This window comes from Takifugu flavidus, chromosome 19, assembly GCF_003711565.1.
Source record: "Takifugu flavidus isolate HTHZ2018 chromosome 19, ASM371156v2, whole genome shotgun sequence".
Taxonomy (NCBI): Eukaryota; Metazoa; Chordata; class Actinopteri; order Tetraodontiformes; family Tetraodontidae; genus Takifugu; species Takifugu flavidus.
The window spans coordinates 9225433-9286380 of record NC_079538.1 but is presented as its reverse complement, the minus strand read 5'-3'; the positions used below and the strand labels follow the sequence as shown (position 1 = coordinate 9286380).

The window sequence follows — 60948 nt, the reverse complement described above, 5'->3', positions numbered from 1 at the left end:
CTTCAACACCATGTCAAACATTAACCAACTAATTTTAGCTGACCTGTGTCAAAGATCTTTATTGTCAAAACTTATTGTCCATTTATGCACTTTGGTGTATTATTCAAAACATTATTGGACACCGAGAGAGACAGTAAACCATCTAACTCCCCAAAAAGCATCGTTTTATTTGTACCTATCAGAATGTGTGACGTGTGTCATGCAAGCAACAGCCGCTGACAGTGATAGTAACAGCACTACACCCTATTTCACTAAAACTGTTAAGCTACATGTGATAACAAATATTTGAGGCTTTCACAAAACGGTGTGTAGCAAGTTTTATTATCATATAACTGAGTCAGAAAGCCTGAAAAAAGATTTGTTGTAATCAGCGCCAGCTCCGGTTGATGCTACTGCGGTTAATGATGCAGCGTGGTATGAAACTAACATCTTGTTATTTCACAGTAGTCATAAAGACCGTGATAGCAGCAACTCGGCCTGCTAATAATCGTCCACCTATGATATCCTTCCTGTTGTATTTCCAACATCATTTCGTATGTGTCTTCTGACATAATGGCATATAAAATGTTAGTCAAAGACCTCCTGGGATCTGTTTTATCCCTGACCCCAAGATGACATGTATGTTGACCCCAGTCACCTTTGAAGGACAAATTCAGAACTGTAAGCCCACTCTCAAGTCTTCCACAGCCACTAATGAGATTCTCTCGGGTGCCCTGTGCTGTAAGCCACTCCGCGATGGTGCTCAGCATCTAAGTATGTTAGTGACCATGAAGCTAGCCGGAAGTAAGACAGAAGTGCTGATCTGAAACGTTCGGCTTCTCCCAAAGGAATCAGAGGGAAGCTGAGGAAGCATAAATGAAAAAGAAACAGAAAAATAGTCTGTGCTTTGGTGGTCATAATGGGCCAAAACATGCAGTGATAAAACAAACAGGAAGCTTCTCTGTGACTCATCTTCCTGTGTGCTACTGTGGCTGATGATGTCAAGATCACGTTCACATGCCGGGATATTTCTGTTCCAACAAATGGAGAACAAAGAGATCTCAAATATGTGTTTGATTAAAATACAACTTTTCCTGGTTAATGAAGGGGGTGCAGATTCGGACGTGCCAGACTGACATGACGCAGTCCTGACACACGATACCGTCGCACCAAACTGACCCCATTATCCCCTTGTTAGGTTTTGCTCAAAAATATATGGTATTTCTTTAAAAAATAATAATTGAATAAAAAAAATCAAATAAAACATAATAATTTTGGCAGTGTTGCAAAAGTTAACAGCTACAATAGTTTCTGAGCACGGGTTCCTTTTGGTCGGTGTTTCAGTTCAGTTTATTGCATTCGTGCATGAAAAAATTGTTCCATCAAATTTTGTCCACAAAGAAGTATTCAAGAAAAGAAAAATACACCGATATAGTTAATTTCAGGGAGAGAATAATCAAATGCATGCTGGCTTTCCATTGATGCTGAATCATTGTAATTATTTTTGGCAGACTTACTTCTGCCGCCCTTTAATGCACAATTTTCCCACTTTCATATCAAGTCTGGAAAGCCCCAGAACGACCTCAAGCGGGTTAGTCACACACAGGAAGGCTTGGTATTGCAGCGCCACCTCCTGGAAATGCGAATCAACTACATTTAGTGAGCGCAGACGGTCTGGTTCTGTGTAACTTACTGGAATAATACACATGGTGGCGCTCTTTTCACACTGTTGTTGCCTCTATAGTCAGAGTTCGTCCACTGACATTGACTTGATCACATAACTAGACAAGTATTAACAGCTCAGATTATAGAAAATCATTAAGGAATTAATATTTAGCATTTAAAACGTATTCACTTTGTGATGGGGCTTTTGAGATTCCATTTAGTTAAAGTTACAAAACTGGTATGATCATCAACACAAGGAGCAATTCTCCACTCCTTTGGTCTGCATCAGCAATAAGTTGTAGCCATGGCAACAGTTCATTGCTCGGCCTGTTCTTTATCTGTGGGAGTTCTGAAGTGACCGGCTGCGTGTGATTGCTTAGATCTAATTTGGCATTGAGTTGAGCCACAGACAAGAAATGAAAGCAAGTAAAAGCATCAGTTTGTATCTGTGTCATGAGTTCTGTTTCCTCATCTGGAGCCTGTTAACATTTTATTATCATTTTATTATCCGGCAGTCGTTGCCCAGCTGGACCAGAGCTTCAGTCTCTCCCAGCTTCTACGAGCTTCTTGGGCATACTTTGGGCTCTACAGGTACAAAAGGACCATGGTGCTATGATCCAGAAGGAAAATTGCTCCCATGTAAAAGCTGCAGCTGCCAGAGATGCTAGCAGTCATTTTCAACCTTCATTTGGCACTTTGCTCTGCCATAAAAGGTTCAGGCTGCAGCTCAGCTCCTCCTCTGTGGAATCCTAAAATGCAACACTGCATATTTGACTGCAAGCTTCAGAACAAAGAATCCTCTTTCAGGCTGGACTGGCCGAAATCTCGGTTTCATTGCTTTTTAGTGATTAGTTGTGACCTCAGAAGAGCGTTTGTGGTGAGAAGGAAGTGTGCTCTTCTCTCCGTACTTGTCTGTTCTTTTGGAAAAGAGGGTTTAATTATGACAGATGGGTTTTATTTGTCGCAGCCTCACATGTACTCAAACCAGGTGATGTCGCCACTGAGGGAACTTCAGTCCCTCTGAGGTTTAGCAGTTTCCCAGAAACTGGAAATCAATCAAAAGTCTCTGTTCTTTTCTAATAAAATCCCCATCAATGAGTGAGGCCACAGTTCATGTTTGAAATACCTAATCAAGTCCAACAGCTTTTTGTTTATTGTTATTATTTTTCCTTTGGGAGCATATAGGCAATACAGTCCAAATCAATATCATGTAAATTATGGTTCTGCTTTGGTTTCTGTTCTTCCTCATTTAGATCTAGATTAATGCTCCAATACATCAGGCCAGTTATTGATCATGTGTCAGTGTCTTTCTTCACACACAGTTTTATTCATATACCATTGCAACGATTGGCTGTAAACATTGTCTCATTATGATGAAATGCTCTCTGACACCTATGGGGTCTAATCTAAAAGGAAACACATTTAGAATAAATAGGTCAATGTTTAGGGGCAAATTTTAAGTGGTTTTCTGCATTTCAGGTACAAAAAGATTATTTTCAGATTATATACTGTTTAAAATAAAGTGCCTTTGGTGGCATGAGGTTTACTGTCCAATCTTGAGCAACAAACGTCCATTACTGAGCTAATGCTGTTTCATGCACCATATCTTCATGCATAATGTTGCTTTAATGATCCAGTATAAGAAGATATATCAGATGCAGGAAAATAATGCTCCCAAAATAATCAAAAACAAGTGCTTTTCAGCCAGAATTAAATTGTGAATTGGAAGTGCATCAAAATACTGTTCCTAAAACATGAGGTCATGGCTCTAAACTGTGGTACATGTGCTCTTAATATAACATGCTCAGTTCATTTGCCAATTTGTTTGATGTGGTAACAACACCAGTGACTCCTAGTTAAAGAGTTGATGAATTATAGGCAAATATGGATTCATTTAACCGGCAGAAAAAGAGAAAAGTGCAATTGAATGCAGTATCTTATTCATGAGGGCTTAGCTGTCTTTAACTCGAAGGCACAGTTTAGCCATGATTAAAAGTAGCAAACACACAAGATGCATGACTGTTCAAAAGGGAGAATACTCCTACAACATAGCTGAGGATGGTGATGATGTTTGGTTTGCAGTGAGTCGCTCTTCTAATTCATCTTTATATCGCTGGAAGATGATCTCACGTTCTCTCATTCATGACTTAAGCTTTACAGCCACGTCCACCTCAAACTCAGGACCTGAGTTTTTGTATAAAAGCTGGCTTTTAAAGTCACAAGAAGTGCTCGTATTTGTTTGCATGAAACTGTTTACACAGGAAGGAAATCATCATGAAGTTCAGGAGCTATAAACTTCTCCGAAGAGAATGAGCTCATCCACCATGTAAGAAGGACCATAAACCATACGTTAGCCTCCTTGGAGATGTAGCGCAGAGTCAGCTGGAGTATTGAAATCAACTGGGAGATGCGTCACGTCATCTCCCTAAACAAACTCGAGATCATAAAGAAAGTTGTTTCTTTCCAAATACTGTTGGTTTACAATAGCAGGATAGAATATTTGATTTTCTCTTGCAGCTGCTGATGTTAGAGGGTCCCGGGATCGCTCGCATGCGTCACCACCAAGGCTAAGTAATAAGTTCATTTAAATACTAATAATCACCATTTTCCTACACACTGTGGCGCATTGAGCCAAAACAAGCTTTCCTTTCTTCCTCCCTGCTTTTCTTTGTCTTCACCCACTTTTAGAAGTGCGGAGGAGTGAGGAAAGGCAGAAAGACAACACATGCACAACGGCGCCAGTGGATAAAAAGAAAAATTACAGATTGACACGGGGCAGAATTGTAGGTCAATATTGAAAACGGGGGAAACAGAGAGCAAAATCCGAGACGCGTGAGAAGAAGAGGAGTGAACAGGAAGAAGTGAGTCAACAATCCCAAAGCAATATCTTTATCTGTTATCTTTAGTCCTCCACAGACTTGACCCAACTTATTTCAAATACAGTGTCAGCCTTTTCCCATCTGCCCGCCTCCCACACATTCCGTTGTAATTATCCCCCATTGCCTGACTTTCTTTTTAGGCTGTCTCAGTTCATTCATTTGAAGAATTTTAATCAAGTTGTGTTCTGAGACACATATGATGACTGGGAATCGTTAGCAATTTACTTTCATAATCATGAACTTTAGAAGATAATAAAACAGGATGATGGTGGGGTTTTTGGAGGGCTGTTTTTTAAACTTTTGCATAAAGTTTAGACTCAAATAAAATCATCTATACAAAAAAATTGTGTTTTACTGTGACTTGTTAGGCTCCAATGGGGAGCATGAGGTTAGAAACTGAACTAAACATAAGACAACACTGAAAAACAATGTCTCTTGGCTACTTTGCTGAGGAGGGTGGGTCGGATGTAGAGCTCTGCAGTTGCAACCCACATAACAATCTTCTTACAAATTACAAATAAGTTTGACAAATTGAGAGAAACATTTCTAAGCAGCCCTACACATGCATTAAGTTAATTCTAAGCATATTTAAGCTGCTTTTATTTACTCACTTTTGGTCCTTCCAAGTCGTGCTGACGTCATATGGTGACTCTTTGAACAGCCAATAGCGACCGTCCTTATTGAGATGTCGATAACAATAAGGAAGCTCGTGCGTGCGTTTAACTTTAAACTGTTTTAGTTGACAGCGTTGAAACTCTTCTTTCCATCATGGCAAAGAAAACAATCATTAAAGAGAAGGACTTGGCAATTCTAGTAATGATACACAGACTGAAATTAGTGATTCTCGGGACGAACTTGAGCGACGGTATCGGCTTAAACGAGGAGGCGCGGTCCAGGAACATGGAGCCAGCTGTGTATCTATGCACGCGCGCGCGCATGTGTGTGGGTTTTAATGGGAGCTATTAGCAATTTATTTCTATTTGCGTCAAGTATTTTCTTTAAAAAAATAAAACGCTTGTTGCAGCTGTGCAATTCAATTTGAGGTTACTGAAATTTCTCTTTTCTCTTAACAAGAAGAGGAAAGTAAGATTCCAGGCATCAAAACAGGAGTCGTCTCTCCTTATAAGGGTTCTGGCCAAGTTTATGTAATATATCCATCATATAAATTTGGAGTACCTTGGAATATACTACCAAGAAAACCTATTTTCACACAACAGCAGTCATGTTAAAGGGGGTGAAGACATCGTCTGGACAGGGGACAGTGCACCATATGTGTAGGGTTCTACACATATGGTGCACTGTCCCCTGTCCCCTGCACTGACAAGCTAAAAATGTATGACGGAGATGAGGTTGTTGCTGAACTTCATCTCTCAGATGCTTTGCTAATCAGCTAAGACTCAAGACATCACCCATCTGATGTTAACGTGACTTGCAGCTTGTGTGGTTTATGCACTGAATGTGGAGAAAAAGTGGAGCTTGCATGGGAAAATGTTGAAGTCTGGCCAGAGGAACCTCTCCTGGGCCCAAAGTAGCAGCTGGAGGGGAAGTACTGAACACCAATCAGCACATTTATCTCCTGCTGCGGTCCAGACCCTCTGGCTGGACTGGGTTTATTTTTTATGAACAGCAATTGCCAGCCACAATAAAATGGTTACTATGACCCAGACTGGTGTCCTCAGCCGGAGGAGGGCATCGACCAGAAGTATCTCCAGAAGGACCCCCTGACTGGACCTCCCAGATCAGAGAAAGTTCCTCAAAAGAAGTAAAGACTGGTTGCAAATTAAAACAGCATATTGAAAATAATGTGAAATTTAAACAGCACTGACCTGTCGATATAATAATAATAATAATTTTCATGCTTTGAACTGAACATTTGCTGGTTTATTTCAGGGCACCAATGACCTTGTGTGCTGCAGACACCCTGGTCCCAGATTCCAGCGTGAGAGCAGAGAGATTTGGCCTGAGAATGTGTTTATAGATAAAGGGATTAAACATTTTCATATGTTATATACTCCGTACACTCCCGCTCTGTGTCTGAGGCCCATGTTTGTGTCTGTCTGCTGTTAATGATGAAGGGGCTTTCCTCTGGTTGGTTCTGCTCCAACATAAATATTTAAACCATCTTTCCATTAAATGCTGATTCCTCTAATCAGATCACTCCTTTTAACCAAGTTTAGAAAAAGATTGCCTTTGTAATTGATTTAATCGTTTAATATCGAGGTGATAGAGCTTTTGGGAGGTCTTCCCGTGCATTTAATCACACAAACACGGGAAACAAAATAAATTTTGAGGTAAATGAATTAAGATCTAAAAGGATTTTAGTTAGGGCTGGTTTATTTAAAGTGGCCTAAAGCAGTAGGGAAATATTCCAGCATCGGTTGTTACATTAATTGTCACTGATGATTCAAGCTGACAGAACTGCCAGAGAGCTGGAAACTGATTATCAGTTCTGTTCTGTATATTTACAGGAACAAATATTATCATGTTCATGCTCTGTAATAATATTTGGTGGGTTTTAATAAATCTCTGTTACAAATGTTTAGGTTTTCATTCAACACTGACAAACGGCTAAATTAACAAGCGTTCTGCAAAATGGTAATAAGGATCCAGTTAATCAAACATGAAACTCAGCATGAGGATGCATGCGGGAAAAAGCATGAAGGTCATAATATATATACCGATTCCATCCAGATTCCATCCAGATCTGGGTAGTATTGTTTGTCTGAACATGCTTTTTTCCTGACTCCAAAACACCACATTAACACTTGATTAGGGATAATTACCGTAAGTGGAACCAAATACAGAACATTGTCTGTTTGTCTATAAATTACTATATGTATGTGTGAAAGTGCTCCATGCATAATCTAAAGAATGTGTATGTTTAAATGCATAAATTTTCTGTCATCCTCTCAGCCCACTTCAGTCGTGCTGCAAGGCTGCTTTCACTCCACCCTTCTGTTTACTTGCTTTTTTTCCCCTCTCATCAGTGGGACACAGATTTGTTAAGGGGATCTATGAACACAGTCTCTGTGCTTATTTTATTTTATTTAATTAAGAAGAAATGGATGCTGAACTGCTCAAGTCAACTGGATAAAGTTATTTTATTAGTTAAAAGGAGAACATTTCCCTGAAGATTGGAGGAGTATTGATTTTGAATGTTTGCAGGTAATTGGATTTTTTTTTAAAGATATTCAAATAATATGAGTGTTAATGTAGAGCTGTTAACTTTCTTGTATTATATCTTTTTTTGTCTTGCCGCTGTGAGTTTTATTTGGCATGCACAAAGCATGATTCTTTTGAAAGCTGCATGGATGGATGTACTTCACAAAAGAATTATTTTATAAAGTTCCATATTAACTGAAAAAATAACCATATTTCTAACAGGGAACTTTTAATTGGACAAAATATAAAACAATTAGCTGATATTATTATATGGAATTGATGAGTAGCCAATTTATCAGAATGAAATTATGCATGTGCGCCCCCTGCTGGTCGAACGGACGCAGTAAAGTCTGTCGCGTTGTCTTCTCAGGAGGATGGATCTCAATCAGTTCTTCTTTCTATTGTTCTGCACTGCATCTCTGACGTTATCTGGAGCTTTGGGTCAAGATGAGAGCAGAGACATGGACCATTGGACCAGGCAAAGCCTCCCGGTGCTGCTGGACACACATATTGAGTATTTAAAACCTAGTATGTTTGCAGGTCAGGTGGAGAATGAGGAACGAGCAGGAACAGGGATGTTCTGTGGGATAGAATGTCAAAGTAGTAGGCCACCAATAGACTGGGAAGAGCAAGAGAGGATTCTGGGATATGAGACCATGTATGAGAATGGCACTCGCACACACACGGATGTCACTTTGTCGATATTTAACAGGACATTTGCAGGACAACCGGGTCACTCACCAACTCATGCCCGGAAGAAACGACAGGTTTATGGAGAAGATGGACGCTTTGTGATCACTGACTCACATTACATCACCAACTACCCTTTTTCCTCTGCTGTCCGCGTCTCCAGAAGCTGCTCTGGAATCCTGATAACCCCAAAACATGTTCTAACTGCGGCACATTGCATCCACAATGGGAAGGACTACCTTCCACATGCCCGAAGGGTCAGAGTGGGGGTGTTGCAACTCAAGCGTAAGAAAGGCAGAGATGGCCAAAGGAGAGAAAGAGGGAACAATAGTGAGAAAAGTGAGGAGCAGGTAGCAGCAGCAAATGTGGAGCAGAATACTATTAGTGGAAATGTAAAGGTAGGGAGGGAAGGGGTCAAAATCAAGAGGCGCAGAGGTCAAACAGAGATGGGCAATGCAAATGGTCACGGAGGGAAACTAAATAGGCTCAATCGGTCACGCCGTAGCGCTGAATCCAAGAGACAGCCTGTCTTCCGATGGGTTCGGGTAAAACATATCCGAATCCCCCAAGGATGGACCCAAACCGAGAGCTCCACCAACTCCCTGTCAGCCGACTATGATTACGCCGTTCTGGAGCTGAGGCACCCTGTCACACAAAAGCACATGGAGCTTGGGGTCGCACCTTCTGATGCCCCCATGACGAGGATCCACTTCTCTGGTTACGACGTAGACAGAAGCCTGCACAGTGGAGGAGGACAAGAGAAGGTGGTGTATCGGTTTTGCTCGGTGGTCAAGGAATCTGATGATTTGCTGTACCAGCACTGCGACGCACAGACAGGCGCCACTGGCGCCGGCATCTACGTTCACCTGAGGCAGGAAGCAGGGGAACCAGACAGGAAGGGGAAGTGGCAGCGGAGGGTGATAGGTGTGTTTTCAGGGCATCATTGGGTGGAGACTGAGGGAGGGGAGCAGAGAGACTATAACGTCGCTGTGAGGATTACACCGCCCAAATATGCCCAGATCTGTCACTGGATCCATGCTGATCCAAGTCTCTGCAAAGAGATCTGACAGCTAATGCGATGGATCTGTGATTATTAAGCTTTTTACATAATAATTATTATAGTTTGGCCTGTCAAATTAATCATAACACATTAACAATATTCTGTAGATGCCTGAATAGTTTTGATTTATTATTGATTTAATACATTATATTTATAATTATGGCTTTTGTTGGTCTCCAGGAGACCAAGGGGGAAAATATATATATAACATTTATCTAATCCAATATGACCAACTCAAAATTACAATAGAACAATAAGACTTAGCACCTTAGCTGCATCACTTGGTCCTATACTTTTCCATCTAAACAAATGTATTTTAATGCAAAGAAAACAAAACATTAAACATTCAAATAAATAGCTGACAAGCCGCACGGGTTTATTTGTGTATTTCTCTTTTATTGCATCTCATTTGAACTCACATGCAGGTGGGGGTGAGGGAGGTGAGAAGATGCCATCCTTAAAAAAAAAGTCACTGCCTTCACATGGATACTCAGCAAACATTAATCATCCCCACTGTTGCTGTATTTAATGGGTTGTATTCACCTTTATTTTTATTCCAACACTTTTGTTAATGCCACAATGGATAAAGATACAGTCATGTTTGGAATTAAACAACACACAGAACATCCAGCATATACTTGAGTGCTTTACAGTGAGAGTCCTTGCGACTTCCAGTGGGAATACAGGAACCAGTGACCCAGAGAAGAGAAGACTGAGGCCACATTCCAACAACAAGTGCTTCCTGCCTCTTGGAATCCACCAGCCACCCTGACATTAAAGTCATCTCATGTGGATACAAAGTCAAGGAGAGGAGCTCTGAGGGATCTTGAATGCATACCAGACTGAAGTGTTACATGCTACCAGGCAGTTAGTACTCCACATCAGCAGAGGGCGCAACAGCAAACACTGGAAAATACTTTTTACTTTGATCCTCTGCCTCTGGTTCCAGGTTGAATGTTATGTACAAAAGAAGGCAGGTAACCAACATTTTTCTGATGTGCTATAACTAAAATATATGATATATTTAGTCTCAAAATAAATAAAATATTTATAATCTGTAGTTTCAATCGTCAAATTGAACACAGTTAACAAATTTTTGCATGTTTCTTACAATCAAAATGTAACTTAAACTGAAAATGAACAATGATGGAGAGTCCGGATTTGCAGTGTTTAGAATTCTTACAGAAGGATGGACAGTCAAACAGATTTGGGGGGCACAATGAAGTCTTTAGTGACAGCAGGCGTCGAGGAACAGGGGGTGTAGGCTGGTCAGTGAAAATACACACACCGAACACAACGTTTAACAACACAGTCCTAGTTTGGGATATGCGCAAAAAAACAACATATATCCACCATCAACAATCTGCTGATTTGCAGAAATCCAGAATGATATTTCTTTCTTTTTTTGTTCATTTTCCCCATAGTATATTAAGTAAAGGTTAACACTGAATTATACACACGCCCACACAAACAGAATTCCGCTTTTTTTTCTATAACTAGGGTTCACATTCACATTTGTGCTACAACATTAGATAAAGTCGGCATGACGGGGGGATTTTTTTCAGGTTGGTAGAAGGTCTGAGGGCAAAGATCCAAGATGTAATGGCTGACTGGCTTGAAGGGGCAATGGGATAAAGGAGGGGGAGGCAGTAAGGAAGAGCAGACATCCACATCCACAGAGCTCCAGAAACAGTAACAAACCTGAAAAGGAGAGAAAGATGTCCATTTCAACCTTATTTCATTAACTTTTTGGGTGATTGATTGTTGTATCTTATACAAATCATTATTTTTTAAAGGCCTCTGAGCCCATCAGTTCACTTAATGACATCTTGATGTGGTGCCTCACCTTAAACAAATAGTTTTTTGCTTCACCTCTAACTTCTGAAATCATGTCGACTGGCAAAGGCAGATTTTACACCAGCAATAGATTTGAATCTGTTTACATTTTCAATCGTTTATTCAATGTATTTTGCTCTTTTTTTAAATTCCAACTCCCACATGTGCACTCGTACATCAGCAGATAGCAACCAGAAGCATGTGGAGCTGACAGAGCGGTTCAACAGTACCTTCAGGGTTTTGAAGGTCAGTCGATCTACATGAAGTCTTTAATGTTGAGGTCATCCAGAGCGTTCCTTGGTGGCGGAGGCTTTCTTGGGCTCTGGGCCACGCCTGGGGACATCTGCGGACACATTTTGGCTAGTGTTATTCATTTTTGATGACAATGATGGCACACATGCAAAACAATACATTACCGGGGCTCCTGGGGTTGCACCCGTCGCGGGAAAGCCTGGCCTTGCCATGGGCATCATGGGAGCTCCTGGTGCCCCAGGCTTTAGATGAAAAAGATAAAGTTAGAGACATTATCACCCATCTGACGGCATTGAGGGTCACCTAAAGGCCTTTTTGTCCATCAGAGCTTAATAATGTCCAGACTGCTTTAGGGACATCATTAGACTGGACTGGTGGTCTTACCAGGCTGAAGCTGGGGTGAGTCCCCATAAAAGGAGGGACACCCATGTGTATGGTCTAAAGGTGTGGAGGGGAGGGAGAGGAGGAGGTGGGATGTTACAACATATACCACAGATGCGGACACACAGACTGCACACTTACTATTGGATTAAATGTGCATGAAATGGTTCCAGCACCAGAGGTGAAAGGCATGACACAGACAGACAAAGCAGCAGCACACACGGGAACACAAAAAGCACACACACAACTGAAGCCCTACAGGTTGATGGTCATTTTTGCATGTGATTTTTCAACAAGACAGCTGTCTCTGCAATGTCCAAATGAAGCAAAAGCCTGCCTGCACTCATGTTAGATTGATTAAAAAAAACCAACATGAACCCAAGAGAAATTAAGAGATGTTTCCAAGCATTTCAAATTGTCGGCAGCCACTTCATCACTCTCCAGGAGATGTACACATTCATTAAATTAAAATAAATGAGTAAAACAGAACAAAGGCTTGTGCGTTTAATCCCCTCTTGACTTGACATTTCCTCCCAGCACACACTGCACCTTTGGAGCGTGTAAATGGTGTCATTTAATTAAAATCCAGCAGCAGTGTATTTGCTGAAAATCTTATTTCCTCACAGATTCCATCACCCAGAGCCTGGAGAGTCAAATGAAGGCCAGTGCTTGTGGTTGCTCCTATTTCTGTCTTTTTGCTACCATGCGGCTTCACTCCATGCTAAAGACACAGACAACATTTACCATGGGTGCACCCCAACAGGGGGGAGCTACCTGAGGGGCTGGTGTGGTTCCCATTGTGAGATCTAGAACAAAGAGAGAAAAACAATCATTAAAAAAAGACTAGAATGGTTCCCACTGATACATGTATATGACATCTAATGTTTAGGTTTATCTACATGACTACTTACTACTCGCCATGTTAGCCATGGAAGTGTCAACATCACCGGCCTGAGGGGTCACAGTGGGCTTCATTACATCTCCTAGTCCATCAAATACTACATAGGGAAGGGAAGGAGGAAGGCAGAGGGGCAGGAAAGAAGCAGGCAGGGAGCTATTATCATCCTTCAGTGCAAGTAATGGTCACACTCTCAGTACAAGTCCATTTTACCGGCTTACCATTCTCCATGGCAACAGAATAGGGATGAGCTTGAGAATGAGTTCATTATATAGTTACCGCTGTATTATGCCCTTCCTATATTAACAGCATGAGCGCAAATGTGTATGATAAGCTGTAATATTCTCGGTGTGTCTGACTGATGAACACCAAAGCACTGCAGCTAAGATGCTAAATGCTAAAGGAGTGTGCACATGTTGTTAACCCTCCTCAACCCTCCGTTAGTGGTGAAGGAGAGAGGGAGACAGAGAGCAGCTGCAGCTTTCCTTGCACCACTGCAATGCAGAAGTGCACTGTGGGAAATTAGAATGGAAAAGAGCGAGTGGACTCACCCAATCAAATTGCAGGAAGCAAGCAATAAGCCACGGCAAGAGCAGCATGGAAAGAGAATGAGTGCATAGAGGAGAAAAAGACAGGAAAAAAGGCCAAAAAGAGCAGATGCCAGAGAAAGAAGAAAATGCAATGAGGCTTCAGAGGAGCAGTGACATTATTAGATGCTATTGTATGAAATAGAAAGAAAGAAGCATCAAAGCTGGACTTTTGCAGACTATCGATTCCTTGAATATTAATGGCATTGGACATTTACCGACGAATATAAATCAGCCGACGAGGAGATGATGTTAAGAAGCCATTAGCTCTATTCTGGATCCATGAGACATCAACAGTGATGATAAACAAAAATAAGAGGGTTTTACCTGACATGAGCTCAGCTCCAGGGGCGGCAGGTGCAGGGGCAGCAGCTGCTGCTGTGGCATCTCCTCCTGTGGACTCTGGCAGGTCAAAGAAGGTTCAACCGTTCCCATCGCAGCGTAAGGGCAAAGAAGGGGTAACAGTCAACCTTCGGCTTCATGCTGGTGGTGCCAAGCAAAATCATCAATCAGAGTGGAAGGGTGAAAACATTCATGTTCATTTACTGTACATGTAAACCTTAACTGGGTAATGCATTTTTATCAGCAAAAATCCAATCAAGTATACACATATGCCATTCGACATATGTTACCCCGCCTTTTCCTACTGGAAACCAATCAAGAAGCTTCATTCTGCTATGATTTTTAAAACCAGCCATTAAAAATCAGTGAAAAAACTAAGCCAAACAGGAACAACTACAGCAATAATGTAAGGACTCAGCAGAAAAAGATGCTAAAGAAGCTGAGAGAGAAGTCATACATGAAGAGGGGCAACAGGCGGCACAAGTTACCCACCACCAAACAGGTTCATAACAGCTCCCGTGTCAGTTTTGGTGAGGGGTGTGGATGAGAGGAAGGGGGTGGGGGAGCTGAAGACATCTGCTGAGAAGGCCAAAGTGAAGAACACATAAAGCACCAACTGTGAATCATCATAGTGCACATTTGTCAGCTGCTAATGCTGCCAATGCAGTTCATGCTGGAAGGGGAGTGGGAGGCACGATTTAGCAAAGGCATCAGAGAGCTCAGGAACAGACACAGCAAGCCGAGACACAGGGCCACCCACAAGGTCTGGCTCTCTGGAGGAGACCAGCAGATGAGACCCTCCCCCATCTTTAAAGACAAACTGTCTGTACATCTACTCACTCTAACTCTTAAAGTAAGCTTTCAAATCCCTTTTAACAAAAATGTAGTCTAACCTAACTTAGCCCCTCATTTCCCCCCTTATAATTCTTTAAAAGCTCTTCCCAGCTATTTTCTTCTATTAATAAAGCATCTTTCAGCTTCAGCAAGAACAGGCACACCACTGTTTCAACACTAAGTAAATAAAGATGAATGGTGAGACATACATATATATAGGGATTTTATGGCTGAGCCTCTCTTATGGGCGGCACTGACAAGATACAAAACCCAAAGCACACAAGAGATGGAGGACGAGGCTACCTGCTGTAAACAGTTCATCACACGTTGTTGGGCCTTGTTTTGCAAAGCTGGCGTTTGGCATGGGGTCAAAGAGGCCTACGAACACATGCACCCCCCGTAGACAGCACTATAAGCTCAAACATGAAAAAAATATGCAAGGATGCTCACAAGTGCGAGCCAATTTCAGCTCAAAAGATGGTGAATTTGTGCAAACAGTCCTCTTTAAACAAGTGCAGAATCATAAAGCGCACGGAACATAAGAGTGTCTATCCACACGCAGTATTTTATCATTTACCACTGAAAAGGTCAGTCACTGGATTGGTGGTGCTGGGGACAGTGATGGCCGAAGTGGAGTTGATGGTGCAGGAAGTAGAGATGAAGAGTGGTGATGGGGAGGAGCAGGGGGGAGGACTAAAGCAGAGATCCAGCGAACTACGGGGATTACTACTCTCCACTCCCGTCAAGTCCAAAAGGTCTAGACCAGAAGAGGCTGTCGCACTGGTGCTGCTTTCTGAAGGAGCAAAAGGGTCTTACGGGGGAAGGAAATGGGGAGGGGGAGGCATGGAGAGTGATGGGAGAGACATGACATTACTACACAACAGATGATGTGAAGATGAATTAACAAAAGAGGCAAGAATGACGGGCAGAAAAAGAAGGGAATGTGCAGCGATTCCAGCACCTCCGTGATGGAAAGCTAAAATTTGGCATCGTGGTAAATGAAGAGACCCTTGCAGAAGCCAAAATAATTCAGAACAAGAAACCCAGGCAGCTTCTCCATGACACGTTTCACTAACAGATAAGCAGGAGCATTGTCTTTCATCACCATAGCAACAACAATAGCACCATCCTAATGCCAGCATAAGTGCCGAACTGTCCGCCTACTGCCTGTGCACATGCATGACGCTCTGATTAAAGCCTGAAACCAGAAGCTTTGCACACATTTTTAAACGCAGATTCACTTTTCCTGAATGCAACTCGCTTTTAGTTCCAACAGTTGAAGAGCAGCCGCCTGCGTCGCAGGACACAACACTCGCACACATAACAGTCACCCACCGGCACCAGCGTTGGCGGCCAGGGCCGACGTGGCGGCGGCGGCGGCGCCGCCCTCAGCTGCAGGTGCAGAGGCTTCGGGAGCGGGTGTCGCAAAGGCATCTGAGGTATGCACGCACCCCAGCGGCAGAGGTAGAGGAAGAGAAAAAGATGAAAAGTAAAAAAGTCAGGAAATAAGACAGAATAGCAGGGTCGATAAAAGACAAGTAAAAAAAAATCCCCTGGAAAAGCAAATGCAGCTTTTAGACGTATACAGCACTAATATTAATCATTGTGAATGACTGACAGGTGAAAGGACAGATGGGAAAGCAGATAGGAGGCACTACGCCAAAGAGAGGTCGACAAGCGCGGCAGAAGGAGCCTCACAAGTGCTACAGCTGCTGCCACCTGCAGCTGCATTCATCTGACAGGGTTTGATAGATCTGCTTTTCAGTCCGCTCAGAGAAAAGCTCGGCTGCCTATCAAACGACACACGTGGAGAATGACAGCAGCGGTTTACGTGCAAGCCACAGGTGAGTGTGAGGTAATACCTGACTGCAAAATGCAAAAGCAAAAGTCAGTGCCTCTGTGTTACAATAAATAATCCCTGGAATAAATTGCTATTGATATGAAATTATCATTGTCATTGTGAAGAAAACCTACATTAAATTTAATAGTTTAGCCATTTGAGTTAGCATGTTAGCTATCTTGTGAATGGCAGCAGCTATGTAAAAATGTGTCTTCCTCTTTAAACTGTGCGGTAATAACAGAAATATCATCATTTAAACTTGCCTAATCCACGATTAATTCTAGTAATTTGTGTAATTTACATAGATGGTATTTTTTTTTAGCAATTTATTCAGGTGATTCTTTATTACATCTCACTATTTTTTTAATTGATTTAAGAACACATTTCTGGGCATTGATAGCTTGATAAAATGACGACTGTGCATGAATGCATCATTCACTTGCTTCATTGCTTTTTAATGATGCTACTTTGTTGCCAGTAAAGAAAAAAAAAGATCAATGCCATAAATCTGCTTTTTTTTCCTCTCTCTCAGTTTTTAAGCATGCAGTCAGTATTGTGTTATCGGTGTGTGATGGTTTTAGGGTTGAGCTTCCCAGAGGGTTCTTTCGAAAAGAATTTTCTGGAAGCCCACTGACCTCCCAACAGATCCATATTGGTGGCGCCAGGGGAGGTAGCAGGTGCAGCGCTAGTGGGAGGAGCTAGAGAGACTCCAGGTTCTGCTGCTGCAGGAGTAGGCGTGGCTGCTGCAGGGGAGGGGGCGGGCTCTGCGGCGAGGGTTGGTTCGGATAGCAAGGAGTCGCCCATTTCTGGGTGCCAAAATAAATCACCCCAAAAGTGCAACCAAAAAACACCCAGTTGCCATTGCAAGGAGGAACAAATCAAGCCAAAAACAAAAGTCCAGATTCAAAGGAAGCCAAATGAACATATTCGGGGTTTAATCGAACAAAGCAAAATCCAAATTTCAATAAAATGAATGTGGCAAAGGTATTAAATATCATCCAGTCATACCATTAAAATAAAATATAAATTAAGGGAAACAAAAACCACCAAAGTAAGCCCCGGTTGTAAACCAAAACAGATAATGGAGTATGTTGGGGGGAAGGGAGAGAGAAGGTGGAGAGAAACAAAAAGACTGAGAACAGTTTGGGGAGACAACCATGAAGGTAACGTGACATTTGCTGCACATCCCTGTTTGCATACTTTGGACTAAAACACAGACATTTCCAGGTCACCTCAATTCCAGATTTGCTCATAAAAGTTTGTGACATCCTGGAATATCTTGGGAGGTGAAGGGAGCATAAACTAAACTAGACTGCAGGCTGGATGTGACATGAAAGGGTGGAGCTGCACTCACCTGATCCAAGAAGATCTGCGCAGGCAAAAACCAAGGGGAAAGGGAGGAGCCGTGTTAATTTAAGCTATGACAATGTCCAACACCCGAAACGCTCTTTCACATGATGTGAGTTTTGGATCTGAAGGAAATAAAGTGCTTACCTCCCCAAGATGTAGGTGCGGCTGATGGTGCTGAAGGACCTGAAGAGGATAATGGATCCAGGTCCAACAATGAGCTGGAGAGAATGAGGAAGTGACATTTTTTTTCAATGTGAACATCCCTCACCATTTGGGATAAAAAGACAAATGAGTAATAACACAGAAACAGAAATAAAGCAGAGGATCTGCAGATACGTACTCTTCAGCCGGTTCAGAAGCAGCCGGTCCGGCGGCGGCCCCGTCCCCAGTGGCACCAGCAGCAGGAGGAGGCTGCAAGGTGGGAACGGCGTTGGAAGATTTGGCTGGGGTGGATGTTGGAGATACGTTGTTTGTGGGCGAGCCCTGGAAAGAAGAGTAAATCAAAAACAGATACATACATTTTAACTCCGCATCACATTTGAAAAGTCAATAATCTAAATATCCACTGGAATGTTTGTCTCACCTTTGTAGGAGACCTGAAACGGTTAATGAGCAGGAGGAACTGTTAGTACTATTGAAATAGACAAATCTTCTCAACACAGATATGCAAGACAGATTGAATCACATGTGATCATATGAGGAGCTCAATTCCAATCTAATTGTAGCAACTCCAAACGTAATTTTTCATTTTCTTCTCATTTACATCTGGAATATAAACTCATCATATTCTGATGCACATTGCATGAGATAATGCACAGGAGGTGAGCGGCTGCTGGTAAAGCAGGTGTTGCTCTCATCTTTGACAGATGTAATGTAATCACAGCACATTTCCACACGGAACTGTGTCTCTATCCACATGGAGATTACCTACAAGCTGTAATTCATGTGAATAATGTGTAAGTTTACTCAACTGTCAGGTAAACTTACACAGGCTTCTAAGGAGTTATTAAACTGCGAACAAAGCGTTCAGTATATGCTCACCCTTCACTGGGGATTCCACATGAACACAAAGGGAATAAAAGAGAGGAACATTTGAAGGAAAATGCAGACACACAGTACTTATTTAGACCCTTTTCAGCTACATCGGCTCAACATTTAGTTCTTGTTAGTCTTATATCAGCAAGCATCTAAAAAAAAGGTAAAAGATGACATATTTACTCACCCCTTCTTCCCGCCTTTTGCATCCTCCAGACCATTCATGTGTGTTTCCAGGCTCTCCAGAATACTGCTAGGAGCCTGGCGAAATAATAACAATTCCTCCATGAACATACCAAAACATTATATCAATGTTATGTATTTTACATCCTCTGTGTTAGAAGCTGGTGTTAGGAAGTCTCACAGGAAAGGCCTCACTCATAAAAATAGACAAACAAGTGAATGGAAAGTTGGGTTAAAGCAACACGCTGACACCGCATCCTGAAAACAGGCACAGAAACCCCGCGTTACTATGGTTACCAGGCTTTCGACAGGTTGGAAAGGTGAGTCCTGATCGTCTGAATCTGCCAGATCCACCACCACCCCGGGGTGGAGACACTGGGTGGGGAGATGATGGCGGGTGAGTCACGGGTGTGTTTGTGTGTGTGTCAGGGAGGAAATTGCGGGTGTTCGTGTTCACTGTGACCTCCCATGGAGGAGATTAACACAGAAATGAGTGCTGCAACTCGTGCTGACTCACGTAGTTGATGTCGGGGATGTCGTTTTTGTCGACTCCAACAGTCTGTGATAGGAGAAAAAGAGGTTAGTAGACATGAAATCCCGTTTCCTGTTGCTGGAGGCGACAGGAGAGTTGTCTTACCTCTGCAAGCTTCATGAATTCCCCAATTTTTGTCACCCTAGTCAAGAACCTCTTGTAGATCTCCAAGGCCTCCTTGCAGTCACTCTTCTTCATCTTGAAGTATTTCTCTGCAGCAAAAAGTTGCACGTTCAGCGGCATCATGATGTCGATGTCTAAGAGCTGAAGGTGAACAACTACTGACCTAATAGGTTGATGATGCCGTCGTTGTAGGAGGCAAAGAGTTTGACCAGGTCCTTGAAGAGCAGCAAAAATGCAGCGTTGATGATGCCGTTGTTCAGCTCCTTGGGATGAACCTGAGAACAGGAAGAGAACAGCACAACTCCATGTGGTGCGTCGCCGGAACCTTCTGTCAGACAGCTTCTGTTCTCTGACCTACATCAAACTCTAGGAGTGTGTCGATCTGAGTTTGCAGGACAGGCATGCCCTTCAGCAGCTTCTCGGTGGTCATGGTCCTCATCACACCTTCGGCGCTGAAAGAACGCGACATGGTCTCGCGTGACATGGCGGCAGAATGGCATCAATAACATAAAATGCTAACAAGCATGCAAACATACCCCTTCTTGACTCTGGTGAAATCAAAAGCCATCTGACGGTAAGCGAAGGCTTTCTCGTTCAGGTATCGTCCATACCGTCTGATAAATGTGGACATGTCGTAACCTGAGCAGACACAACCAGGGTTCATTACTTTAACTAAAAAATGTTGGTATTTTTAATCACAATCTCAGATATAGAGCTTGTTGCCTCTTGATACAGTCCAATCCTTTTAGTTGAAATCATGCAGATTTTGCATGTATGAAATCCTTTGCTGGGTTACAGGTTACGCTTTCTGTCTTACTGAAACTTATCAGCACAGAATTGGCACAAGAACTTAACAATGGGTTCAGATTGCCAGCTTTTCTACATAAACGAGTGTGTGCATGAATGAGTGTGTGTCTGCAATTACATGTGTCATTCCATGTCATTCCACTCCCTCCTATTAGCCAGATGGCTCGCTCTGAGCCATCTCATTGTGTTTCCCATTTCCACTGCCAGAAACTGTATGTTTGTTCTTACCATGAGAGCCCGTTTTGTCGATAAAATTGCTGAGGTTGAACAGGGAGGTCCTGGACGCCAAGTACTGAATGAACCTCTGGGAGAGAGACGGTGGGATGGCAGATGAGCAACATTTTATTAGCACTGGCAGCAACAATAAACTCTTCAACACTTGTAATTGAAGACTTTACATTCTGCTTTGTTCACGCAGCAGATTTAAATCTTTCACTGAATGCAACAAAGGGCCTGTGGTCACCGTTGGTAATTATTGTCTGTGATAACAGACAACTGCTGCAGCACCTTTTACACGAAATAAGTGCTGCAGAGAGCAAGCAAACAGGCCTATGTTACTGAATAAATCTGAATTAGAGCTCAATTTGAGCGGACTGCACTACGTCTGACTCCTCCGCCTCATCCTCCGTCACTAACCTCGTTGCCATGGACACACATGTGATGAGTGGTGACGAGAGCCTTGAAAACGACCACCCAGCTTGCATTGGTGGCCCGCTCAAACAGCGTGTCAGCCATCTGAGGGATGTTCACGTTGGTGGTGTTGGTGGCTGACACCAGGTCTGCAACACAGCCGCAGAGAGATCGTCAATCACGGACGTCCACTTTCTGTCACGGCGCCAAAGGTTGAATTTAGAAGAGAGCGGGTAAAGATACGAAGCGAACTGCTCTGATTAAACTTTGATTGTGAGTAAGCCGAGCTGGCCTGTGCAGAGAGGCTCTTGGTCCCCACGAGAACTTTTAACTGGGAAACAAACTTTGTCAGCTCTTTTTCCCAGACGCTCATTATGCAGACGGTTACATCAGCACCTCGGTGCTGCGCCAGATGCACAGAGATGCACTGTGACAATTTGTGTATTTATGTCTTGAAGTGTAGATCTTTGAAATTCTGCAATTGTGGCACAACAGGCGTGCATAATGATGCCCCCATTATGCTAAAATTACAGTGCAGGGTTACAGAAGTCAAAATAAACGACATTATCTGCCTCAGAATTTGTGCAATTGCTTCTGGGATGAATAAAGTATACTTAATATTATTTAACCAGAATTTAAGCTAGGAAGAGACATTTCCCTGAGTCCATCCTGCTGACATTGACAGCTGAGGAGGAAGGGCAGGGCCGAGGTTACAGCCCCGCAGAGCAGAGAGCAACGCAGCCGACATCTCCGGTAAGGGACAGAGAGAAACGGCTGCCTTGAGATGTGAAGCCCCTGAATGACGACAGCAAAGGTGGCGTTCAACGTAATACCACAGCAGAGAGGCCGACGTGTTCGAAATGAAGGCAGTTAGAGCAGTGCTGAGGTGGCAGAGAGGGCTTGATGCTGATTGTGGGTTATGGTGGTAAACAGATTATTACTAATCTCTGGCTGTGGTCTTTCTGTGTTAGCTGCCTCATTGCTGCCCATCCCCCACAAACCACACACAACCGGCAATAACACCACTTGTTTCACACCACCACTGGCACCTTTCTGTAAGCAGCTTTTTGTTAGAGATGTCATTCTTGTGAGTCACTGTTGTGATTTGGGGTTTTAGGACCAATTGGCTTCCAGCTCTGGCAAAAAATGGATCAGAGGAAACTGGTTTCCTGTGTCATTGTAGCTGAAGCGTAAAATGGTCTCAAAGTCGATGTGCTACTTTGGATCTCCTCCTAATTATTGATGCCTGAGTCTATCTGAACAGCGTAGACAGATGGTAACGTCCCCACTGAAATTTCTCAAGATGTCTGGCAATGATGAAGAAACAAATTTTTTACAAATCAGAAGCCAATCCTTGGATTTTTACCCTTTACAAATCATTTTTTTTAACTAATTTCCTTATTTTCCTCATTAAGTCTCATTAATTACAAGAGAGATGGAGAAAGAAGACAATAAGGACCTTTTTTAGCTGCCACAGCATCAAACTTAAAGAGATCTAGTCCTCCATACATGTGACATGGTTAGCATATTACAGCGAATAGAACACCATGGTAGAACATCAGCAAACTGAACCTATATCAGCTTACTGTCAACGACATCATATTGAATCTATGATTTCTGCTGTTGTTGACATTGCTTGGTGCAGAACACACGCTGGCATACAGGTGTGTGTCTCTAATGAGGATTGGCCGAGCTAAATAAAGACTCTTACAATAATCCAAGGCACAGTTCCAATAATGGACACCAAGGCCTCGTCTCTTGTCCGTCTCTGGGCTAATCATTCTGCTTTTATAGTGGTATAAAAGATGCTGATCTGATCCAACTCTACTTTTTAATTCAAAACATTAGAATAAATGACTGTAGTTTTTGAGATGTTCTCTCGGAAATCTTGTAACAGTGACCTTGTTAGTGGTGTTCTTAAAAAACAACTGGTAATTACAGGTAGTTTCTTGCTAGCTTGACCTCTGCGTCACAGCTTACAGCCATGAGCGTGCGAGCAGAACAGATGTACAAGGGGTGGTTATTCTGCTGCAGGTATTGTAGACCATGACCCTTGAATATTAAAATCAGACAGATGTTTTCAAGACTGATCATATTAACAGGACATATTGGGATGTTTGTGTTTTACTCATAAAGAAAATATAGTGTTCGGTGATGTGGATGCTAATTAACTGCCCATTATTAAATCACTTATACATTATTTTGCCATTGCTAACTGCCCATGTCCTCATCGTGCTTCCCCTCGGTGCCTATAGTGAGTTTTCAAGCTCCCTCAATGATGTGAGAGGAGCACACTGGCCTACATACAGGATGCCCCAGAAAGCAACAATGTTCTGGTATAAACACCCTGTGGAAGAGCATGTAAGTCACCGTTATAGGACTCCATATGAACCAATTCACAGGGCTTTTTATGTCTGGAGTATCTCTGCTAGTTGTAGGTGAGTTTAATCAAAAAGGCCATTAAGGCAATGTGAATTTAATCATCAATTTGCCTTCAGAAAGCAGAGAAAAGCCTTTGGAGACAGGAGCCAGTGAGGAAACCATTGACTCTGGTGTATTCTGGCATTGTCACTCACCTTTGGTTGTGTAAATAATGCAAGCTGGCCATTGGCTGATTATTAAATTATTCATCAGGGGAGCAGATTGCAAGATATAAGGTCATAGCCCAAGACGAGGCCGCCACACACGCCCACACGGCCAGACATCAAGCGTGCAGTCAAACACACCACTCATCCTTTTTATACAGCGTCAAGCATGCGTTGGTTTGACTCAGTCTGTGCGCTTGATGATGTGTTCAGGAACCACTCGTCATAAGGTTTCCATACTGTTATCTATAGATGTGTCAATAAAGCTGAAAGACGGGATGGTTTCAAACCAGCCGTGGCTTGTAGAATATGGGCTCCACTGCTTTTATGAGACAAGTTTGTTTTTAGTGTTCTTACTATGCTCCCAGATGTTTCTCTTCTTTTAATTCTTTAATGTTGCAATGAAAAGGGGGTAAGATGGAACAAAAGAAAAGGGAAATTACTTTTCACTGAGGCTGTCAGCCTGTCCTCAAATGCTGCCAATTCCCTCCTACCCTCTGTCCTATGATCATTTATATGAGAGGCTGACACCAGGGTCACCAAATCCATCCTATAGCCGCCACAGCTTCAAGGATATCAAGAAATTAGTGGTTCTGTGATGGCCGTGATGCTGTGCGTAACAGATCCGAACCAACGAAGGCCCAGCACTGTCACCCTATGTGCAAAGGAGGAAAAAAGGGCAGCACTTACACTCCAGGTGCTTCTTCTTGGGCGCCATCACTTCATGAGTGGTGGCTTTGCAGACTGCACGGGCCATATCTGATCCCGTTAGCTGGTACTGCGCAGCGGCAATGCGATCCGTGAGCGTTTGCCCCGACATTTTCTCTCCTTTAAGTCGACCAGCTCAGGAATGTATTTGACCAGGGGACGAGAGAATTACATATAAATGTATATGCACTTAGCTAGAACCCTGCGGACTGCGGGTGTTTCCGAGAGTTTCCCCTTACCGGCTGGATAGGCCTGTGACCTTCTGTGTGGGCGGAAAAAGCAAACACGGAAAGGCTGACGTTAGTGAACACGTACCTATATATCAAATTTCTGCGGAATTTCTGTCGCAAATAGACTTACGCAAGGTTGTAAGTTCCCTTTGTCTGTTCCCGTTTTAGTCCTCCGACCGTTCGGTTCAGCACCCTGGACAGCTAATGCCACTCGGTTATGTAACATTCAACGGGCAACGAGAGCTGTTTCATCGGCCTGCAGCAGTGATGTTGCAAAGAACAGACAATGTGCACGCCCTGCTTGCGATATCACTCCATTGACCGCTCAAATGGTCCGTTTGGAGGAGGCATCCGTTTTCCTTCCTTCCAAAATGAGAATGAACCGCAATGTCCCCCTTGCGGTCGTCAGATTGCGGCGCGTCTTTCCTCCGTGCCCGCTGTCCTTTTAAGATCGGCAAGAGGGGAAAAAAAAATATTGACACAGTCTGACGCACCGCTTCCCGGTGGTGTCGCCAACACCGCGCAGCGCAGGATGCTTCAGTGAGGGAAAAGGCAAAAGGGACTTTCCTCTGCTGCTCTCCCCCCTTGTCGTTTGTTTAGTTGCTTCGCCTACCTACACGTCCATCTGGAATCTCCTCCCCCTGCACCTTGGATTGGGTTGGGTGGGTGAATGTGACACGTCGCAATCAGCTCCTTCTTAAATGGGATGAGCAGCTATTCCGTGCAAAAATTCCTGCCGCTGTGCGTTAGGCGAGGGTTACTATATGAGCGTGACGGTGGTTTATGTGCTGCTACAAATTGGCTTGTCCAACAGGTTTGCACGCGCAGTACAGGCATGGGCGGCCGACAATGGAGGTGTTCTGCAGAAGCGCCGTTTTCTGCAGGATGGATCATGATGTTTGGATAATTCTACTCGATCTAAAAAAAATAAAAAAATAAAACACAAGGTAAAAAGATATGTTTTTAAATCAAGTACAAATGTTCAAACATAATTAAGATGCGTTTAAGAGACATGCAGCAAATATTACATTTATATTACATAAATAATATACAAATGTTATTTATGTGGATACATATACAAACATATATATGTGGATTTTAAAAAAACGAGATTGAAATTTAGACTGAGAATTATAGTGTTGATTTTTTTATATATTTTTTTTATAATTTATATGTATGTTATATGTGTGTGCGCGTGCGTGTGTGTGACCAGTAGGGGGCGCTGTTTAAGACCTATAACTACAAGGAGTAGTAGTATTTTAATTGGATCGTTGATGTATCACGTGATGTAATGGACTAATTTCAATATAAAAAATTAGATATATCAGATTAAATCACGACACAGTGTTATATTGTGCTTCCTGTAGTTCCTAATATGACAAGAATATGACAAGAATGGTAGCAAACAGAGAAAGAGATTTAATTTATTTAGGATTTATATGACCATTGCAGTTGATCAGGGGGGTGCCAGTTATAAAAGCCAGAGTAGGTCTCACCTTATTGGAAAAAAGAACAAGAAGAAATCTTATCTACAAACCACATACAACGGTAACTTTATTGGTTAATCCAGATATAAATGAATGTGCCAGAGTTTAGCTCAGGGGTCATTTTTATTTTCCCAGTTTCACGTAACATTAGGGAAACAGATCAGTGGGGAAGTTTCTATTTATGAAAGTTAAATGATTGCAAAATTGTTACTAGTACAATGGATTGAAACAAGAACACTGAGGAGAGCCATATGCTTGGATTTAAACTCAGCATTAGTCAGTACAGAGTACAGTCATTCAAACAGCAGACCAAGGAATCTTATAGATGTACAGCAAAAATTATACGAAATTCATGATGATGGGGCTGACAGTGATATTGTTATGTCTACCAGCACACATTGGAATGAATAATGATATGCCAAATAAGGTGGCAAAGGAGGCAAAGGGAAATACATACATTAATTTGAAAGTATCCGTAAATCAGAAAGGAAGAGCACAAGCTAAGATTGAGGGAAAATTGGAAAAAGCAATGAGAATCGCGAAGTTGACTGGCAGATGACCATTTCTAGAATTCTTTTTAAAACGACTGTTCCGAGAGGGGGCTGGTAAACGTTCTGATTCCCACTCCGTTCCCATTGGGGGCGGTAGAGCACCAGCTGTGGCCAATCGTCAACGCGAAGAAGCGAAGAAGACCTTCCTCTAACTTGAGCCACGTCGTCAATGTGAGTCTGAGCTGGGGAGGCGGAACAGCTAAAAGAGAATAGTCACTCAAAAAAACATAACCGTAAGTGAATACTTTAACATCTTTTAGAGAGTATGTTCTCTTCTTGAGGCTAGTCAATGACATCACTGTTATGCTGTGAAATCATGGAGTTTAGTGATGATGACGACGACGACATGGAACATGGGATTCCATTAAAATGACATATTAGCACATGTTCTGAACTTGTATTCACGCTGCCATCGTGTCATCTTTGTCTTGCCATTATTCCAGTGATGTCTCCGTTTGAGGATGTATATGAAGAATCCAAGTTTCACCCTAAACTCGAAGGGCTGCTGCTGCCCTATGGCACCGCCGGGTTTAGGTCCAACGCCAACCACCTCGATCACATAATGTTCAGAATGGGATTGTTAGCAGTGCTTCGCTCTCAAAACACTAAAGCCACCATTGGAGTCATGGTTACTGCTTCACACAATCCAGAGGTGAGAAGAAAAAACAGCTGGAATGAAATCATTCACAGCGGTAATTATAGTTAGTTAGTTATTCAGGTTATATCTTATATCTTTCTGTTTTTTGCACATATAAAGGAGGACAACGGGGTGAAGATTATTGACCCCATGGGGGAGATGATGTCAACATCATGGGAAGGCTATGCTACCCAACTTGCCAATGCAGAGCAGGAAGATTTGATCGATGCTTTGAAGGAGATTATTGAGAAGGAGGCCATCGATCTGAGCCTGGAGGCAAAAGTATTTTTGGGCAAAGACACCAGGTATGATATCGCGTATGTTCTTGCTGTTGGGATTTCATACCCAGCGTTGTGGCAATGCATGCATGTAAGATGAGAGTTGTGAGTTTGACATAAAATCCATGATAACATATAGCTACAATCTGGAACACTTGTCTTCTAATTTAGAAAGAGCGGTGTCAAGTTGTCGGAGGCTGTAATTAGTGGAGTGTCGGCACTTGGTGGTCACAGTAAAGGTAGTGTGAAGAAATTTGTTTCCCCCGTCATGTTCATTGCTCAACATTTGTTCTTCTTGTTTAATTTGTTACTCCGCCCATCCCATCAGACTTTGGTTTGGTGACTACCCCACAGCTCCACTACGCGGTTCGTTGTCAAAACACTAAGGGGAAGTATGGTGAACCATCAGTGGAAGGATACAACAAGAAACTCTCTGCAGCCTTTATTCAGCTCACAAACAATGTAGGAATACACCTGTAATTTATGCCCATTTAAAACTCTGTTTTTTTTCTACTTTACCCATAATCTCTACTTTTTTCTTCCTTCTTTTCCCTGTTTTTTATTTTATTTTACAGGCATTCAATTGCACAGATGACCAGAAGCACCTATCTGTGGATGGTGCTAACGGCATTGGGGCTTTAAAGTTGCGCGAGATAGAGTGTCACCTGAAAAAGTCGGCGCATATAACACTATTTAATGATGGCAGTAAAAGAAAGCTCAACGACCAGTGCGGTGCGGATTTTGTCAAAGTGCATCAAAAGGCTCCAATAGGTTAGTGTACTGGCACAGGGGTGTGCACGTGGCATAGTAGGAATAATCATAAAGACCGATAACCAACATGAAATTTAAATAAATGTTAAATTACATGGAAGCATCATTCATAATGTGGGTCAATATATTATACATACCTTGTCACATAATATGTTCTCTCTTCATTTATTTAAAAGTTAAAGGACATCTACATGTCTTCTCTCCACAAAGGCATTGAGATTAACCCTGGTGAGCGCGGTTGCTCTTTTGATGGCGATGCTGACAGAATCGTTTACTATTATACCGACTCCCAAAGACGGTTCCACCTACTAGATGGAGACAAAATCGCAACTCTCATCAGCATTTTCCTCAAAGAGCTGCTGACACAGGTGTCCTCTCAAATCCACGTATTGAATAAAGTCCACACATGTATGCATATTCTTCATATTTCTTATCACGCAGTCTGGTTTAAACCTAACAATGGCTGTGGTGCAAACGGCGTATGCCAATGGAAGTTCAACAGACTATCTGAGAGACACTCTGAAGGTGAGAAAACACATTTTATATACATTGTGATGTTATGTTGGCACTTATGTTTTCATACACTTTAGGTAACCGTGCAATGTAGCAAAACTGGGGTGAAATACCTACAAGAAATGGCCCAAAAGTTTGATATCGGTGTGTACTTCGAGGCCAACGGTCATGGAACTGTGAGTAAAACAGACAAGCATAAATCACCTTTCACAGAGAAGCGAAGTAAATCTGTTTGAGGTGTTCCACATTGTGTTCGTGTCATGACCAGGTGGTGTTCAGTAAATCAGCTGAAGATCAGATTCATCAGCTGGCGGAGGACCCAAGTGCCAATGACGAAGCAAAGAGAGCTGCTCGCATGCTGCAGAGCTCTGTGAATGTCATCAATCAGGTGCGTATGAAGAATTCTAGAGAAACCCATCATTATTATGGGAGCTGCCAACATGTGGCGTGTGCTTTTTCTTCTAAAGACTATAGGTGATGCCATTTCTGACATGCTGCTGATAGAAGCCATTTTAGCCATCAAGGGTATGACCATTCAGCAGTGGCACGCCATCTACACTGATCTGCCAAACAGGCAGATCAAAGTCAAGGTGCTTGTTGGTTTGTTTGTTTTTTAATTAACCATGTTCTAAAATCATTTTCCCGATGGATATTATTTTCAACCATATACCGGTAACTATTTCTAGATATTTAATAAAAATTAAGCCCTAATATGTGTCTTACCCTGAAATTCCTCATTGATAGGCTTCATATGTCAAAGTACTACAAAGGTTGATTTGAGGTCTTGCCCGTGATTGCCTCCAAAGATTTAAAGCAAGCTGAGCCACTTCCTGTTAGATATTCCTCCATCAGAAATGTATTTTCATGGTCCTGTAGGTTGCAGACCGCAGAGTCATAGACACAACAGATGCAGAAAGACGTGCAGTGAGTCCAGCGGGACTGCAGGAGGCCATCGACAGCTTGGTAAAGAGGCACAAAAAGGCTCGCTCCTTTGTGAGGCCTTCTGGCACTGAGGATGTGGTTAGAATATATGCAGAGGCAGAAACGCAGGTGAGTGTATTCTGCAGTGTTCACTGAGTTTTATTGCTTCCTACCTACGGATGTGCTGTTGTGTCTTTAGGAGAGCGCTGATGCCCTGGCACACGAAGTAAGCCTCGCAGTGTATCGACTGGCTGGGGGGGTGGGAGATGAACCCAAACCATTACACTGAAAACGCATCGCTCGCATTATCCGATCACATGAGATGAACTGCAAAAAATCTTTTAATGTGCAATTTATTTTCTGACCTCTCTCTGAAGTACATTTTTAAAATCAACGGTAGCAAGGCATATTGGGGTACGCATATATTTAAAGTAAAATGATTTTTTTATTTTTATTTTTTTTTACTAATGGTGATCATTGCTAATGAATTAAACAATACTTTTCTATTCAAGTGATTTTTGATTCTAATGGAGAAAAGCAAGTCTTTTCATGTTACTGTTTCCTGCCAGATTTTATACAATCTCTGCTTTGGGTCATATTTAATGCACAACAGCGGTGTGTTATCAAGTCATAAATGTCACTACAAATTATTTATTATATAAATATCTTAAGTCTTCCATCGTCTATTGCAATTTATACTTGGTTTTAAGGGTTATGAACAAAATAAATTGTACTGCACATTTCTTGAATTTTAATGTATTGGGATCAATATTTTTTTTCAGGGGTGATGTGTATTTTTGTTTAATGCCAGTAACTGTTTTGCATGTACATGAAAACCACAAATATCTTTTCATGCAGTTTTATTTAGTGTCCAATGTGCTGCTGGCAAAGGAGAATGATATGATGGGCAGAGCGCAGGATTGTCAAAGCTCTATTGAGCACAGGTTCCTCAGCAACAAGTCCGTTGTCTATTCTTCGTCGGTCTCGTCAGCAGCTCCAGAAATGGTGATGGTACGTTCATGTGTGTTGCTTTCGAAAGCGTCCTCATCGGTCATGATTGTTCTGGGGGTTAAAGGCCAACAAGAGAGAAAATAGATCAAGAATTACTTACCATTTGATACCAGTGAAAGATGTAAACCACAGACGATTGTATCACCCTTTACCTGATGAGGACAGTCTTTCTCTTGGATGTCTTGGTTCCCTGCTCCTCCAAGTCTGAGATCTTTGAGTCAGATCTTTGAGGTGGCTGTGATGCCAAGGTATCAGAAATCCCACCTGTGCCCATGCTGACACTAGCAGCTAGAGGCAGACCTCCCTCTATAGCCAGGGTTTGGACCATGCTGCTCAGACGACTGTCTTCCCCTTCAATCAGCTTCCTGACAAACAAGGAGGGGTTTGGTGTTTTAATAAACTGTACATAATAAACAATAACTTTCTCTTGGATGATCTATGAAGTCCAGTAGCATTTGTTCTAAATCTTGGGGTATTCACCTGTAGGTAGTGATCTCGATCTCTAGCGCCATCTTGACATTTAGTAGGTCCTGGTACTCCCGCAACAGCAAAGCAATCTTCTCTTTGGTTTGCTTCAGATTCAGTTTAATTGCTTCTATGCGATCCTGTTAGTTTTGAGAATTCGGTTAATTTAAAGAAAAAGGACGACCTGTTTTGTGGATGTGAATATATGTAAATGTTCAGTACCTGTAGATCCTCCTCCTCCTTCTTGCGTTTCTCCACTGCATCTCTAATCTGAGCCTCTAAATACTCGTTCCTCTTTTTCAGTGAGTCCAATTCCCGTTCTTTGCCCAGAATCTGCCCGTGCACCAAACCAGATCTTAAAAAAGTTTAGTACTGGTGGTAACAAGTAGAAAATCATACTCACATCCCGCTTATGGCCAGTGATTTCATCCCTTATGCTCCGCACGCTTTCAACATGTTTGGTGGAGGTGTTGCTCAGGTCCTGAAACTTTGATCTGTACCACGTATCCATGTCCTGAAAAAAATGAAGAATCGTCGCAACCTTGAGATGAGATACCTGGCATGTTTTTGTGACAAAAGCAGAATGGATTATGTTTCTTGATCACCAGGAAATGACATCTTACCTGAAGGTTTTTGGCTGCAATGCTGTCATACTGAGACTGGATCTGTCTAAGTGCAGTGGAGAGATCTGGGAGCTCATAGCTCGCCTCTACCTTGCAAGCTGCTGAGTAGATCTGCTGCATCAGCTCCTCGATTTCCTTTCATTGGGTCACCAACAACCAGTTAAATGAATTAATTGTAGTTTCTCAATTATTGTGACTTGAAGCTACTTGAATTTTGTTAGATTTTAGCATAAAAGCTTTGCATTACAGGATTATCACAGCTTTCCCCTTTAGCTTTTCTCGAGTGTTGACACCTTGCTGATAATTGCTGTATTCAGCCTCGTACTCCCTCCATCCATCACTGCCAACTGAATATTAAATCTAACCTGTCACAAAATCCCAAGCCCATCAATCTGTTGCTGAAAACTAAACGAGAACCATCTTAAAGATGCATCACCTCCTTATGGATTTTCTGCATGAAGGCAAGTTCGGCTTCCAGCTGTTCCAAGTGTTTCTCCAGGGCAATCTGTGCAGATGTTGCTTTGTCCACATCCTGTCAAGTTGACCTATATGAGTTTTTCATGCCTCCGACAGATTTAAAGCTCATTCCACTTGTATTAGCTTTCCTACCGGACGGAGGGTCTCAATGTCTTGCTTGGCTTTTTTTCTGGCTTCCAGTTGTTCCTCACATTTGGCCTTTAAGGCATCTAACTGACCCAGAACCACTTCTTTGGCTGCCACAGACATGTCCTGGAATGTTGGAATGAGCACAAAGACAAATTTTTATTTGCTCCACTTGCACAGCTTTTTGCAGTGGTTAATCGTGAGGTTTCGCACCCTCTGAACTCTCATTTGCTCCACATCCCTGGTGAGAGCCTTCAGCTGTGCCTCATACAGCTGCCTGAGACCTGATGGTTTTGTATAGCGGCTCCTCAATGCTTCGATTTCAGTTTCCAGCAGTTTGTTCTTTGACTCCAGGGTTCTTACCTATTCCAAAACATGCAGGAATTTATTTTGAAAACACTAAAATCAATTACATTTTCTACATATCCTATAAAGCTGAAAATATAATCAATTTGTGTGTATTTGCTTGCCTTTTCAATGTACACGGCAAGGCGGTCATTGAGGTTGACCATCTCCTGCCTCTCACTGGTTCGAGCCTTAATGAATGTCTGGTTCTCTGCTGCAGCCGCGTCAAGGTCCAGTTTTGGTCCATGACCCATGGACATATCAAAGCATAGATTTCCCATACTTACACTGCTGTCAATAGATGATAGTTAAGATTGTAATATACAATTTCATTAAATAAGAAAAGATGTTAAATGTATAAGAAATTAGTCATGTGATATACCTGCCCAGTCCTACCCTACTGGAAACTGCCTTGCGGTCCATCATTCCTCCACCCTGGGTAAAGCTGGTAGATCTTTGATGGGTCTCCTTGCGGGTCGGTGAAGGGCTAAGCATGCGTGGGGGATAGGTAGAAGGGGCGGCAAATGTCCCCTCAAAATGCCGGCGGTAAGAAGACATCCTCTCTGGACTGCAACTCATGTTGATGCTCTGGTTACTGACATCATTCAGTCCATGGGTGGCTTTTATATACGCACTCTCTCCTTGTAGCGCTTTATGGAATGTCACACCTTACCATCCCTGAAGGATGAATGTCTCTGCAAACATCTATCATGGCCATGCCAATTATTATATTAGAGTTTGGTGATGGCTGTCTAATATTACATCATTAATAACACCGCAATGAACACACCTTTTCTGCTCATCATTGTGTCAAAACTATTGATAGAGGGACACTGGAGGTGAAATGGGAGGTAAAAAGAATAATGCAGCCAATTATTGCAACTCTCTTTTATATGTGCATATATTCTGAGCAATGAAAAATATGTTTTAAAATATTTTCTCGAATTGTTATTGTTGTTGCATATGAGACCACTAGGGGCACTGTTAGATAAATCTACTTCCGGTGGTCGCAAACGTGCGTCCCCGCCCATCTTACGACACAACATTGCCAGCGTTTATGAAACAGTCTCGTAGGCATGTGAGTGACTGCACGCAACTGATCAACAATACTTGTCCAAAATGTCATTTTACAGGAATACCGTGTGGTTTGTGAAAGGACTGCAGGAGTACACCAAGTAAGTAGACCATCGCGTTGATTAAGGCACTTGAACAGGAATGCTGGCAGATTTCTCGTCGTTTGGCTTTCACCTACATATTTGTAATTGTCTTAACCTCATTGTAATGTACCTAAATGTGGGCAGTGGGTGAATAAGCCTGCTGTAACAGTTTTTGCATTTTATTAAATCAATTGTAATTTTCTCTAGTGAATTTCACCCGTTGAAATCAAATCAGTTGTAAATAATAAGTTGTAGTTCTGGGCGTTGTGTTTGTAAGGTTTTGTAAGAATTCCTGGTTCACCCCTGCCCAAGTGCAGACACATGGCGTGGTGATTGATGTGTGGATTTACTGTGGTGTTCTTTGACCCTGACAGGAGTGGCTATGAAGCTGCAGCAAAGCATTTCTGTCCAGCAGACCTAGATGTGAATGTTACTGGTCGGTCCTTCATGATAACAGGTTGCAACAGTGGGATTGGAAAAGCTGCAGCTCAGGAAATAGCCAGCAAAGGTGGGTTTCACAAGCCTAACTATTCCTGTCAGTTTGTTTTAAATGATACATCTAAATTGCTGAAAAATGTCTGGTCTTGACCACAGAATGGGATTTACTATTTGAGGTTTAATGTAAATGACATGGTTTCTTTATTTTTAGGAGGAACTGTTCACATGGTATGTCGGAACAGGGAGCGAGCGGAGGCAGCTAGAGAAGAAATTGTAGAACGGAGTAAAAATCAGGTAAAGTTTGTTGCCTCGTAGGTCACCAAAACAGCTCTGATCTATCAAGACATGGACATGGGTTGTTTTTAGTGGTAAATATGTGCCCTACGTCTAGTATGTAGTGAGACTTAACATCTACAACATTCATACTTTCTGCTTGTCTTTCTTTTTAGAATGTTTATGTCCACATTCTTGATATGTCCAGCGCAAGGCAAGTGTGGGAGTTCGCAAACAACTTCTCAATTAACAACACTGTTCATGTACTAGTAAGTGCTACGAAGATACTGTATATGCTTATTTATCCATTATACCCTCCCATTTCTGTTGAGTTATTTCATAACAATCATTTGTTAACCAGATAAACAACGCCGGCTGTATGGTGAACCAGCGAGAATTAACAGAAGAAGGCTTGGAGAAGAACTTTGCTACAAATACACTTGGTACTAAAATATACTGCACATTTTATTTGGAACAATGCAACGATTTACATTGGCACCAGAAACATTTTAACAAACCAGTATATTATCATTCTGTGTCTCCATAACTCAAAATAAATCTCATAAATTTGTTGTAATTTATAGGCACCTACATCCTCACCAAGGCTTTGATACCTGCATTAAAGAAGGCTGAAGATCCAAGAGTGGTGGGTTGGACTTTAGCAGAAGAGTGATTAGTTTAAACTGTCAGTTTAACTGTCAGTAATTTCCAAGTAGTGTAGTTTTATTTTACCTGATTGTAAATTGGGGGAAGAAAACTACATGTATGGTGCTGTCCCCCCCAGGTCACCGTGTCATCAGGCGGCATGCTTACACAAAAGCTCAACGTGGATGACCTGCAGTTTGAGAAGGGGACATTTGACGGCACCATGGCTTATGCTCAGAACAAAGTCAGGCAGATCAAACTGCAACAGTTGCTTGGCAGCATCCTCATTAAAACAGATCGACACCATGTATGTCATTTTTATTGTAGTATTTATGTTTTTGTGTTTGTTGACAGAGACAGCAGGTGATTCTGACTGGGGCATGGGGCTCTCAGCACAAAGAGATCCATTTTTCCTGCATGCACCCTGGCTGGGCAGACACACCCGGTATGTTTTAACTAGGGTTTTTGTTTCCTGAACACTTGTGTAATTGTCTAAAACTGGATTAAACTGTTGTGTAATTTGTCTTTGTCTCCTCTAGCTGTTAAAACATCCATGCCATCATTTCATGCTAAGATGCAGTCCAAACTGAGGACAGAGGCCATGGGGGCTGACACCATTGTATGGCTTGCTGTGTCTGCTGCCGCTGTAAAGCAACCTAGTGGACTCTTCTTCCAGGGTTAGGAACATTCAGTGTTTTGGAGAAAAGTCTTTAAGTCTTTTTATTTCTTAAAATTCTAAAAAAAAAACCAACCAATAAAACCTAATCTCACACCTCCAAACCTTCATTCCAGATCGCAAAGCTGTTGCAACGCACTTGCCCCTGGCCTCCACCAGGTCCACACCACAAGAGGAAGAAAAGCTTCTGACTATGCTTGAAGAATTTGCCCTCAAATTTAAACTTTAATATTTGCATAATTTAAACCAATCTCTAATCAAGCACTCCTGAATGTCTAATACAGTTTTATGAATATTTGTTTGCATTCACATTAAAATTTTCGTATGTTTAGTAGAATAAATAATGGCAACATTTATATTTTTTGTGTTTTATCTATCAACCAATCCAAGGGCTGTATGTCTCCGTCTTCTATTCACACATCCAGTGGCTCCATGCTTTTAATTTTGAAAGTGATAATAATGTATAATTTTAATGCAATAAAAACTTAATAAAATATGTTGAGTAGACTAAATCTGTTAGTACATTAATCCTAATCAAAAGTAAATACGTCCTTGGCCATTACTTTAAGTTGGCCCAGTCACTAACCCATATATTGACATCTGATTTATTTACTGCATAATGCAATTCAAAATTCTATGTTAATCTTGCTTTCTAATTTCAAAACGTATTGAAAATTTTATGCAATATTGTGAAGAAACGCTAAAGAAAGGAAAGAGTACATATTGAATTGCAAAGAACAGAAGCGGAATCCCAGTCGCGGAACTAAAGTTGCGGCGGAACAAGTATGCAGAGTTCTCGTTTTCCAGCTTTCATGTTCCAGTTTTCATGTTACTCCTACAGCGCCTGATGCACATAAATACTTTACCTACGCCAAGTATATTTTTTGTGAAGGAAAGTAATACAAATAACTTGCGCCTTTGTCTACCTCACATCCGACATGGCTGGAAACTTTTGGCAGAGTTCTCATTAGTATGTTTGTATTATATTTGTGAAATCTTTATTTTGTTCATATTGTCAGGCCTAGATAACAGAGCGCTAAAGCTAGCAGTTTATATCGATCAGTTTCTTCTGTGTAAAAAACATGCCCAAATGCACGCAACATTTTATTTATCATAATGAAGTCAGTTAGATAAGCTTAGAAAAATCTCGCTTCAGATTTAAAGTGATACTTTTAACAATAGGCTACGTTCTGCTAACGTAGTTTTTGTGCTAGTTTCCTGTTAGCATGATGTTTAATCAATCCCCAGTGTAGTTCACGTTTTAAGTAAATATATGTTTATTTTGTTGTATTAAAGTTTGCAGTGGGTACTGGACAAACAAGACTTAATGAAAGAGCGTCAAAAGGATCTGAAGTACCTTTCTGAAGAGGAGTATTGGAAGCTGCAGATTTTCTTTGCTAATGGTATTTGTTTACTTTGTAAAAAAAAAAAAAAAGAATTCCGGCGTCAATATCATATTGTGGGTTTATCATATTTAGACCTATATGAAGTTTAGAATCTATCTCCTTTAGTGATCCAGGCTTTGGGGGAACATTTGAAACTGCGGCAGCAAGTCATTGCCACTGCCACTGTTTACTTCAAACGCTTCTATGCCAGGTAAAAATCCTTTCTGTATAATTCATTATGCTCACACTACACCAAATGTGCCCGTGTTACAAAATTATTTCACCTGAATACTTAATACTTGAACAATTAATTGGACAAGGCCAAAACCAGTCCTTTATCATAGTGTACATTGCTGTTTCATATATTGTTTGTAGAAAAACAGCTTTCATACTTCTTTCCATAAGGAAGATTTCTTAACATTGTAAATCCATTATCCTTTTTTTTGCAGGTATTCACTGAAAAGTATAGATCCAGTGCTCATGGCCCCTACCTGTGTTTTTCTAGCTTCAAAAGTAGAGGTATGCAAGTTTTTGTGCTGCAAAGCAAGAATTGACAAAATGATAAAAATGTTCTTTAATATAGTAATCTGTTTAACAACCATCTAAACTAAAAACATTATCTTCCAGGAATTTGGAGTCGTGTCTAACACCAGGCTAATCTCTGCAGCAACCTCTGTCTGTAAGTGACCACACAGAGTTAAGGCAATTGGAAAAAAATATCCCATTTTTCTAAAATCAGTATTATTATTTTCATTTTTTTACTACAATGAGTTTTTTTCTTCTGACAAACAGTGAAAACCCGATTTTCCCATGCCTTTCCAAAGGAATTTCCTTATAGAATGAATCATGTAAGTAAAATAAATACAATCAAAACATTGGACTACCGGTACATTTTTGCTGCGGTATACAATAAATTAAAATTGTGCTCTTACAATCTGTACATAATATATATTTTCTTGAAAAGGAAGAAAAACTAAAGTTAGAAATGGTAACAAGCTTTAATCCTTTTAATAATCTGGTGTTGTGGTGAGCTATGGTATGAATCAGTTATTCTGCCGCCTCTGCGTAGTTATTTATGTTATTTACATCTTCAAATGCCAGGACCTTCTTACACTCTTAGCACATTGTCATTGTCGTTTATACCAGTGTGCAAGATTCCACAAGTAATTGTTGCAGTCCTGTGATGAATAATTGTTCAGTGAAAACATAGCTGCCAGTTTAGAGCATTGTTGGGGCCTTTTTACTTTATGGCTGTAAATGTTACTGCAGGGGTGTCCTAAACACAAACAAGTAGAGAATGTAATATAACTAACTAATATTAATACAAAATGTAGGGTTTCTGGGTTGCATTTGATCCAATCTTAATCCGTCTTGACAGATCCTCGAATGTGAGTTCTATCTTCTTGAATTAATGGTGAGTGGAGAGATTACTGTTCTAGGCTGTTTTTGGCTTGATTTGTTTAATGACTTGTCGTTGATATTTCCAGGACTGTTGCCTGATCGTGTACCATCCATACAGACCACTGTTGCAGTATGTGCAAGATATGGGTCAGGAGGACATGCTGCTCCCCCTGGCTTGGTTAGATGTTGCACATTATTCTCTTAATTATGAATAAATATTGACAATGTCTTGATTCATAGTGTTCTGTAAGACTGACCCATTTTGTTCTGTTTATACCAGGAGAATAGTTAATGACACATACAGGACAGATCTGTGTCTTCTGTACCCTCCATTCATGATTGCCTTGGGTAAGATGGGTCAATGCGCTCTTTTCCTTCTCAGCTATTTAATGTAGTTATTGGCTAAATTTGATTTAGCAGCGGTCATGATTGAATGTTGTATTTTCTTCCTAAAGCCTGTCTACATGTTGCCTGTGTGGTACAGCAGAAAGATGCCAGACAGTGGTTTGCAGAGCTCTCTGTTGACATGGACAAAGTAAGAGTTGCCTCGTGGTCGAGGAGAAACTATCACACTCTTGAAGATCTTTTATAAGTGATTTGTTTTTTGGTAAAGTTATTTTTAAGAAACAGGATAAAATGCCTTTTTATTATGAAACTGCAGAAGGAAATATCACTTTTTAACCAGCTTTGCAGCCAGACAGACAGAATTCAGTGGAGGAAACAGATAAAATGCAATAAATACACTGTTAAAACCCTATAAGTTACAAACAAGTTTGCAAATTTACAGCTTCTTTTTATGGATATTGAATATGTTGGACAAGGTTTTTTTTTCTTTTCAATATATGGTATGATCTGCAGATTCTGGAGATTATCCGTGTCATTCTGAAGCTCTATGACCAGTGGAAAAACTTTGATGACAGGAAGGAGATAGCAGGCATGCTGAATAAGATGCCAAAACCTAAACCTCCTCCCAACAGGTACGTTCCATGTGGATATGAACAGAATTTTATTTTCTGCATCATGTGCGACTGTCCGCTTCTCCTGTTGACTTACAACAATGACTCTTGTCTTCACAGTGAAGGTGATCAGAGCTCCAATGGGAACCAAAGCAACTCCTACAGCCAGTCTTAGTATCTTCATGTCCACCAGAATCCATGATGTTGATGTACGGTCTGTGTGGTGTCAGCTGGGGGAGCAACAAATCACGTTTAAGCCAAGCGAGCTCTCCGTTCACCCTCAACTGACCACTCCCCCGAAGCTCCTTCACGCTTCGTCTTCACATTCCCCCTTATGTCCGATCGTTATGGATTTGTAAATGGAACGGAAGGCCGCTGACACGCACGCATTGACGAACGGGCATCTCGATGAGGCTCTCCGCTCTTCAGACTTGAAACGAACTCAAACTGAGGAACATTTTGTGCGGGCGGGGGTTGCGAAAGAGGGGGGAAAGCAGTTTACTGTCATTGTGATGATCCTGACATCCTTGAACAGCCCAGAGGAGCGAGTCTTTTTGCGCGGCGCTCTGCGGGATTTGAGAAAACTTGATCACAGAGTAGTGTTTTATGTGTGTGTGTGAGGAAGAGCGGTCACTCTGGGTTTTCTTTCCTCAGGGGCTGTAGTAGTCTTCTCTGTAAAACCATGTGACCCTGTGCTGTAAGAGTGAATATGATTGGATAACATGCTGTGCAACTGTGAAGTGAGGCCTGTGACTGTTTCACAAGAAAAATAGATCCCAACAGAGGCTTTTGATTTAAAAATTAGTCTAAGCAAGATTATATTATTATTTTTGCTCTGCATCATGACATGTTCACCCCGCCCTTTCCCTTTTCTGCTTCCCGTTTGTAAATAATCTGAAGTTATATTTTTTTTTCTATGGTTTTGGTTTACTAAAGTGGAAATCATGCGTAGCACTTTTTTCACCATCCTGATTGAGTCTTTGCTGTGGTCCATAAGGGTCTCTGATTTATCTACTTTAGTTGTACAGCACTTTTGTGAGGAACATTCTTTTCTTTGGCAGTAAAATGATTTACAATCATCGACAATTTGTCTGCAAAGTTCTGCTTGTACATTATTTTTAATCTACTTTTCTTATCAATTTAAACCCAAATAATGGAAGTGTCTGCGTATTGATGTCTACAATTGTGGGTGTTTGTGTCTGACCTAAAGCAAGGTGCTCACAAGCCTTAAGAAATAAAAGCTGCTGGATCCAGAGGAACTTTCCTCATAATAGCACATTGTCCTGTTCAGGCTAACTGTAAAATTTGTTTTAAAGGTGGGATTGTGTAATTATTGTATTTTTTCCCCCCACTGGGTTAAAGAAAACATATTAAAAGCCATTTTGTTTGTCACTTGTATTAAACGTAAAGAAAAAAGTGGCGTAAACCTCTTGAATTTATGTCTTATTTTCTCTGCCTTCTGCTGTTTTCCTTTCTGAAGTTTGGTATTTTTCAAACTTCTATTGCAGGAAACTTCAATGGATGTAAGAAAATAAAAGGACTTCAACCCAACTGATTATATTTGTTGATCATTAAATGTAAAATGCTCTAATTGTTTCTTTGCTTGTTAATTTACATGTTAATGAAGGGTGATGAAGGGCTTGTTCATTTCCACTAGGGCTATGGTAGACCCCTGCTGGGCTGCACTGGTAATGTTTAATACATAACACTAGTTTTAGGTTGGATTGAAGGGTGTATTTAGCACAAATACATTTTTATGTAATTTTTCCTTGAATGACAGCAACGAACTGGACAGCCTTTTTTTCCTCTGAAAGATTGGTTTATTCTAGGAGTTGGTGTCGTTACGTCAGGTCAGGACAAAAAACAGGATGCAGAGAATTTCTTTCAAAATAAAATATAATCCTTTTCCACGAAAATAAAAACGTTGCCATTCTGTTGAAAATGAAGAGTGGAATTGCCGTACCATTGTGTTGCGATACGTTTATAGAGACCACAGCTGTGTAAATTAGTGGTATGTTGCGCAGGATGCTTCATTGGTAATTTTAAGATGCTTAATTGAGGACAAAACATTGTTTCATTTCAAAGTCCACCTTCACTCCATTTGGCTTATACTGAAATGAGAGTCTAAAAAAATAATTAGGGTTACTGACAGCACAGAGAGCTGCATGAACGCTGCTCAGCAAACATTACATGGAACGCGTTCATTTATTTTGAAAACCACGAGCGGAAGTTCTTTTGCTAACATGTCGGACTCTGTCTCATTTGACATTGTGCGGACGGCTGTGGGGGGTGCAGCCTCCCTGCATCCAGCCGCATCAGAGGATGTCCATCCCGTTATGAAGACGAGCTCCGGGCGGGATGCTTGCGTGTAGTCGAAGGTTCCTCCACCCGGCGAGCTGTCCCCGCAGCCCTCTGCACCCATGAAGCCCCCGCCGATGAAGCCCCCAGCAGCCAAAGTCAGGCGGAAAGCGGCCGGAGACGGAGAGCATGTACTGGCGCGTCGGCTTCGCCTGGACGCGGTCGTTTGTGGTTGACTTTGGCCAGAACCTGAGCTTCTCCTCCGGGCTGCTGGGCTCCGATGAGCAGCTCTCGTTGGACGGGGACGTCGTCGCCCGCCCGCTGCGGGACTGCGGCGGGATCATGTCCGCTTTGGGCTCGGATTCGTGGTGGCGGAAAACGCTGTATTTGACAGGAGGGGCTCTGCTCGCCGCTGCCGCTTATTTGCTGTACGAGCTGCTGTCTATCAGGTAACAGCAGCACGCAGAGCCTTTTCTAGACAAGAACCCAGCAGATCTCAGCCCGACGCGTCCAAACTCGCTGCATTCTCCCCGAGCGTTGATATTCCTTAATCTGGCCACGTTGGGCGGGTGGGAGATTAAGGAATCGTGAGTGGGTGGATTGTGATGTAACGACGCCCCCCTCCCCCCCATTGTAAACACAAATTAGTCTATTTTCGCCTTTACTGGCTGTTGTTGCTGACCTTTACTGCTGTCTTCCTTCATAGGAGATGAAATGCGAGATTTATTTCACAGGTCACAGGTTTATTCCAGCTTCCTCCTTATGCTGACTTTACAGACTTCATTTGTCTTGTTTTCCAAGGACAAAGTGACATGATGTATAAGGCGGCTTTTTTTTCTTTTCTATTTATTTTGGTGTTTTTACAGCCAGCTCCCATGGACACTGAAAGGGAAATGGTATCTGTTAGGATTGCGGTTGTGTGAGGTTGGCTTTGTTCATTGGCAGTAATGAGGTTGGACGATGCCCTGAAAGCATATCTGATTACACTAGTCCAGGCCCGCTATAACACAGTCAACATAATAAAAATCAAATTACGTCCTCTCTCAAATTCCAGAGATTTTCAGCTCCTTTTTTGGGCCTGTTTTGTCTGTCCCTCAGCAGCAAAATCAACATACATGCATGTAAACATTCAAGAAAGATGAAGATTTCTGCAGTTTTAGCAAAGATATTCTTTTGATTCTTTCAAGAAGAAAGCCAAAGGGCTCCTTTAGGCCGTTATAACAGAGGTGGTAGGTTTTTGTTTAGTGATTTTGAAGTCGCAGGATAAAATATTAAATATATTCTGTTGCCAAATATGAATGGAGCCCAGGTAAACCGAAAAAATGTGAATGAAAGCCTCTCCTCTCTCCTCCATCCTCCTCTATGGCTTTTTGAGAGACCCACTGAGAAAAGAATGGGACCAAGCTGCTCTACAGCTTTAGATCTGCCTTTGTTCCTACACAGGAAGGAGGAAGAGCTGGACTCTAAAGATGCCATCATCCTCCACCAGTTCTCCAGGCCCAAAACTGGCGCCCCGTCCCTGTCCCCTTTCTGCCTTAAGTTGGAGACCTACCTCCGCATGCTGGACCTGCCCTATCAGGTAAAAGCAGACACCTCAGCAGATGTTTTGTTGGGTTTCATTTCGTGTTCTCCTCTGGTCATTTTCTTATCTTCTATCTTTCTCCCAGAACTACTTTGATGGGAAACTTTCACCGCAGGGAAAGATGCCTTGGATCGAATACAACCAGGAGCAGGTGTGTGGCACCGAATTCATCATCGACTTCCTGGAGGAGAGGCTGGGCGTGAGCCTCAACAACAGCCTGACAGCGCAGGAGAAGGCCGTGTCTCACGCCGTCACCAAAATGGTGGAGGAGCATTTCTACTGGTGGGGGATTTTGTTATTTAGGTCAGCTTCAAGTTGATTTGTCGAATGTGGAATGTGTCTTACCTAACCTGAGGTGTGCGTTTGCACCACAGGACTATAGCATACTGTCAGTGGGTGGACAACTTGGAGGAAACCCAGAAGATGCTGTCAGTGAGCGGACCGCTGAGCGATGTGCTCAAGTGGATCCTGAGTCACCTGACAGGTGGGATCGTCAAGAGGGAGATGTACGGGCACGGGATCGGCCGCTTTTCACGGGAGAAGGTTTACGAGCTGATGGAGAAGGACATGCGCACGCTGGCCACTCTGTTAGGTGGGGAAAATGAATGTTTCAGTTCCTAAACTGTGGGTTAAGTCAAAGAAAGTTATTAGTGCATTTATATATATGCTCAGTAATTGCTTTAGTGGTAATATAACGGCAACTGAGTGATGAAAGGTGCAGAGTGCAGTGGCTTCCTGATTTGTAGCAGAGCCATAAACAGTGAAAAAACGTTAGTCTGCAGTGCCTTCGACTGGGGAACAACGTCACAAGTGTCACCTAGCGTCACCCAGCGGTGAGAATTGGTACTGCGCGACAGAGGCAAAATATCACTTCTTGTCAGAACCGAAATAGAGCAAATTATAGTTAATCATTGTCATATGATCTATGATATGGTTAATTTTATTCTCTCCAGAAGAGATTTTATGTGTAATTGCTTTTAAACCAGTATCAAGCAAAGGTCAAAAAGGTCAAATGAGTAGTAATGCAACCAGCAGACCACTGATATGTGCAGTTACTTTCTTGACTTAATTTAAGGTCAATGCTGAATATAAATAATTAATGAAGCAGTTGCTAAGTTTGTTTAAATGCTCAGTTAAGTTGCCTGGTTATTATTTACACAGCAGAGATGCGTTTTCCTTAAAATGTTCTATTTCTTTAAGAGGTAAAACTATGCATGGTTTGTGTGACGCTGCATCTCTTCATTTGTGGTCTTAGGTGATAAGAAGTATCTCATGGGCTCTAAGGTTACGACCGTAGACGCTGCGGTGTTCAGCCACTTGGCACCCGCTATGTGGACGCTGCCTGGAACACGGCCAGAGCAGCTGATCAAAGGTGCCTTTAGATTTTGAATAGTTACTTCTCATCTAATGTTCTTGGTAAACTGAGCATTTTCAACCAGCATCGCATCTCTTGGCGTATTCCAGGCGAGCTCATTAACCTGGCCTTGTACTGCGAGCGTATCCGCCAGCGATTCTGGCCTGAGTGGTTCGTAGACCCGGAGGACTTCTGCTACAAGGACATCACCGAGGGAAGCAATTCAGCCTCCAGACTCCCAGATCTGGGACTTTACTCCCGCACGGACACTTTCCAGGACAACACGCCACACCCCTCGCGCACCGACTCGCCGCAGGACCTGATGTCACCCGCGAGCGACCCCACAGGCCACTCTCTCTACGACTCTGACATGGACACGGAGTGCTCTGAAATCGACCAGCCCAAGTGTTGACACATGCACACTGGACATACAGTAGGCACACCACAGGCGGGCGCCGCGAGCCGCCTGTACACCACACGCCCCCTACCTCCTCAACAGCGTCTGCGTCAGCCAAGCGGTTCAACTCGCAGTGTAGTGGAGGAACAACGGCGAAGGATGGTAGAGGGAGACGTGGAGGACAAAGTGGAGAGAACGAAAGAAAGAAAGAAAGGGAAGGAGGGGAACGCTGCCGCTCTTCCACGTGGTCAACACAATCGTAGCTGCTGCTGCCGTGGCAACCGTGCTCGTGTCACGCCTCGGTATTTCATGTCACCTCTGTGTCACTCCATTTCATGTCTTTTAACATCTTGACTGAAAGAAAAGGCACTTATTTATTTGAATGAATGTGTATAGATATAGAACTGGACCAGGTTAGATATCATAGAGATATAATATTTAAATACACTGTACATAAGTATAAATAGTATAGTATAGCCTGCAAACCATAAAATCCTCTCCTCTGTCACATAGTGTAAATTTATATGTGGTTTCTAGTGCAAAATCCCTTTTTATTTTCTTGGACATAGTATCCAAATCTTATATAACAGCTCCCTTAAGTACCTGCTAACAGCAGTGATGCATATTTAAATTGTTCCGATTTTGGATCGGTCTGCAACGAGCACTTTGAAACATTTTTTTGGGCCTTATTAACCCTGAAGAATAATTTTACCCTTCATCCTCAGCATCGTGTGGATCCCCCCGTTTGGATTGTCAGACAGAAGCTTTTTGGAACGTAATACACTCAAGCATTGAAAGCGAACTAAACAATCATATTATAAATAGACGAATAAATAAATAGGTGTATCATGGGGCAGCGTATGGCTGGTACATGTCTGTGCAGGCCTCCTTTTATGGTTCACATCCTGAGGATTGGTGGCGTTTGGAAGCTGTGCATGTATCCTCAAACCGTAGAGTCAAGGCTGCTCTAATAGATGCATAAGAAAAGATCGGAGTGGTGCTTCTCCGCATCAACGTCCCCTGGATTTGACAATCTTTATGTTCCTCTGCGCCCGAAGAAGCGCAATTCAGCTTTTTGTTTAGATACCACTCTTCCTCTTCCTCCTTGGTAATTTGTATTCTGCTTCTCTTCTCCTCCTCCTCCTTACTGTGTGCTCGGAGGATCTCCCGGATCCATGCACGAGGCTCTGATGTCAGCAGGACATTCAGATGTTTGTATTCACACAGGCAGCTGCTGGGGGTAAAATCTGTACTGTAACGCATGTGTGAAAGAGGTTAAACATCGCAGTAATAAGTGCCCCCCACACTGAAATCCACATTGATGCATGCATCATAATGAGTGAATATGTAGCATCTATATGTAGCTGTATGTTGAGGACGTCGGAGGGAAGAATTCATCAGTTTAAAGAAAAGCAGCTAAAATCAGGAGTTTTCCCTTCAGGGAAACTTTGTGGGCTGCAGATTAATTTAAATCCTTCACATTGTGTGAGAAAAGCAAGATTTATTTCTGTGTCTTAAATCCCTGAAACCTTTCTTGCCTTCTCTCGTCATTAAGCAGATTCAGCCTTATGGAAACGGACTCCTTAAGCTGTTTACGTTCTGTCGGTGGCAGCGTGCGCTTTACCTTCCTGTATGTCTTATTTAAGATTTACCGTACTTATCAAATCTTGATACCATTGAGTTTTGACAGCGGCTGCGCTTGAACCTGAAAAGAAAAATGGACGTTACTTTGCACTTTTCTTCTTCTTTTGTTTACTTGTTGGCGTTTTATTTTTCTATTTCAATCAAACCCATTCAACTGTGCAATGCCGTAGACTCCAGCGTGCATATTGTAGTGACTGCATGTAGACTTTGTTCATATTTCAGGTGTCAGAGCAAATTATTGGAAAAGTCCCTCGTCTGCTACAGATTCTAAGTGCACATTTTTTGTGTTCCTGCGAAAACAATTTCAAATGGGAACGGATGACGGCCTACTCCATTTCATCTGTGTGTCTGTTAGAGTCAAAAGGTCAGAGGTCAGGAGTGGGGGGGCGGGGGGGTTCAGCTCCATCGTGTGTGTCGAGACTCCTGTTTGTGTGCTGTAGAGTCCATACTGCATCGTCTTGTCTTGTGCCTGTGCTGAAGCTCTTGTGGAATCTCATCACACTGTAAATAAGAACAGGAAAAAAACAAGGAACATGTCACAGCCATGATCTGTTCTGTGTGAAATTGCTGTGTAACATTACAGGACTATTACGAATGTACCATATCTAGAGGTAAGCTGTCCGACAGTGGATTACTCATGATATTTCATTAAATATAGCTGTGGTATTTTCCTTTTGTTTCCGCTCACTGTGTGTGCAGTTGGTTGCTGGAATGTGCAGAAGGAGTCGCAGGGAAGTGTGATTACTTTGGCTGCAAATGCTGCCACATATCATGGGTTCTTATACGGGGGATATATCTGGCATATAGCCTATCTCTCTGGTAATCCCTCTCCCTCTGTGCTCGCTATCATACGACAGGACTAAGCCCACCCAACAATACTGGAGAATTAACTTTCTGCCCCCTTCTTTGTGCTTTGCGGTGGAGCTGAGGAGAAACAGAGAGGAAGACGGAGGCAGAGCGCAGACAAAGCGCGGGGTGAGCGAGAAAAACGGAGACAAACAGCAGCGAGTAGATGAATAATATCTGATGACTTTGGCTGGTGGCGTCGCTGCGGCCATTGTGCAGAAACCCTGGGAGATCCTTCACACACAAGGATGCAGCGACGTTTCAAGGCTGACAATGACACCGACTATCTCTGGTGAGTCAGAGGTGGTACAGTGTGTGTGTGTGTGTGTGTGGGCAAACAGAAAATATGAATATTACAGAGACTGAGTGGAGGAGGAGGGCAGATGGTGGCAGGCTGATAGCTCAGACTCCAGGCTATGAGCTTCTCTGGAGGCCTGGGTTGAGACCTCACGCAAACATTCACACGCCTCCTCTTAAATCAGCCTTTTACATTTGATATATTTTCATTTATATTTGCAAACATCAGCATGAAAACTGGATCCCTTAAAATGAATCAAAATTCTGGCTCAACCTGTTCCTTTTCTTCATGGCAAAGCGTATTTCCCCCCCTTCATTTATTAGTTTCCTGTCAACTAATCTTTGTGCTCCCTGTATTTCTTTTATAATTTGTTATTGCGTATGCACATTAGATGTTGCGCTTAAAGGTTTGCCTTTGGTTCATTCACATTTCAACCAATAAAAAAGTACTATTCAGCAAAAATGCTACACACATGAGAACCTACATGATTATTTCTCTGGCCTTAAAGTCACATTTGCCCTTCAGCCAATATGAGACATAAAATTCATTTTTGTCAGTTTGAGAAACAGTTCTATAAAATAAGTGCTCCAAGTCTACAAGGATATAATTATACATGTAACATAATTAATAATTATACTACCTCTTCAACTAGTATTTTAGCCACGAGGGGGCAGCAACAAACTGTCTGAATATGTCATAAAAACATTAAAGAAGTTAAAACAGGCTAAAATACGTATATAATTATTTTTAAAAGTAAATACAACAAGGGAATTCACACTTGAAAATATACTGTAAGAGAATCCCTAAAACAATTGACTTGCCTTCATTATCTAATTTGCTTTACTTTTTAATTATTGAACTATCCACCGCCGTCACACTCGTGTAACGCATCTTTCCAGATTATAAATATTAGAATAATTTCCCCACAATTATCCAAGAGTACACGTGTGTGAACGCATGGAAAATATCTTTAAAAATTCTCTAAATAGAAAAATGCATATGACGGATCATGATTAGGCATTACAAATACAAGAGGCCAGATTATAAACGCTATAACATGCTAATTAATCGATTCCATAATGTATCACCTTTTGTCCTGTATCTGCAGTTATTGTTATGTAATCATCGTGGACCGAGCTTAATTAATTAGTATATAGAAGCTATATATGTATATTAACTATTTTAAATTCAAAATTACATTTGAACATAGTTGTAAATTGGTTTCTATGCATACTGATGCAATTACTAATTAGAGTGACATTATTTAATTTCCAGCGTCCACGCTGCAGATTTAGACACGGATTCACGCACATCAGCTGCAGTAAACACGTCGGACCTTCAAACAAGCGAGACTGATTGATAAAATCCAGAATTACGATGCAGGAACCGTTACGAGGCGCAAAGCTTACTGTCAGATTAGCGACGTTTCCCCCCTGAGAGCCTGAAGAAACGTTCACAGACTGCAGATCCATAGAAAACAAATACAATTTAATGACAAAAAAGCATATAGAAATTGTGCAATCGTTGATTCCTTTTTTCCCCCCTTTACACGTTTAATCACAGATTTCAGGTCAGTAATTTTGTTTTGGTTTTGTTGGTTTTTGTTCTCCACCTCACACTTAAATCCAGCTGAAGGATTTCAGATTTGAAATCAGACCATCTGGTCAATAAAATCGGTTGATCACCAAATGATATATTAAAATATTAGCGTATATATCAAGTAAATACGTCAATACGATTTTGCGTATTGAATTTTTTAAACAAAGGGATTGGTTGTGATTGCTCACCTATAGGCCTCGATCGGAGAAGTTTCTGACGGAAATATTTCAAATCAATATTCATATATTTGGATTTTATTTCCCGTTCTGTCCTGTACATCCTTCAGCTTGACTTGAGCTCCTGAATTCGGTGGTGGATTCCCCTTAAAAACCTTGCACCATCAGATTATGTCACAGGATTTAAGTGGCACGAAAGCGCGTCTGTGTTTGTGCGTTGGCACAGACTGACAGAGAAAACTGAACAAACAAACATACAAACAAACAAACGAGGACATAAAATTTTCAGAATACATCCCACAAATAAGTCAGTGAGTCAATGAGTTTACACATACAATAGAGCCAGAGCTGGTACCAGGGACCTTTTTCTATCTTAATCTTTTTTTTTCTTTTTCTATTTTCTGGAGGGTGGGGATTCGTCTTATTATTTCCTTGAGACCGGAAGGCAAAATGAGCTGGAGGTCACTCTCATCACAGTATTTTGGGAAAGTAGAGAAATAACAAGCAGCAAAAACACACTGTAAACAGGCGCACATAAATGTCTGCACAGAAAGAATGGAAACGGAACATCCTTTAGTAATATTATCAGCATTATTATTCTTATCATTATTGTTGGTGTTGTTGTAATTAATATATTACCAATTATGATCTTAATAAAATGTATTCAATTATGTTTTACAAAACCTACAAGATAATAATAATAATAATAATGATAATAATAATGATGATAATAATAATAATAATAATAATAATAATAATAATAATAATAAATAAAGTCCGACATACATCTCTTGCTTTTCTCATCTCCTGTCAGAATCCCTGTAGCTTTTGTTAGGATGGAAAGATGGCGTTTATTTAACCACAGTGACTATGACTTCTCGTCGAGCCCCCAGCTTGTTTTTATATTTCCCCCACCCCCTGCAGACCTCCACATCCTACTCTGCCTTTCTCAAATGACACATTACATCATGACATAACGGCGCCTTGGCAGAAGCATTTCATTGACGAATATATATATATTTTTAATATTTCATGGGTTTTTTTTGTTTTTCTTTTTTTGGTTAGCACAAACCAGCCGCGTTTCCAAAAAGGCTCGGCAGTTCCGCGGTGTGACATTGCTCCATGCAGCCCTCCACTCTGCGTATTTTCAGTGCTTTGATGCCGTTTTATATCCCCAACCATGTGCGTCCAACATTATCAGCTGGCTGGCTCAGTCCCCGGTTCCGAGTGGTCCAATAATCGAAAAAAAAGAGGAGGCATTATTTTTCCCTCCGTCAGGGGTCCGCGTTTGGATGAAAACAATGGGTCACTGCACTGGAGTTTGTCCTCCGTGGTGAGGAGGGGTGTCCCCGTACATGTCCTCTCCTCCAGGTATCTGTCCCCCAACCGGTGTCATCCTCTTCTCCTTCTGCCGCCTGTTACAAAACCAAACTCTGACCACCTCCTTCTCCAACTGCAAGCTGTCCGCTAGGGAGTTGATCTCCGCTGCTCCTGGTTTTGGACATTTCAGAAAATGGCTCTCCAGAGCCCCTTTGACGCCCACCTCAATTGAGGTCCTCTTTTTCCTTTTCCTTCCCTGTGCGGCGATTTTATCCAGGCTGGTGGGGCTCCCCGAGGTGGAGTCCGCCTCCTCCAGCCACTTGTTCAACAAGGGCTTGAGTTTACACATGTTTTTGAAGCTGAGCTGGAGCGCCTCGAACCTGCAAATGGTTGTCTGGGAAAACACGTTTCCATACAAGGTCCCAAGAGCCAGTCCCACATCCGCCTGGGTGAAGCCCAGCTTGATGCGTCGCTGCTTGAACTGCTTGGCAAACTGCTCCAACTCGTCAGAGGTCGGCGTGTCCTCGTCTGACTGATCGTGGTGCCCACCGTGCTGGTGATGATGCGAGAGGGACTGCTGGTGGGCCACAGGGCCGCCTCCGTGCTCGCTGAGGTGCGGACTGTGGCTGTGGTGGTCCTCGTCCCGAAGGGGGTGGTGATGCATCCCGCCTTGCTCTCCACCCGGCATCAGACCGAAGCCGGACTGGGAATACACGAGACTCTGGCCCTCAGATGTCGTCATGCCGGGGATGTGCGTGCTGGCGGTGCTGGTTCGCCATGCTCTGGCGTCGTGATGAGCCTGCTGGTGAGCTGGATGAGGGTGTCGCTGTTGCTGTTGCTGCTGCTGCTGCTGCTGTTGCTGCAGACTGCTGGAGTTCTGCAGCTCCTCTCGGTCACTGTCGTGCAGCACGGGCTTCACATCCTGTTCACCGAGGGGACTGGACGGCCAGGGCGCTCCGGCGTCACCGTGAGACAGCGCCGTTATCCACTGGTGCGCGTGGCTGAGGGGATGTCCGCCGCCCGGTAACGTGCTATAGTCGTTCTGGAGCAGGGTGTGCGCGTCCCTGTACGCTGCCGCCTGCTGCATGCTCCCGGACTCCGAGTGCGGCGGCGGCGCGCTACTGGGGGTAGTGAGGACGCTGTAGTGATTAGACGCTGCGGTCGCCATAACTATCGGAGCCAGAGTGATAACTGTAGTTAAAAGGAGACCGCCTTTGACAGTAACACTTTTGCGCCACGGGGCAGCTAGGCGTCTCTCTCCAGCATCTCCCGGGCGCTGTGCCAAGGGGACGCAGAGGCGCGCACCTGTGGTCCGCCTCGCTTCGCTCTTTATTGGCCAAGAACGGTTGACAGATGTGGTTACCCCTGACAGCACCCCGCTCATTGGTCACGGGAGATTGTACAGAAACCCCAATCGCTCTGCCAACAATACGCGCAGCAGTCCTGCAGCACGCTGAGGTACAAAGTGAAGAGAGAAACACAGAAACGAATCAAGAAGCAATTTCATTTACACGACAGAGTCGTTTTATTTATTGGGAAAATCACTTTATGAAACATTTGGGTCAGTGGGTCACGTTTGTATCTGTCGCGCGTCAAAACGCTGCGTAAAAGTTGCGCAAGCACAGCGCATTAACCTGTGTTGTGCCCACGAGATTTTATTGTTTGAGTACAATTACCACATCTTGCAACCTTAATATGAGGCACATTTACGTCGATTTCTTGTGATATTTTGCTCCACGAAACTTCCAGCTGCCTTTCATGCCTCCAGGACGCAGTCCAGAGAGAGGGGCTGCGTGCTTCCAGGGTCTCTGCCCCGTTGCTATGGCGAACGCGGTGAATGGAACAACGCCCACGTCACAGCTGCAATTCGCTCCCTCTTTTCGTCCCGTTCCAAAGAACCCATTGGGGTCTGCGCACTCTGCCGCCGGGACAAATAATGGGGGGTGAGCGGAGAGGGCAGCTCGGGGCCAAAAAGAGGAGACTAAAGAATAGTCGCTTCAGCCTTCGCACCCCCTCTGTGCAGCCTCCCACCTGCTTGTTGGGTAAACTTTGAGTTGGATGCGCCCACACTGGCGTGAGGCTCAGTTTCTTCTCCTCTCTAATACAATTTAATCGCAAGTAAGTCTTTTTCAGAGGAACATACCGATTTCACATATAAAGGATTTAATTGCACCAATTCCTCCCATGCTGACTGAGAAAATAAAATCCAGCAAGCAAAATGAAAACTCAAACTTTTGGAAATATTAGCAAACCCTTGGCAAGGTCCTTAGCAAGCGCCATTGCTATGTATTTAAATTTGTTTTGCTAAAAATTCAACGAGAAAGAAACCTTGAAGGAAAAAAACGTTTTAAGTTCAGGTGAATATGCTGCTGAGCAGAGCAATTGTTGTCATTTCTAATTCAGTTCACACGAGGTCGACAACTGATACTGGTTATTAATTAGAACTAATTGCTCAAAAGCGATAACTGGCTAATCTTTTGAATCTACTGAAGCTTAGAATGCAGAGTTGTAAATTAAACCAGCGTGAATTATACACATATTTATGATTACGGTGTAATTCTGAGAATTGCCAAATGTGTCGCCAGGGGCTCTGGCTAGCCGTGTGTTGAGACAGGCAAAACATATTACCTTAATAGACTAATATGCAAACTACTGGCTGCCCAATTGCGGGACTTAATAACGCATAAACGATGCGAGTCCTGTTCTTACAAGATGAAGAGGTCGCTGTTAATTCAGTAAAAGGGACGGATGTGCTGTCAACACATGTTGTGCTCCGACGCTCGTACTGTCTACGTTTCTGTGCCTGTTATTTTGCATTCAAGAGTGGGAGTTAATGATGGAGAATCTGAGTGTTAAATTAACAGTAATTATATTGTCCCCGTGCTGTAAAGATTCAATTTCTTCACAAGTCTAATGGGTCGAAGAGTCCCTGTGGGCAGGCAGAACACTGAGATGTTACTGACGACAGAAGAAATGAACACAACTAAACGCACAACTAAATGCCAGCTTCGCAAATGATTTTCCTCTGTCACGTTGTATAAATATTGTCAGCATCTTCATTTAGTTTAAGACGCATGAGACAAAGTCAGATCGCTTGCAAGTAAACCAGCATTCATATTGCTTTCATTTTCTTTAAGGCCAGAGTGTGACCAACACATGTCCCTCCCCCTGTGGGAACTCTTAACACAGGGGTAACTGGGGCAGGGGGTTTCTTTATGCTGCCGGACACAGGGAGATAATGGCCATTCCTCCACAGCTGGCCCACACAATCAAAGGCAGAGAGGGCTCGAAGGATTCCAGCTTTAACCAGACCATTGTCTGGGCTAATTACATCTGAATGAAAGACCCCAAGAACTCACCTCCCCCCTGAGCAAAACCTGCACAGAACACCCTCGAACAACCCTTCAGGGATGAGGAGAGCACATGCACACACGCATGTGCGCACGCAAGCACACACACATATGCGTTGGATTGGCTGATTACTCATCTGCACTCACATCCCCAGCAGGCTCTCATCAAAGTGTTGTGTCTCTCTCCCAAACACACACATGTGGCACTCGGCATTAGATCAGATCTCAGCTTGCTGCTCTCAGAAGAGATGAGGAGGTCTTAGAGGACTTAGGTTGAATGGAACACACTCACAAGAGCCTTTCCCCAACGCGCCCACCATAATCCCAATCCATACTCTCCTTCTGCCCCCCCAACTGACGGATCTGGGCTCCGGCCTTGGCTCAGCACAGAACAGCCCGAGTGTGCAAAAACCGCTCAGTGATGTCTGGACAGAAACAAAAACACCCTGGGAAGTTATTTGTGCGGTAATTTCCTCAGCAAAATATGAGTTGAACTCAGAAGTGAAAAGGGACACACCGTGAGCTCTGAAAGCAGCGAAGCATCGCAGAAAAAGAAACGGCTCGAAATTTAGGGCCCGCTGCCGGGGACAGACAAACTGCTGAGTCAGCGTCGGCGTGTGTGAGCATCTGAACTGCCTCCTAAAGGTGATGGAGGTGACAAAGATGTCACCCTAACATTTAGAGAGGAAGAAAGCTGTGCCAACACACTTTAAAATTTAAGATGCAAATATCTTTTTAATGTTTCAACCGATACAGTAAATTCCTAAACGCAGTTGACATATTCACACGGAAACGGGTCTTTAGAGCAGGTGTGGACAGGGACAGTTTAGAGGCAGATTCAAACTGTGCTGCATGTACAGGAAGTGTGTCACAAAGAGAGGATGAGGGTGATGTCATCCAATACAGCCTAAACAGATTAAAGGTACGCATGTGAGTTTATAATTGGTTACGTATTTTTTCTCTGTACATGTTCCAAATTGTGTGTGTGTGTGTGTGTGTGCGTGCGTGTGCATGCGCAGCATGTGTGTGTGACAGTTTCAGGGTTAGGAGGTCTCGCTGCTGCTCAGTTTAGCATTGATTTATTCTCTTTCTCCAATTTATTTCCCCTTCGCCTGATCTACCTCTGGGAGGACAAATGGAGGAGAAATGCCTTGCAAGCACAGCCCCTCTCTCTCTCTCTCTCTCTCTCTCTCTCTCTGTGTCTCTCTCGCACACGCACATTGCTTGCGTGTACCCGCGTGCACTGACAAATGTCTCAATAAGTGCTAATGCACTTAGATTGGTATTTCTGAAGCAATAGCAAGCAAACACACACGTACACGCACAACATTTTAAGGCTCCGGTTCCTCTTCACGAGCAATACTGGACCATTCAGACAATTCCATAGAACTATAAATTGACAACACTCCTTAAGCCCCTGGGCTCCCAGAAGCCTTCCCATGTTGTCTCTTATAAATGTCTTCAGGGAACCCATAAAGACATAAAGGGACACTCCTCTCTTTAGGTGAGTGGTTGTAACTCACCAGCAGGTATTTTTACTGTCCTGTAGCACGGATTCATCTGGACTCGGACCTTCTAACGTCCAGCACAAACGCCGGACGGGAGAAATGTGAGTGCAGTGATATTTTATGAGCAGCTTACTCTCACACCCTGCTGTAATGGTTTGTCATTGAAGGGGAGTCACGGGCTGAACATGTCGTGTCACTTCTGCTTTGGGATGCGATAACGAACCTCTGCTTTCACTTCCCGAGCAGAAAAGGAGGACTGGAGGAGGGGCAGGCAGGTCGTTAAACCCACTTGAAAGCTCAGCACTCTGATCGATAGTCTTGGGCCAAGCAGGGATTAAAATCAGGCTAAGTCTGTTGCAATCGATACTGATGGCTAACCCCGGGGTTAAAACACGCGTAAATCTCCATACACGTCCATACGCAAATCTGCACTACGGCCTACAGTACGGATAAATCTACAGCTATCCATGCATTTGGACGCACAATGGGTTCCAGTGTGAGTGTGGTCGATATGAACGACTGCCATACTGGCGTTTAGCCGCAACATATGTACTTGCATCGATGTGGTACGTGCCTGGTCTGGGTACGGCTGCACATTTGGGCTCATCGACGGGGATGAGCACTGAAATATGAACTCCAGGAGGTGCCGCACGTGTGGGGAAACAAACACAGCAATAATGGCGGGAGAATAATTTATAGACAGAGCGCTGACATGCATGATTGACTGTTTCACACCCCAGCAGGGGACAGACATCAGTGCTCAGATTGATCTTACAAGCGGCGGGCCTGTGGATCAATTATCAATGTTGATCAATGTCACCACGGCAGACGTCTGTTGCACATCTATATTGCGATCATCTCGAACGGTGCTGAAGTTTTCCGCTTTTTCCGGAGATCCCAGATTTTTGGAGATAAATTAAAATGTTTGCCATACAAGAGCAGTCAAAGATGACAAACCTAGTGCTGCTAGCTTTCCAAAAGCAAGTCAAAATTACGCCTTGATAATCTAAAGATGTGAAAAGGATCCGTGTCCACGAGCCACTGGTGCCATTTGGTGGAGTAATAATACGGATTTTTAACTTGGACTGTGAATATTTGAGAAGCTATAAACCAAAAACAGTTTCTAATTTTAAGTGCTCCTGCTAAAAGGCCATCAAATGTGGGGCAACCTAATGGACACCATTTCTTACTGGAGCCTGCGATGCTCCTTCATCTGATTTAAGTTGTAATCTGAAATCTAATGGACCCAGAAATACACACACACACACACACACACACACACACACACACCCCTACAACTTTTATCTTGATGCTGAAACACAACAACAAACATTCGAGTCTTCGAGAGGTGGAAACGGAGCTCCAACAGCACGAGCGCACCTTTCGCTTTCCATTCAGCTGCCAACTCTAAATCGTGCTTTTTTACAGCCCCCTGCGCATAATCCCTGACATTTGGCACGATCTGCATAACGGTGCTCTGTTGTTCTCACGGCGGCAGGCTTGCTCTTCACAGCACCGACGTGAAGCGATCAATTGTCCGCGCTCACGACTCACAGGTGCAAACACTAGTGACTAAATTGCTCAATTACGCGTCAGAGCGGTGGGCCGAAGGTGAGCTCTCCTGTTTTGGAGATGGATGGATGCCAAACATGCAGTAAGCAACGCAGGAAGAGGGCTACTGAAAGGATCAGATTTTTATATTTCAGGAAGTATAAATGTAATATTTTAGTTTGTGGGCATTGGGGCCACATAGTTGGGTTTATTGTGAGGTACAATCAGGGAATATCTACAAGAGGAAATCTCACAATGCGACAAAATATCGTTTTAGATTTTCATTTCAGATAAGCAGAACACAATACGGAAACACACATTCTGTGGCTGCTTGTGTCTCTTTTCATTAGTCATTCCAGATGTCCCTCAGTCACAGGGCGTCCTCCATCTCTTCAACAAACATGAGGGGGGGGGGGGGGGGGGGCAGGGGAGAGGGTGGCCCATTCAAAGCACCCCATGCACACACACACACACACACACACACACACACACCCTCATTGACTGAAGCATGCAGTAACCACAACATGGAACCAGTGTCTCCTATTAAGTAACTCCTATCAAATATGCAGCTTAAAACATAAAGCCATTAAGGAACAGTCTCCTTCTCCCACTCCAATGTGTGCCAAATTAAAACAATCCGATTCATAATCAATTCACCACCCTCAGAACCGCTGTCTGAGTAAAATCACAAGTAATTCTTTACACATGTAAAGAAGGCTCCCTTGTGACGACGACTTGACTCTAAACACATTTAAAGATGGTGAACCTGAACCGAGATTTATGCCCAGACCGACACAGAAGACACTCCAGGGAGCAATAAAAGCTGCTCCGTGTGTTCTAATCAAACTAATCTTTGTCTTCTCTCTCTGCACACGAGCACACACGGAGGATCATCTTTCTTCTCGTGGTTTCCTTTTGTTGCTCTCTGCTCTCCAAATCTAATTCCTACTGAACTCACGTTTCAAAGGGCCAGGCAGGAAATAGTATTCCATGTGTGTTGTTACCATTGGCTACAGATTTTCCCAAGTTCATTAGAGTGTCTCTTAGCGTGTGGAATTTGAACACGGAAAGAGCATACGCACCAACGCACCTCCCAATCCGGGCCCAAAGCAGCTCAGCTGGCTCCCATCAAGGGGACATTTTGTGTATTAAAAGCTTTTGTTTCTTAAGTTGATAATTTAGAGAACATCCACCATGTACTGTGTAAGACACCTGCCTGACAGTGGAGCCACCTTCTCTCATTATATGTCAGGCAGATGGAGAAAAGTGAAGAAATAAAAGCAAACATTGCTTTTGTGAGGGGAAACACTGCTTTGCATGTTTCCCTTCCATGCATATCAAATGGCCTTCTGCAATTGGAAAGCATAATTCAGGGTGGAGGGAAAAACAGAGGAGCTACTCTTGGAGGCAACCTAGCCAATTAATTTGTAGCTCAGATCTCGGAGCCTCACTGGAGAGGTGCTAGGCTACATAGAACTAAGATAATTTGTGTAGCAGGTCCACATTAAATATATGCATGAGGCTAATTCAGTTAGTGTCTTGGCCCTGTAGCTGTGGTGAGTGTGGCGCTAGCTCCCATTAGCGATGGTTTTCCCTCCAGTGGAAATCAACAGAACTCAAGGCAGACGCCAATTTTTTATTTTTTTATTTTTGCATAAAGCAAACAAAATTAAATTTAGCCAGGGAAATCAAAGTGTTGTGTCAAAAGTGCCCCCCACCTCTGTCTGTCTGTCTGTCTGTCTGTCTGTCTGTCGTCTGTCTGTCTGTCTGTCTGTCTGTCTGTCTGTCTGTCTGTCTGTCTGTCTGTCTGTCTGTCTGTCTGTCTGTCTCTGTCTCTCTCTCTCTGTCTCTCTCTCTGCCGTGCGATCTCTCCCTCTCTGTGTGCTTGGTTGTCTCTCTGAGGGATAAATTACTCTGGAAACATAAGAGAATTTAAGAAATACATATCACAAGGAAAAAAATGGAAAAAGACATTCCGAACAAGGGGCACTGACAACCCGCTCCTGAGATGTTCGTGTCTCCATTTTGGCATGATGGTGTGTTTCACTGATTTTGCTTGTTCTGACGACACGTGTCTCTCTGCGCTTATTTACAGTATTTGTGTGATCCTCTCAGGCTCAGCAAAATCTCACAACACAGAATTCAACAGTTACAAAAGGGCTGGACCAGAATCTCCTTGTTTGGATTTACAGTCCAGCTCCATCCATTAATGAAATCATTGAAAAGTGAATTTGGTAGAACACAGAAAGCAGACAGAAAAATCCTCCACCCTGGCTGTTTATTTCAGTCACGATATCTGCTGCTGTGCCTAATAAAAACATCACACAGACATTTTAACAATGTCACAGTGGTTATTTTCATTAGGGGACAGATTTAACTTTCAGTCATGAATGCAGCCAGGAGGTTTTTCAAGGTTGTTTGGTGGAGAAAATGATGAAATTTAAGGGTGATGGATGCTTTAGCTGCACCCCAATTCATCTATTATGTGTATTTTTTACTGTCAAACACAGGTGACAGATTTGTGTGTGTGTGTGTGTGTGTGTGTGTGCATGTGTGGCGGAATGGTAAATGAGGGAGCTCCTTGCAGTCTGCTTGACATAAAAAGGCCGTTTGGCCATTCCTATTGAACTTGACCTGCGGGCCAGATCAATGTGTGTGTGTGTGTGTGTGTTTGCATGAGTGTGTATCTGCACACACACACACACACACACACACACACACACACACACACACACACACACACACACACACACACACGCCTGCCCAGGCAGATCAATGTGTCTCCGTGTGCCGTGGAATGAGAGAGCACGCTGATTACCCAGGGGTGGCGTGCTGGGGGAAGAAGAGGAGGGAGAGGGGATGAGAGGATGGAGAAGGAGGATGATACAGAGCGGAATGAGGGAGGGAGGGGAGGGCAGTGATGAGACAGAGGAGAGGATGGGGCTGAGACCATGGATCAGGAGGGAAGCTCAGATCATTTCATTTTCATTTTCCCTTCATTTCGCCGTGTATGTCAGGACATTCTGCATGGATGAGGTGCCAAAATTTAGCTCTGCAGCCAGATGGCATAGATCAGTTGTGTAATAGTGACACAATCTGGAGGGATTTGGTCGTCTGGGGGGGTCAGTCATCCGTCCCCTCACTTTTCACCCTCCTCCTTTCTTTTCTATAAAGCGATGACCATCTATAAACCACAAAGCCACCTCACCACAGAGATGTTTTAGTTTACAAGGAAGACATAAAACCCCAGCAGCCCCATGGCCATTGACAGTGTACATCAAGATGTTTGGCTGCTGCGCAT

The 60948-nt window shown here is 42.8% G+C and overlaps 8 protein-coding genes across 32 annotated transcripts; 5 read left to right on the top strand and 3 right to left on the bottom strand.

Moving 5' to 3' along the window:
- Window positions 1-7454: 7454 nt before the first annotated feature.
- On the top strand, window positions 7455-9806 carry LOC130515645 (inactive serine protease 35-like). Its single transcript, XM_057016002.1, has 2 exons — window positions 7455-7688; window positions 8056-9806. The coding sequence occupies exon 2, from the start codon at window positions 8060-8062 to the stop codon at window positions 9440-9442; it is 1383 nt and encodes a 460-aa protein (XP_056871982.1). The 5' UTR covers window positions 7455-7688; window positions 8056-8059; the 3' UTR covers window positions 9443-9806.
- A 4-nt stretch (window positions 9807-9810) lies between these two features.
- Window positions 9811-25429, bottom strand: LOC130515641 (clathrin coat assembly protein AP180-like). 24 transcript variants are annotated; one of them, XM_057015971.1, is made up of 26 exons: window positions 24719-25429; window positions 24598-24620; window positions 24341-24493; window positions 21072-21214; window positions 20664-20739; window positions 20165-20267; window positions 19987-20080; window positions 19792-19903; window positions 19611-19717; window positions 19491-19532; window positions 18978-19051; window positions 18339-18351; window positions 18096-18238; window positions 17900-17973; window positions 17760-17774; window positions 17041-17211; window positions 15901-15999; window positions 15143-15376; window positions 14869-14943; window positions 14224-14310; window positions 13717-13791; window positions 12816-12902; window positions 12649-12710; window positions 11688-11765; window positions 11502-11614; window positions 9811-11136 (listed from the first exon to the last, which is right to left on the bottom strand). In XM_057015971.1, exons 3-25 carry the CDS (start codon window positions 24468-24470, stop codon window positions 11528-11530), a joined length of 2181 nt encoding a protein of 726 aa, XP_056871951.1. In that variant the 5' UTR covers window positions 24471-24493; window positions 24598-24620; window positions 24719-25429; the 3' UTR covers window positions 9811-11136; window positions 11502-11527. The 24 variants fall into 24 exon arrangements, with proteins under 24 accessions (XP_056871951.1, XP_056871953.1, XP_056871952.1 ...); XM_057015973.1 differs by having other exon boundaries at window positions 12816-12887; window positions 24341-24620; window positions 24719-25427; XM_057015972.1 differs by having other exon boundaries at window positions 14224-14307; window positions 24341-24620; window positions 24719-25427.
- Window positions 25430-26711: 1282 nt separating this feature from the next.
- pgm3 (phosphoglucomutase 3) lies at window positions 26712-31192 on the top strand. Its single transcript, XM_057015997.1, has 13 exons — window positions 26712-26859; window positions 27070-27278; window positions 27384-27568; window positions 27713-27780; window positions 27870-28003; window positions 28117-28312; window positions 28523-28680; window positions 28754-28837; window positions 28903-29001; window positions 29094-29213; window positions 29293-29415; window positions 29702-29875; window positions 29946-31192. Exons 2-13 carry the CDS (start codon window positions 27072-27074, stop codon window positions 30033-30035), a joined length of 1638 nt encoding a protein of 545 aa, XP_056871977.1. The 5' UTR covers window positions 26712-26859; window positions 27070-27071; the 3' UTR covers window positions 30036-31192.
- ngs (notochord granular surface) lies at window positions 30592-33555 on the bottom strand. 2 transcript variants are annotated; one of them, XM_057015999.1, is made up of 11 exons: window positions 33176-33555; window positions 32919-33081; window positions 32662-32811; window positions 32455-32574; window positions 32282-32377; window positions 31846-31980; window positions 31626-31736; window positions 31445-31555; window positions 31238-31362; window positions 30910-31122; window positions 30592-30808 (listed from the first exon to the last, which is right to left on the bottom strand). In XM_057015999.1, the coding sequence occupies exons 1-11, from the start codon at window positions 33370-33372 to the stop codon at window positions 30715-30717; spliced, it is 1515 nt and encodes a 504-aa protein (XP_056871979.1). In that variant the 5' UTR covers window positions 33373-33555; the 3' UTR covers window positions 30592-30714. The 2 variants fall into 2 exon arrangements, with proteins under 2 accessions (XP_056871979.1, XP_056871978.1); XM_057015998.1 differs by having other exon boundaries at window positions 32919-33084; window positions 33176-33548.
- Window positions 33556-33808: 253 nt separating this feature from the next.
- On the top strand, window positions 33809-36476 carry dhrs12 (dehydrogenase/reductase (SDR family) member 12). The gene is made up of 10 exons (XM_057016004.1): window positions 33809-33968; window positions 34325-34458; window positions 34600-34682; window positions 34838-34930; window positions 35023-35104; window positions 35246-35307; window positions 35446-35550; window positions 35661-35751; window positions 35846-35983; window positions 36099-36476. The coding sequence occupies exons 1-10, from the start codon at window positions 33913-33915 to the stop codon at window positions 36209-36211; spliced, it is 957 nt and encodes a 318-aa protein (XP_056871984.1). The 5' UTR covers window positions 33809-33912; the 3' UTR covers window positions 36212-36476.
- A 297-nt stretch (window positions 36477-36773) lies between these two features.
- On the top strand, window positions 36774-41275 carry ccnc (cyclin C). Its single transcript, XM_057016005.1, has 12 exons — window positions 36774-36952; window positions 37279-37385; window positions 37494-37578; window positions 37817-37886; window positions 37995-38046; window positions 38160-38215; window positions 38746-38781; window positions 38855-38946; window positions 39049-39116; window positions 39224-39303; window positions 39627-39745; window positions 39845-41275. Exons 1-12 carry the CDS (start codon window positions 36921-36923, stop codon window positions 39897-39899), a joined length of 852 nt encoding a protein of 283 aa, XP_056871985.1. The 5' UTR covers window positions 36774-36920; the 3' UTR covers window positions 39900-41275.
- A 702-nt stretch (window positions 41276-41977) lies between these two features.
- faxca (failed axon connections homolog, metaxin like GST domain containing a) lies at window positions 41978-47670 on the top strand. The gene is made up of 6 exons (XM_057016003.1): window positions 41978-42471; window positions 43466-43601; window positions 43690-43886; window positions 43979-44196; window positions 44860-44976; window positions 45069-47670. Exons 1-6 carry the CDS (start codon window positions 42212-42214, stop codon window positions 45368-45370), a joined length of 1230 nt encoding a protein of 409 aa, XP_056871983.1. The 5' UTR covers window positions 41978-42211; the 3' UTR covers window positions 45371-47670.
- Window positions 47671-49610: 1940 nt separating this feature from the next.
- pou3f2a (POU class 3 homeobox 2a) lies at window positions 49611-52823 on the bottom strand. The gene has a single exon (XM_057016000.1). The coding sequence runs from the start codon at window positions 52620-52622 to the stop codon at window positions 51225-51227; it is 1398 nt and encodes a 465-aa protein (XP_056871980.1). The 5' UTR covers window positions 52623-52823; the 3' UTR covers window positions 49611-51224.
- Window positions 52824-60948: the final 8125 nt, after the last annotated feature.

What these genes read in the sequence shown, in the direction of transcription:
- ccnc (XM_057016005.1), top strand. Translation starts at nt 36,921, where the DNA reads ATGGCTGGAAACTTTTGGCAGAGTTCTCATTA. An exon ending in TTCTAGCTTCAAAAGTAGAG is followed by an intron (nt 37,887 to 37,994) that starts GTATGCAAGTTT and finishes ATTATCTTCCAG; the next exon opens with GAATTTGGAGTCGTGTCTAA. An exon ending in TTCCTTATAGAATGAATCAT is followed by an intron (nt 38,216 to 38,745) that starts GTAAGTAAAATA and finishes CCGTCTTGACAG; the next exon opens with ATCCTCGAATGTGAGTTCTA.
- faxca (XM_057016003.1), top strand. Translation starts at nt 42,212, where the DNA reads ATGTACTGGCGCGTCGGCTTCGCCTGGACGCGGTCGTTTGTGGTTGAC. An exon ending in TGCTGGACCTGCCCTATCAG is followed by an intron (nt 43,602 to 43,689) that starts GTAAAAGCAGAC and finishes TCTTTCTCCCAG; the next exon opens with AACTACTTTGATGGGAAACT. An exon ending in CACGCTGGCCACTCTGTTAG is followed by an intron (nt 44,197 to 44,859) that starts GTGGGGAAAATG and finishes TTGTGGTCTTAG; the next exon opens with GTGATAAGAAGTATCTCATG.
- LOC130515645 (XM_057016002.1), top strand. Translation starts at nt 8,060, where the DNA reads ATGGATCTCAATCAGTTCTTCTTTCTATTGTTCTGCACTGCATCTCTG.
- pgm3 (XM_057015997.1), top strand. Translation starts at nt 27,072, where the DNA reads ATGTCTCCGTTTGAGGATGTATATGAAGAATCCAAGTTTCACCCTAAA. An exon ending in AGGCCAACGGTCATGGAACT is followed by an intron (nt 29,002 to 29,093) that starts GTGAGTAAAACA and finishes TGTCATGACCAG; the next exon opens with GTGGTGTTCAGTAAATCAGC. An exon ending in ACAGGCAGATCAAAGTCAAG is followed by an intron (nt 29,416 to 29,701) that starts GTGCTTGTTGGT and finishes ATGGTCCTGTAG; the next exon opens with GTTGCAGACCGCAGAGTCAT.
- LOC130515641 (XM_057015971.1), bottom strand. Translation starts at nt 24,470, where the DNA reads ATGTCGGGGCAAACGCTCACGGATCGCATTGCCGCTGCGCAGTACCAG. An exon ending in CAAGAAGAAGCACCTGGAGT is followed by an intron (nt 21,215 to 24,340) that starts GTAAGTGCTGCC and finishes GCTGTGTTGCAG; the next exon opens with ACCTGGTGTCAGCCACCAAC. An exon ending in AGTGACTGACCTTTTCAGTG is followed by an intron (nt 14,944 to 15,142) that starts GTAAATGATAAA and finishes ATGTGTTCGTAG; the next exon opens with GCCTCTTTGACCCCATGCCA.
- dhrs12 (XM_057016004.1), top strand. Translation starts at nt 33,913, where the DNA reads ATGTCATTTTACAGGAATACCGTGTGGTTTGTGAAAGGACTGCAGGAG. An exon ending in TGGCTTATGCTCAGAACAAA is followed by an intron (nt 35,551 to 35,660) that starts GTCAGGCAGATC and finishes GTTTGTTGACAG; the next exon opens with AGACAGCAGGTGATTCTGAC. An exon ending in TAGTGGACTCTTCTTCCAGG is followed by an intron (nt 35,984 to 36,098) that starts GTTAGGAACATT and finishes CCTTCATTCCAG; the next exon opens with ATCGCAAAGCTGTTGCAACG.
- pou3f2a (XM_057016000.1), bottom strand. Translation starts at nt 52,622, where the DNA reads ATGAGCGGGGTGCTGTCAGGGGTAACCACATCTGTCAACCGTTCTTGG.
- ngs (XM_057015998.1), bottom strand. Translation starts at nt 33,372, where the DNA reads ATGAGTTGCAGTCCAGAGAGGATGTCTTCTTACCGCCGGCATTTTGAG. An exon ending in TGCAGAAAATCCATAAGGAG is followed by an intron (nt 31,981 to 32,281) that starts GTGATGCATCTT and finishes ACCCAATGAAAG; the next exon opens with GAAATCGAGGAGCTGATGCA. An exon ending in ATCGAGATCACTACCTACAG is followed by an intron (nt 31,123 to 31,237) that starts GTGAATACCCCA and finishes CTTGTTTGTCAG; the next exon opens with GAAGCTGATTGAAGGGGAAG.